The sequence below is a fragment of the Drosophila miranda genome, assembly GCF_003369915.1.
Source record: "Drosophila miranda strain MSH22 chromosome Y unlocalized genomic scaffold, D.miranda_PacBio2.1 Contig_Y2_pilon, whole genome shotgun sequence".
Classification (NCBI taxonomy): domain Eukaryota; kingdom Metazoa; phylum Arthropoda; class Insecta; order Diptera; family Drosophilidae; genus Drosophila; species Drosophila miranda.
In genome coordinates, this window is record NW_022881614.1 from 21994220 (window position 1) to 22063946 (window position 69727).

Consider the following 69727-nt stretch of genomic DNA (forward strand, 5'->3'; position numbering starts at 1 on the left):
TGTCAGCTCGCTCTTCGCTATCTCCGCTTTGCGTCTGCCTACCGACGTCGGCCGAGCGAAGCTGCGTTTAGCGATCGGAGCGGCAATGTAAAGGGCAGGCAAGCCACACTTGCAATTTGGATGTCACGCATTAAAGAACATATCGTAATTTTATTTCTGCGCCGAGTTTTATTTAATTCGAAATAATTAGTAGGCCGATTGGGGATAAAAAACATTATCTCCACAGGAGGTTTTTTTACACTGGTGCTTCTATGGGGCTTATATGAAAACAGGGCGAACATTTGGTAGAGAAGTTAGTGAAAATTGTTTAAACTTATTTTACAATCAATTCCAATAAAATGAATATTTAAAATTGTGTGGTGTTGTAGAAAATTGATTTATCAATCGGATAAAATTACGTTTTCAGAGCTGAGGGTCGTAGCTAGTAATATTAAACCAAATATTAAAATACGAGGAAATGTACAATAGAATCGTCAGTAGACTTACGGTATTTTTGGTATATTTCTGAGGGCTGCCATAGATTTTATCCATAAGACCGCGATAGATCAGGTCACACTGAAACACACTCAAGCGAATCGAAGCGTTGGTAAAAAAGTGACAATAATGTCTGCCGATAACACTTCCTTTTCATCAGCGAGCGAGACCGGTCGTGATTTTTCTTAACAGTCTGAAAGGTGACTTTTTCCAAGTAACAAAGGCTTAATTAAAAGTGATTGTAAAAATTGGATCATTGTTTATTTCATACAAATCTTCATCAATATATAAATTATTCCTCTTTTCATTTCCCAAAGGAGAGGTAAGTCTTTGGCAATCTGGTTAAACCAGCAATTATGGCGGACGCCGGTCACTCGGTGTCTGCCAAATTGAAACCCCCTGATCAGGTGCCAAAAACCGGCAAAATTCAAACCCAAAAAACAATAGCAAAAAACTTCAGTGCTTTGTGTTCAGGTGTGAAAGAGGACATATTCGACAGCTTGACTAACGAAAAGTACCCAACAAAAAAGATGCGCAAGGAACAAAAAAGCGACAATACCAATACAGACATAAATAACAAAATGCTGATAGACGATGACAGTAACAAAATGGTGGAGGCTTCTGACGGTGTGACCGTTCACAATTCTCACACAAATGCCATAAATGGTTTTACTGGAAATACTGAAATGACTAAAACCCTGAATAAAAATACTAATCCGATTATAAACCCATTAAATGTAGGTATCGAAAGAGAAACCGTGTTGTATGCCACATCGGTAATGCGGCTGTACTTGTATCGACTAAGAACAGTACCATCTTCGAAAACAAAAACACCAAAAATGGCTTATTCTTTTTTGAAAAAATAAGACACCTTAAAATCAAAGGAATTAAAGAAATCGTAGCTCTTGCGCCTACACTATACAAGATTTATTTTAAGGTTTTCAGCGAAGCAAATGATTTAGTTTTAAATGAGGAGTTAAAAAAAATGAATTTAGTGGTATTTATACCAAAAGACTATGTGGAATCCTATGGAGTAATTAAAGGGGTGCCCCTCGGTTTTTCTGAGAATGAAATTATGGATAATATTACTTCTAACATAAAAATTAAGTCAATTGAAAGATTAGCAAGAAGGCAGAAAATTACAACCGATGACAACAACGAAACATTCAAGCTCATACCATTAGAAACAGTCAAAATTGGTTTTGAGGGTTCAGACATCCCAGAAAAGGTATCTCTTTTTGGGATGAGAGTAAGCATATATGTTCCCAGAGTAAGGCAATGTTATAATTGTGGCAGACTTGGTCACACTTCGACCAGATGCAAATCAGCTAGGAGGTGCTATAAATGCGGAGTCGAGGAGTGCAATGGGTCGTGCACTGGTCTCAAGTGTATCCTTTGCAATGGGAAAAATCACTCAGCTAGGGACAGACTGATGTGCCCAGTATGGGAAAAGGAGATGGACATTAACAAAATAATGACAATCAAAAAAATCGCGCGTAAGGAAGTGCTTAGCACTTACTCAATCCATCAAAATTTTTCGCTATTAGATAATTATGAAAAAATCTATCCAAAACTAGACATAAATGAGGAAAATGTTCAAAACAAAAACGTTAAAGCAAATGAAGTTTTAAAAAAACACAGTTATGCGAGCAGGTTAGTGCAGAGACCTTTGGTTCCTGCACAAAAACCCCACTATCACTTAGAATCATATACCAGCGATTCTAGTAATCTCGTACCATTTTTTGAAAACAAAGAACTAAAAGAAAACAAATTTACCATTCAACAGATGGTTGACATGTTGTCTCGTTTAGTCGACTCAAATGATGTGTCACATCCAGCAAAAAAAGTGACCAGTACAAATGATTACAATATGGAACATAATGCAGACAGAAAAATGAACAAACAGAGAGAAACGAACCTTTTTAAAACATCTAAATAAATATGAAATTTTTACAACATAACATTCAATCTATTAAAGCCAATAAAAACGACCTAGTATTCTACTTAAACAATGAAAACTTCGACTTTGCCATTCTGGCTGAAGTTTTCTCTCACGATCTCCGTTTTAGGAAACTAGCCAACTTCAATATGTTAGAAAAACATAGAGAGGACGGTTATGGAGGAGTGGCGATTGCCTACAAAAAAGAATTAAGAGTTAAAAGACTGATATATGAGACAGAGCAAGATATAATTATAGCAAGAACCATCAACAACAAAGATAAATTTCTTATCACCTCAGTATATTTTGAACCTTTGTTGTCTCTTGCATCCTTCAAGCAAGCGATTAACAATCTCCTTGAATATTTAGATGCATTCGGAAAAGTCATAATTGCAGGCGATTTTAAGGCAAGACATACCTTTTCTGGAGACAGAACCAACAGTGGAAAGGGAAATTTTCTCATGCAAGCTATGTCAAATGCTGGCTACAGTCTAGCAAATGACCACAGTCTCACATTCAGAAGACACATCGACTCAACATCAGGGTCTGTACTCGATTTAACTTTCACAAAGGGTATTCATATAGAGAATTGGAAATGCGAAAAGTTTTACCTAGGATGCAGCCACCATCACCCAATAACCTTTGAAACAGCAGGATATCAACACAAACTCAAAACTTTCCTTGCCAAAAACAGGCTACTGAAAAAGCTAAGCCAGTTTGAGGCCGACAAAGATATGGATAATTTAGCGAAGAACATCCAACAGAAAATAAAAGCAGCTACTTATGAAATCAAAAACAAATTTCCAAAATTATGGTGGGACGAGAATTTAGCCAAATTATTCAGGGAGTTTGCAGAGTCGCAGAAGAAGGCAGCTTCAGAACCCTCCTTTTAAAATGATTGTTCTGCTGTTAACCTCAAGGTTAAATGGAAAAAATCTGTTAAAATTGCCAAAAGAACTAGCTATGCCAGGAAGTTAACAGAGTTAAATGTAAAATCGAACTCAAGAGAAGCCTGGAGATTCCTCAGCAATCTAAAAAACTGTCAAGAGGACACCCCAGAAATTTTCGACCCTGACAAAGCTGGGCCATACCTGGAATTCCTTAACGAACAAATAACCTCAGAAGCAAAGGATGTAGACGAAGAAATGTACTCAACCAAGAACAATGAAAATCCTTTCTTTTCCTTGGAAGAGTTAGAGGCTGTGTTAGTCAGAAACAGAAAAACGGCAGGAGGAATAGATCACATCACATACGAGATGCTGAATGCTCTTAACACTAGTATAAAGACAGAACTTGTACATTTTTACAACCGTCGAGTGGCTATGTGCGATTTCCCAGTCGAATGGAGATCTATCAGAATTGTACCAATACCGAAAAAAACATGGATCTGACTGACTTAAAACATTTTCGACCCATATCCCTCATTTCGGTTCTAGCCAAGACAGTAAATGGCATGGTGAAAGCCAGGCTGGAAAAGCATATACAAGAAAACAAGATTATACCCTACAGATCTTATGCATACCAAAAAAACAAGTCTGCAGCGATGTGCATAAATGATGTCATCAATGTGGTAGCGGCAAAGAAAAAGAACAAGGAACACGTTACTCTTGTGGTTGTTGACCTCAACAATGCCTACAATTGTGTCAACCTGAAATTCTTAAAAAGACTAATGGAAAATGAGTGTTTTCCTAAAACATACATTGACTGGATCATCAGTTTTATGCATAGCTCGCAAACGACGGTCAACACTTTTTCCCTTTGCTGTCTCGTCACTGACAAAACCGAAAAAGACCACGCAGAAGCGGTCTCTCACTGAGCAGAACACTTTTTGTATCTTCGCTTGTGTTATGTGTTTCGGGTTTTCGCTTGAGCCCGACACACGATCGGGTCTCACAATAACAGCTTAGAGAGACACTTTGGTCAAGCGCTCGCAGCAAAAGAGTCTTTAGATGAGCAGAACCCAAAAAGTGTCTGTTTATGTTTATTTATTCATGTTTTTCGCATCTTTTTGGTTATGTTATTGTAATATTTATACTTATTTGCGAATTTTCTGCAAACTGAAGACATGGATATGGATGTATGTATATATGTATGTATATATTTTGTATTAATACGAATTTAGCTTAACCACTAACAATGAGTTAATATTTTCCGCACTTAAAGAGCAACGTTTTTCATTCAAAATATAATGAAGTGCTGAAAAGGATCTTTCGACCGATACCTGAGTGGCCGGTGTAGCCAGCACCACCTGTGCGAGCGAATTCAAGTGTGGTGATCTTAGCTTCATGCCGTTAAAAAGCTGCAATATATCGGAATTTAATGGTAAACGGCCATTGTTCATAGCAAAGTTCTCCACATCAGTAAACATTTTGGAAAGTTGTTCAGGAACAGGCTCATTTTGGGTTTGGGACAGTGTCTGACACAATTCACGAAGGCAAGTGATCGTTGCCACAGCCACCACACGTACAAGCACGCATACATACGCAAAAGACACTTTTTTCGTTCGCTCGCGACAAGATGCCCAGTGAAAAACAGGAACAAAAGAGAAGTGAAACAATCGGTCTTTGCTTGAGCGAAGAGCGAGTTGAGTAAAAACAGATTTGATCGGGTCTTTTCAGTCCCTTTTCTCAATGTGTTCGTCAATGAGAGGTTTTTATCAGACTATGCGAGCTATGGTTTTATGTCTATGAGCCTACTGAAAATAGGGGAAGCTGTTTAGGTAGTTCAGGGAGGAATACCAGGGCTCTTGTCTATCGCCCCTCCTTTTTAATGTATACACAAAAAGACTACATCAGATCTGTGATAGAAATACTCATATGATGCAATTTGCAGATGACTTCGTTATAATCTCTCACAACAGAGAGTTTACTGTAGCGGTTGAAAACCTTAATAAAAAACTAAATGACTTTAACCTTCTATGTGGTGATCTCGGTTTTAGCTTCAATCCAAGCAAATCTGCAGCAATGAATGTAGGAAAAAGACAGGTCAGAGCGGTAAATATTTCTGTTAGAAATGTGCCTATACCAAATCGAAAAGATATCCGTTTCTTAGGCAGACTGATTAGCGCAAACATGTCAAATGTCAGTCATGTAAAAATGGTTAAAGAACAAACAAAAAAATGCAACAGACTCCTCCAGCTTGCGACTACTATCAAATCAGGTCTAAAACCTAAAACAAGTACCAACATCTTCAAAGCTTTTATTAGAACAAAACAAGAATATGCTATCACAAGTTTTTCAGACATGGGATCTGGAGCAAGTAAAGATATAGAAATAGCGCAAGCTAAATCACTCAGAAGGTGTGTTGGGGTGCCACAAGCAAACACGAAATTTTTGTCCTCGCTGGTGTAATGCCACCTGTTTTCAGGGCGAAATGGCTTACAGCCAAAGAACTGCTTAAAATTAAAAGGTTCAATCCAACAATGTTTGACGAGCTAATACGCTCAAAAGGTAAAGAAGAATACTCGAAAGAAGAAATAGAAACTATATTTTATGAGATTCTGAACAAGTACAGAAAGGACGACTGGAACATTCTATCAACAGATGCCTCAGTTACAGAAAGTACATGTGGCATAGGAATAGTAGAATGGCCTAGTGGAAATATCCACAAGTACAAAATAGAAAACAGATTATCCTCAGTAGGTGCCGAACTCGTAGGCCTTAAAAAGGCCTGCGAACTATGTCTAAAATATAATTACAAAAAGGCTTTGATTTTAAGTGATGGATTAGGAGCTATTAATTTAATTAAAAATAAGAATACAGACTCGTACCTAGTGAATGATATTCACAACATAATTAACCAATCAGACATTCAGAAACTTGACATTCTATGGGTCCCTGGTCACAAGGGTGTGGCCATCAACGAAAAGACTGACATAGCAGCAAAGGCTGCTACAAGTGAGGGGTTTACAATAAATATAAAATACAGCTACAAGGAGGCTCAAAGAGAAATTAGGAACTTTTTAGTATACAAATGGAATGAGGACTACAGGACGAAGTGTAGGACGAAGGGATCCAGCCTCATATATTTCCAGACATACCCAGTAAACCCTGGCATTTTTCTCTGAAATGGAATGCTAAAAGCATCAAGACCATTAACAGACTTATGACGGGACACACAGAATCCTACACAGAATCAAAGCAATTGACTCAAATATCGGCGAAACGGGCAATGCAACTGAATATGCCGAACACCTGATCTTCGATTGCCAAAGATTTGCCGGGCTCAGAAGGAAATTCAAAATCTTTAAATATTATAACAATTTACATCAATTATTAATAAAAAAAGAGCCGCTACATCTCAGAGAGCTGGCAATCTTCATCAAAACTGCTGACTTAAACTTTTGACCCCTTTTTTCTTCATCATGTTATAAAGTAATTTCAGTTTATTTTCTAAAACAGTTAAGTAATTTTCCTCTTTTTTTTATATATACCGACCTGTCAAACTCGCCAAACTACATCAAAAGTATCTGATCAATGTGGCTACAGTGCTACGATCAAAATTCCGATCATCCTTGAGATGATTTAAAACCAAAACGAGGGGGAACGTTGTGAGTTGCTGCGTACACCGCAACTCTACAGTTATACCCGATACTAAGTCAGTATGGCTCTCCTGCGGCAGACGCCGCTATTATTGAACCACACGACAAAGAGTGCGTGCGAGAGAGACAGAAAATCAGTCTGAGCGTGACGTCGGGCGCTGCGTAGCCACTGAAAATTGATTTCTTGCTTTTGGCTACAAAAATGATCCGATCTAATCCAGATTCAGCAATATGATAGATATGGTCATTATCTATGATTCTGCGTTTTTAGTTTTCTCGAATGTGCAATATTGTGGATGCAACAGATTTTCGTCTTTTGTGGTGGCGGAAGGGGGTGGGGCGAAATTCTGAGATATACGTTTTATAGTGAGATCTAACAGGAGTGCGGATACCAAATTTGGTTACTCTAGCCTTAATAGTCTCTGAGATTTGTGGATGCCCCAGATTTTCGTCCTTTGCGGTGGCGGAAGGGGTGTGGCGAAATTTGGACACGAAACGGTCAAGGTCAGATATCACAGGAGTGTGGATACCAAATTTGGTTGCTCTGGCTCTTATAGGTTCTGAGATCCTTGAACTCATATTTTGCAATTGGCAAAGCCGACCATGAAACCTGTGTGTTAGAGAGAGACAGAGCGAGAAAGAATGAAATTGTTTTCTTGATTCTGGCTATAATAATTATACGATCTCGTTGAGATTTTACACTCTAGAACATATAGTCATCTTCTACGATTCTGCATTTTTGGTTTTATCGTATCCTTAAAAATGTGGATGCCACAGATTTTCGTCCTTTGTGGGGGCGGAAGTGGGCGGGGCAAAGTTTTGAAATATTTTTGTTGCAGTGACATTTCACAGATGTCTGGATCCAAAACATCGTTGCTCTAGCTCTTATAGTCTTTGAGCAATAGGCGCTGAAGGGGACGGACGGACGGACGGACGGACGGACGGACGGACGGACGGACGGACAGACGGACAGACAGACAGGGCTCAATCGACTCGGCTATTGATGCTGATCAAGAATATATATACTTTATGGGGTCGGAAACGATTCCTTCTGGACGTTACACACATACACTTTTACCACAAATCTAATATACCCCAATACTCATTTTGAGTATCGGGTATAAAAAAAAACGAGGTGGAACGTTGTGAGTTGCTGCGGACACCGCAACTCTACAGTTATACCCGATACTAAGTCAGTATGGCTCTCCTGCGGCAGACGCCGCTAATATTGAACCACACGACAAAGAGTGCGTGCGAGAGAGACAGAGAATCAGTCTGAGCGTGACGTCGGGCGCTGCGTAGCCACTGAAAATTGATTTCTTGCTTTTGGCTACAAAAATGATCCGATCTAATCCAGATTCAGCAATATGATAGATATGGTCATTATCTATGATTCTGCGTTTTTAGTTTTCTCGAATGTGCAATATTGTGGATGCAACAGATTTTCGTCTTTTGTGGTGGCGGAAAGGGGTGGGGCGAAATTCTGAGATATACGTTTTATGGTGAGATCTAACAGAAGTGCGGATACCAAATTTGGTTACTCTAGCCTTAATAGTCTCTGAGATTTGTGGATGCCCCAGATTTTCGTCCTTTGCGGAAGGGGGTGTGGCGAAATTTGGACACGAAACGGTCAAGGTCCGATATCACAGGAGTGTGGATACCAAATTTGGTTGCTCTGGCTCTTATAGGTTCTGAGATCCTTGAACTCATATTTTGCAATTGACAAAACCGACCATGAAACCTGTGTGTTAGAGAGAGACAGAGCGAGAAAGAATGAAATTGTTTTCTTGATTCTGGCTATAATAATTATACGATCTGGCTGAGATTTTACACTCTAGAACATATAGTCATCCTCTACGATTCTGCGTTTTTGGTTTTATCGTATATTTAAAAATGTGGATGCCACAGATTTTCGTCCTTTGTGGGGGCGGAAGTGGGCGGGGCGAAGTTTTGAAATATTTTTGTAGCAGTGACATATCACAGAAGTCTGGATCCAAAACATCGTTGCTCTAGCTCTTATAGTCTTTGAGCACTAGGCGCTGAAGGGGACGGACGGACGGACGGACAGACGAACAGACAGACAGGGCTCAATCGACTCGGCTATTGATGCTGATCAAGAATATATATACTTTATGGGGTCGGAAACGATTCCTTCTGGACGTTACACACATCCACTTTTACCACAAATCTAATATACCGCAATACTCATTTTGAGTATCGGGTATAAAAAAAAAATAATGTCTGCCGATATAGTGAAACAGTTGAAAGGCACTCGATCCGATGTTGAGGCTGCGGCCACGACAATTAAGCTGAAATTCAAGGAATTCAGCAAGGGCATCGGGATAAACGACGCCTCCTTTCCGCTAAGATATGAGTTGAGCGTGTTGCGCCAGCTGTGTCTCGCCTTGAAGGACAATCTGCACCAGCATGACGATCTCTACTGCGACATTGCGGCCACCGTGGTACCACACGTGGAGCCCTACGAGGAGAAGCCGAGCCTGTGGGAAGCTCATCTAACGAGCCTGCGGTACATACATCATGGGCTTTGTCAGGAGGTAAGTTGAAGAACCAAATGCTTGCTAGCTGGTATCCTAATTGTACGGGTGCTTCGCAGAAATCCCTGACGGAATGCCAGAAAATGTACGGCCTAGTCCGATCGCAGCCCTGCCGCCTGCAAGGGAGGCTGACTACAAGTTTTATTTGGACATCCATCTGACGCACTTCAATGGCATTCACTTGCAAATGCAGAAGGAGACGTTACCCATCGCCGCCACAGATCAACTATATTACGCCTTGGAGGCAATGGGTGTCCTCTTTGACACCATGCGCCAGCGTAAAGTGGCAAAGAATGCGGCTCTCCTGGTCCAGCTGAATGATGCCCTGTTCAGCAAGCGAAGCAAAGCCTTTCTGATGTACCTGAGCGCTCTTCCGCCCGAGAGCACGACGAAAATGTACGACCCGCTTCTCAAGCTCCTGAGCTGCAGCTGGGCCACACCCAGCTCTGAGCTGACTACTCAATTCACGGAGTATCTGGGCCTGGTTCTGGCACTGATGCAGATCGACATGTTTTCCATAGAAGCGCCGCTCGAACAACAACTGGCACTGAAGTTGCTGCGCATTTGTCGCGACCTGTACAAGGACGTCTCTCCGCAGAACTACTCCATCCAGCTCCTCTACTACTATGTCAAGCTGTTGTACGTGCGCGAGGCTACGGCGGACTTACATCTATCTGTGCAAGAAGTTCGTCTACTTCTTCGAGCACAAGGGCGCGACGCACGCCAAAGAGCAGTCGTTCATGGACCTGCTGGTGTTCTTCCAGCGCCTGCAGACGCTGCTTCATCAGAGCAGCAACAATCCTCCCTTAGACATTTTTTGGCAGCAGCTCGAGGGCGACGACAGTCCCGAGGTATACACCGCCCACTTTCAACTGCTGCATGGCTGCCTTGGGCTGACGGTGAACGTAGTGAGGAGTCCGCTGGGGACCAGCTGCTCCAACGAGGCCTGTAAAAGCATTCGCAGGCATTGCCTTCTCTCCTTCGGGATGTGCGCCCTGGAAGCTTACGTTAACTGGCAGCCGACGACCGAACAGAAGTCGGACAAGGTACGTCTGCCACAGCTGGAAACCTTTTACCTAATGAGCTTTCTCTTCAGGCACCCTATAAGCCGCTCTTGGGCATTCTTGGCTACACCTTGGACGTGGCCAAGAGCATGAAGTGCCTGGGGCCCTCCGCCATGGTGCTAGTCAAGCTGGTGCGTCTACTGGCACTCGTGGCCGAAAAGGTAGCGTGTCCCGAACAAATGTCCCTTGTGCTGGCCTTCTTGGAGCCCTTGCAACATCTACGACCGCTCATCACCAGCCAGAATATGCTTAGTGTGCTCCGGCGAATCTACAAAGCCAGTGTCCACTGCAAGAGCTCCGACATGGCCAACCGTCTGCAGTCCACCTACCTTGCGGCCCAAACGAATCCCTCGCGGTTGCGTTCACAGCTCTTCGTCCACTACCACAATGCCAATAATACGGAGAAGTGCGTCTACGAGTGGCACGAGTCCAGTCCTACTTCGTCGAGCACAAGGGCGCGACGCACGCCAAAGAGCAGTGGTTCATGGACCTGCTGGTGTTCTTCCAGCGCCTGCAGACGCTGCTTCATCAGAGCAGCAACAATCCTCCCTTAGACATTTTTTGGCAGCAGCTCGAGGTGCTCGTGCAGACCAAGAGCCCCTCGGCTGCGACGATACACCAATCGACTGGGAAGCCCTGATCGACGATGCAGTTGCTGCAGCCATGGCTCTGTCCACCATGGGCTACATGGCGCAGGCCGATGAAGCCTGGCTGCTGATACTCAGGATTGGGCAAATGCTGGACGAGAGATTCACCTACCTGCGAGCCCTGACCCACTTCCTGGGACAAGACCACCTGAATTCTAACCAGCAGCTCGAACTCTCCGAGGAGGTGGATCGAGCGCAGGAGCTGCTCGACGATCTGTGGCCTCAGCTCCAAAACGGATATTTCTTTAAGCGCCAACATACTATAGTGATGCTCTGCCTCTGCCACATGGCCAGCTACTATGCGCGGCAGGACTGTCTGTGCCACGCCCAGCTGCTGTTGCTGCAGGCCGAGGAGCTGCGCGCCCAGTTCGATGAGCGAGTTGGCAAGAGCGACATTGTGCAGATCACAATCCAGACAGTTCGCTTTCGATTGGACTACCTGCGGAAGAAGCGGTGCAGCAGCCTGCCTAGGAAGCCGACGCCCCTGCGACAGCTAGACACGCTGGTCGACAGCGTGCGAAACTACTGCACGGTGTCCAGCGTGGACCTGGGAGCCCTGCAGCTGCTGCTGGCTGACCTCGTGAGGGAGAGCACCGAGTGTGCGGCCAATCGGCTGACCGAGCGGTTCGCCTTTTACGGCACCACGCTTAACCTGGTGCTGCAGTCGGGTATGGCCCTGCGGACCATTGAGGTGCTCATCTCGTGGCTCTGGATGAACCTGCAGATGGAGTACCTGGACCAGGCGCAGTCCAAGCTGCGCCTCCTGGACCATTTGCTCGCCATCAAGTCGCTTAGTCGAACGCTGGTGGAGCAGACATCGGCCAAATACATCCCCGCAATAGCCGCCAAGGAAGATCTCAAGGCGAATGCCATGAGCGAGCTGACCAGCAACATGCTGCTCATGGAGCACCTGGAGCCGATAAAGAAGCAGAACCAGCTGGACGTGGCCACACTCAAGTCTCTGCCCATGCACGAGCCAATTCCCACCAGCCATCAGCTGCAGCGCTATGTGAGCAAGCAAGGGACGCCGCCCCATCTACGGGACAGCATGCAGCTGCAATGTATCTACTTTATCGTGGGATGTCTCCATGCCCGCTTCAGCTTCTTGAAAAGGGAGACCGATCAGCTGGACGACTTCTACGTAGGGGCAGGCAATTGGCTGCAGGAGGATCCCGTACGCACCGCCACACTGGGCTCCATGCTTATCGTGCACGAACTCTACCACGTCAACTATCTTCGCTTCAGAAAGAAGCACAAGGAGGCTCTCCGCTATGCGGAGGCAGGTCTCAAATCAGTGTACCAAACGGTGGACATCAACTATAGCTTCAACCTCATGGTCCAGCTAAAGACGGCCCGGTTGGAGCTGCATCCCGTTGGCAAAGCGAGGGCGAAGACCATTAGGCGAGCCCTCGCCTTTCAACACTTCGCCAGAGGATAAACGCAGGAAAGGTGTTGTTGAGGGGACTACCAAGGCAAAATCATCTGCCAGAAAGACGCCCAGGTTCAAGATATACACGGAGCTGGAATTGCGACCACCCATCGGCTGCAGCAACAGCAGCAGCAGTAGCAGCAAGAGCGGCAATGAGAACACGCCACCATCGGATCATGTGGATCTGAATGCCTGCCAGACTATCGAGATAAGCGATGACGATGCTGCTTCGGTTTCAGCTTCGACTCCGGCTCCCTCTCAACTGAAACGATCCCAATCTGTGCCAGCCAAGGCCACAAAGTCACGCTCCGCTAGAATTGGTAGCCAACTAAAAGTACCAGAGATCATCGAATTGGACGATACCATGGAAGAGACGCCTTCCGCCTCATCGGCAGCCTCAGTGAAGCGGTATCCGACCAGTGATGCAAGGAGCACTCGTGCCCGCAACAGGCAACTCGAGGAAACGCCAGCGACCACGCGGGGACGACCACGTCGGAAGGTACCGGAGCCTGCACCCCAGCAGGAGACAGTCAGCCTTAGGCGGCGGCAAAGGAACTGATCAGAACTGACACGTGCATAGGCTTATAATAGTTTATAGTTAATATTTTTTTGTAGCTTGTCCTTATTCCATTTGATTGTGTATTTATAAACGTTATGGCAAGGAGATCGACCTTCCAGAGAATGTCTAAAATGTTCTTATTGCTTGAGCACGGGTATCAGCGAACTCTTGCAGATGTCCTGGCCCCACCGACCAAACTGAATCCGATTCTGTCCGTGGTCGAAGAAGCCAGCTTTCCGTTTGCTGAACACAGCCGAAACATATGGATCGACGAGGATTCTACTGAACTTTCATTTTGTTAGAGGACTCACACGAGAAGAGGACGCCCCGTCCGTGCATGGCATCCTGGAGCCATTCCCCCACATAGACGCGTCCGTCCGCATCCCAATGTATGCCGCGTCCTTGCCGCTTGTTCATCTGCCACTGACCAAAGTAGACGGATCCATCGTCGTAGTACTGTTTTCCCTCCCCGCTGCGCTTGTCATGGCGCCAATGACCCACATAGAGGCGATGCACCTGGCCATCAGGGGACTCCCGCCACATGGATCCGTAGCCATGACGTTGGCCCCGCTGCCACTGGCCCTCGTACACCAATCCACGACGGCTCGATTTCACTCCATAGCCGTGGTGTTGGTTCCTCAGCCACTTTCCCTGATAGCGGCAATGTCCTCCGGCAGGATAGCGCAGGCTTCGAACACCATTGCCGCCACCAGCATGGCACGACATGTTGCAGACAACTGAGCCCCAGCCCCGCTTTGGGTTTGTCATCTGTGCTCTTCTTTCGTGTCCTGGGGTGCGTGCGGTGTCCCTTTTCTAATCAACCCCAACCATGTGTCCTGGCTCCGTTTGCCCCCATCCAAAAACTTTCGTTAGCTAGTCGCTCTTCCAGTCGCTCCTGGCACGCAAGCCTAACGACCTGATGGAGGTCAGGCGGGGGGAACGGCAATAGAAAATCGCTTGCTTCGGTTAAATATAGGTAGAAAAAATCGTTTAATCGTACGTGTATAAATTACAGCGCAATTTCGCTTACATATTCGCCTATCAATATCAAAATTTGGGCTAACACGATCTGGTTCGGTTCGAATTATTGGGTTCTTACACACTACGTGGGCGATGGAAGACTGCGCTATGGATGAGGTCTGGGTCTGACATCGCGAGCGATGGCATACCACTAAAATACAATACAGATATTAGCGGACGCGCCAACTAGTTACAACAAATATACAAGCTAATATTGAGGAATATTTAGTCAACACAGTGGTTTAAACTTGAAAGTAGTATTGCTTTAGTTTGGGTCTTTCATCATTGCATGCGATGAGTACACAGGGGTTACGATGTGTAAAGGTCTTGAGCTTAAAGAAACATTGTTCGGGGCACAATCCTTTAGAATATACGTACTCATACTGTTTTTGTATAATAAAAATCGACTGCCTTCTGCGCATCACAATTTGCATCAACTAAAAATTTACAAAATATTCACTTATTTAGTCTGAGGATTGACGGCGAGGCCTTTTCGTTTTCGTTAAGTTTTCAGAGAAGGATCGCCGAGATGGTTTATTGCTTCGTGGGATCCTCGCGCGATTAATACTGCTAAACGATGTCGCCGGCGGCACCGTAGTGGATGCCGTTATTGCGATTATGGTTGTTATGGTGCTCGAGGTGATCCTGTTCCATCTGCTCCTTGAGGATCTCCAGCTCCCGCATGCCGGAGACCGTCACCTCGTACTTGTGCGTCACCAGAGACCGATAGAAGTGTATGGCGAAAGCCAGGAAGATAATCATCACGGGTATCAGCACCACGTAGGACGACCAGGCCGCCGGCGGGCTCAGATCATAGAACTTTACCCAGCACAGTATGGCTATCTCCAGCAGGAATAGGATCAACCCCAGCAGCGTCGAAAATGCCCACGCCGTCTCAATGTACCAGTGCAGGCGCTCGTGCGGCGACTCGTGCACCAGGGAGATGCTGTGCAGGTTGCACACTACCTCGATGTTCGGCAGGATGCAGGTGCTAATCATCAAAGCCAGCATATGCACGGCCACCAGCATAGTGGTGCAGATCGCAAACGCCACTAGCATTCCGGGCGGAACCTTTGTGTCGTGGTCCAGCTGCACCTCCACCATCGCCACCTGTGGGGGGACGCAAAAGAGCAGAGGTCGGGAGATTAGTGAGAGTCGTGGATGGGTTACGGGTTACTCTGCCAAGATCGCCGCTCTCAGGAGGCAATGCTCCTCCTATTATTATTATTAGCCATCTTTCTCAACATTTTGGCAAGTGTTGCTGGCGCGAGCAGATTTGTGTATATAATAAGTATCTCATTGGGTTAATTTATCTGATCTGCCCCTCTCTCACCTGCTACCTAGGTGCACAAACATGTGAAATATATTCAAAATATAAAAAATAAAACTAGTCAAAATAGTGGAGGAACAGAGGATACCCAATGTTTTAAAGAAAACAGTAAAAAACGAGGGGGAACGTTGTGAGTTGCTACGGACACCGCAACTCTACAGCTATACCCGATACTAAGTCAGTATGGCTCTCCTCCGGCAGATGCCGCTAATATTAAACGACACGACAAAGAGTGCGTGCGAGAGAGACAGAAAATTAGTCTGAGCGTGACGTCACGCGCTGCGTAGCCACTGCAAATTGATTTGTTTCCCTTGGCTATAAAAATGATCTGATCTGATCCAGATTCAGCAATCTGATAGATATGGTCGTTATCTATGATTCTGCGTTTTTAGTTTTCTCGAATCTGCAATATTGTGCATGCAACAGATTTTCGTCCTTTGTGGGGGCGGAAGGGGGTGGGGCGAAATTCTGAGATATACGTTTTATAGTGAGATCTAACAGAAGTGCGGATACCAAATTTGGTTACTCTAGCCTTAATAGTCTCTGAGATTTGTGGATGCCCCAGTTTTTCGTCCTTTGCGGGGGCGGAAAGGGGTGTGGCGAAATTTGGACACGAAACGGTCAAGGTCCGATATCACAGGAGTGTGGATACCAAATTTGGTTGCTCTGGCTCTTATAGGTTCTGAGATCCTTGAACTCATATTTTGCAATTGGCAAAACCGACCATGAAACCTGTGTGTTAGAGAGAGACAGAGCGAGAAAGAATGAAATTGTTTTCTTGATTCTGGCTATAATAATTATACGATCTGGATGAGATCTTACATTCTTAAACATATAGTCATCCTCTACGATTCTGCGATTTTGGTTTTATCGTATCTTTAAAAATGTGGATGCCACAGATTTTCGTCCTTTGTGGGGGCGGAAGTGGGCGGGGCAAAGTTTTGAAATATTTTTGTAGCAGTGACATATCACAGAAGTCTGGATCCAAAACATCGTTGCTCTAGCTCTTATAGTCTTTGAGCACTAGGCGCTGAAGGGGACGGACAGACGGACGGACGAACAGACGGACAGACGGACAGACAGACAGGGCTCAATCGACTCGGCTATTGATGCTGATCAAGAATATATATACTTTATGGGGTCGGAAACGATTCCTTCTGGACGTTACACACATCCACTTTTACCACAAATCTAATATACCCCAATACTCATTTTGAGTATCGGGTATAACGAGGGGGAACGTTGTGAGTTGCTACGGACACCGCAACTCTACAGCTATACCCGATACTAAGTCAGTATGGCTCTCCTCCGGCAGATGCCGCTAATATTAAACGACACGACAAAGAGTGCGTGCGAGAGAGACAGAAAATTAGTCTGAGCGTGACGTCACGCGCTGCGTAGCCACTGCAAATTGATTTGTTTCCCTTGGCTATAAAAATGATCTGATCTGATCCAGATTCAGCAATCTGATAGATATGGTCGTTATCTATGATTCTGCGTTTTTAGTTTTCTCGAATCTGCAATATTGTGCATGCAACAGATTTTCGTCCTTTGTGGGGGCGGAAGGGGGTGGGGCGAAATTCTGAGATATACGTTTTATAGTGAGATCTAACAGAAGTGCGGATACCAAATTTGGTTACTCTAGCCTTAATAGTCTCTGAGATTTGTGGATGCCCCAGTTTTTCGTCCTTTGCGGGGGCCGAAAGGGGTGTGGCGAAATTTGGACACGAAACGGTCAAGGTCCGATATCACAGGAGTGTGGATACCAAATTTGGTTGCTCTGGCTCTTATAGGTTCTGAGATCCTTGAACTCATATTTTGCAATTGGCAAAACCGACCATGAAACCTGTGTGTTAGAGAGAGACAGAGCGAGAAAGAATGAAATTGTTTTCTTGATTCTGGCTATAATAATTATACGATCTGGATGAGATCTTACATTCTTAAACATATAGTCATCCTCTACGATTCTGCGATTTTGGTTTTATCGTATCTTTAAAAATGTGGATGCCACAGATTTTCGTCCTTTGTGGGGGCGGAAGTGGGCGGGGCGAAGTTTTGAAATATTTTTGTAGCAGTGACATATCACAGAAGTCTGGATCCAAAACATCGTTGCTCTAGCTCTTATAGTCTTTGAGCACTAGGCGCTGAAGGGGACGGACAGACGGACGGACGGACAGACGGACAGACAGACATGGCTCAATCGACTCGGCTATTGATGCTGATCAAGAATATATATACTTTATGGGGTCGGAAACGATTCCTTCTGGACGTTACACACATCCACTTTTACCACAAATCTAATATACCCCAATACTCATTTTGAGTATCGGGTATAATAAGCGGCTGAGGGCCAAGAATTAGGTGCTATTTGGCAAGCAGCTAATCGGCTGGGTTCACCCCCCGTTGGAAGGCAAAGGCTTTCAACAGATCCATCCTGAAGGGGCAGAACCGCTATTTTTCCAACGGCCCTCTTGAAGATGCTTGCTTGGGCGCAGCTGGCGGCTACGCTGAGATGTTCGTCGAACGCAGCGATCGGCGCTTCTTTACGAAGGCGGCTTGTCGTGATTACGTCTTGATCATCGGGAACCTCTGTAATTGCATAGAATGGCAGGAAATTTGGCAATGTAGAAATTGTTGAAAGTTGAATTTCATTTAGCGTGGATATGTAGGTTTTTAATGTATGGAAAAGTTCGCGCTGCAGTTCCTGATTCTCCGATCGCAGTTTTTCCACTTGCACCTGGCACTCGAGCAGCTGCTTCCTGCATTGCTGCTCTAAGTTTTGGTACTCCAGCGTTGTGGGTCGAAAATCGTCAATAGAGATGCACGAGGAATTTTCAAAAGCGGCTAAAGCTGCCCGCTTATTCCAGAACCTATCAACAGATCGATACGCTGGGGCTTGGAGAAATTAGGATCAGCTAGTTTTAGATTATTCGGCATTGGCCAATCCTTTGCGTCTACGCCGAAGTTAGGCTGCATTTCCGTAATTGAGTTGGTGACAATTGCAGCGAAGGAAGCTCGATAGCTTGCGTCCTGGGATTGTACAACTATATGTACAGACTTGCTCGAAGGTAGAATGGAATCTCCGATTCCAGAGATGTGAACATAAGACGAGCGATGATCCAACTGCAACTGATCAGCAAGTCTAGATGTTACAAAGTTTGCCTGTGATGCAGAATCCAAAATGGCACGACATGGGATAAGTGCTCCATAACGATCTGTTACATGGACGAGGGCAGTAGGTAGCAACACGTTCTGGCTAGGCTGAGATTTCTGGATCGAGGGGGGAGGGCTAGAACACCCGCTTGCTAGAAGCACAGTCGCGGACTCTTGCTGGACCGATTCCTCGGCCGGTGAAGAGGAAGATGAAGCACCAGTTCCCGATGGAATGTGGAGTAGCGTGTGATGTTTGGCCTGGCAATGCCTGCAAAGTCCTGACCTGCACCTCTGCAATTCATGGCCTTTGTTGAGGCAGTTCAAACACAAGCGGCTCTTCTTTGCTTCTTTGTATCGTTCAAACGCAGAGAGATTCAGGAATGCCTGACATCTAGATATGAAATGCTCGGAGGAATTGCAATGGTTACATATGGGGTTAGGATGGTCGTTACTGTAGGTGATAAGGGTGACAGGATTGTCTTCTCCCACCTGTTGACTAGGACTTGTTGCCATGGCTGATCCCAAATTCTCCAGCATCCGACATCTCGCTTCCAAAAATGAGGCCATGCTTGACCACCGAGGCAATCCTGACGTCGGCAAGTTCTCTTCCCATTTCTCCTTTGTTTTGTGGTCCAGTTTCGTGCCTATGATGAAGATCAGCAACCCATCCGAAATCTCCTGCGGGGTCGCCAAGGTCTGAAGTGCACGCAAGTGCGAATTGATTTTGTCGCTGAGCGCGCGCAAGCCGATAGCTGAGCCCTTCTCCACCCCTTGCAGCCCGAAAATAGCCTTGACGTGTGCCTGAAAATGTAACAGTTTATTATCGAATCGCAACATTAGCAAATTCAACGCCTTGTCGTAATTCTCCTCAGAAAGTTCCAAGGAACGAATCGTATCCAGCGCAGCACCATCTAGACATCCATGAAGATATTGGAATTTTTCGATGATTGGTATACGATGGTCTTTGTGCACCATTGTCGAGAACATCGAGTGGAATTCTGGCCAATTCCCCCCAAATCGCGGAAGCTGCAACTCGGGCATTCGAGAACGGCCTATACTATTATAGGCGAACAACGACGAATTCCCCTCGAGAGTATGCCGAGCCGTTGAATTGGCAACATTTACCGTGCGAGCAGCCATCAACTCCCGCGACAGCCTGGACCTAACCTTGACATAAACACTCGAAAAGTCCAGCCGGGCATCATGGGCTAACTGCAGGAAATCCAGCCTTTCAAGGCTCGTTTGAGCGGCATCGAAATCCGCATTCATTCGCTCGATCTGCTCTAAGCGAGCTTGAAGTTCTGCCTCATCTAACTCGGCAAGCTCTTCCTTGGTGAGAAAGCGATCCATGGCCTTTAGTTGGCGCGCGATGGACTCGGCCTTGTGCTTGTAGAAATCTACATCACTCGGCATTGATGCGTTCGCGACATTGGTAGGCTCAGGTGCTGCCATGTTGAGGTTTTAAAAGAGTCACTCAGCACGACCGAAAAAGACACCCTGTATACGTATAAACGTGGGAACCGAAAGCAAAGGGATTACAGCTAATGCCTTTAGCTGTGCGGCTGTGCGAGCTGTCCGATTCCGCTTTGTACTCCGCTTGTGTGTATTAGTGAGTTCGCTGCACTGCCTACCGCACTGCACTGACCGAATTGTCGCGACAGAGAAATTAATAGCCAGCAATGCGTGTATGTAGGTGTATGTAAGTGTGTTTTAGCACCGAATTGTGCTTAGCCGCCGAAAATTTGCTAGGGCTAACGAATGTCGATCGCGAATGATTATTAATTGACACTGCAACTCAGAGCAGCAGAGCAAAAGAAACGAGGGGAACGTTGTGAGTTGCTACGGACACCGCAACTCTACAGTTATACCCGATACTAAGTCAGTATGGCTCTCCTCCGGCAGATGCCGCTAATATTAAACGACACGACATAGAGTGCGTGCGACAGAGACAGAAAATCAGTCTGAGCGTGACGTCACGCGCTGCGTAGCCACTGCAAATTGATTTGTTTCCCTTGGCTATAAAAATTATCTGATCTGATCCAGATTCAGCAATCAGATAGATATGGTCGTTATCTATGATTCTGCGTTTTTAGTTTTCTCGAATCTGCAATATTGTGCATGCAACAGATTTTCGTTCTTTGTGTAGGCGGAAGGGGGTGGGGCGAAATTTTGAGAAATACGTTTTATTGTGAGATCTAACAGGAGTGCGGATACTAAATTTGGTTACTCTAGCGTTAATAGTCTTTGAGATTTGTGAATATCCCCAGATTTTCGTCCTTTGCGGGGGCGGAAGGGGTGTGGCGAAATTTTGAAACAAACTCGTCTCGGTACGATATATTAGGAGTCTGGATACCAAATTTGGTTGGTCTAGCTTTTATAGTCTCTGAGATCTAGGCGCTAATGTTTTACTCTAAGCAAAGCCGCCTGTGCTACGTGTGTGTTAGAGAGAGACAGGGCGAGAAAAAATGAAATTGTTTTCTTGATGCTGGCTATAATAATAATACGATCCAATTCAGATTCTGCAGTCTAAAAGATATGGTCATTCTCTACGATTCTGCGTTTTTTGGTTTTCTCATATCTTTAAAATTGTGGATGCCACAGATTTTCGTTCTTTGTGGGGGCGGAAGTGGGCGGGGCGAAGTTTTGAAATATTTTTGTAGCAGTCACATATCACAGAAGTCTGGATACAAAACATCGTTGCTCTAGCTCTTATAGTCTTTGAGCACTAGGCGCTGAAGGGGACGGACAGACGGACAGACGGACGGACGGACAGACGGACAGACGGACGGACGGACAGACGGACAGACAGACATGGCTCAATCGACTCGGCTATTGATGCTGATCAAGAATATATATACTTTATGGGGTCGGAAACGATTCCTTCTGGACGTTACACACATCCATTTTCACCACACATCTAATATACCCCAATACTCATTTTGAGTATCGGGTATAATTACGTTATATTTTTAAACTTTCAGCTTTTTCAATGTTTTGCGGTCTACACAATTACTGCTAAGAACTTTTAACTAACTCTTAAGTCATTCCTTCTTTGAATGTAGATAAGTTAAGCGAAATCTACTTTCCCCTCCCGATTCGCGGGTAAACGAACGCAAGTCCGGCCCACAGTTTACAGCATTTTCATTGTTATCCATCTCTCTAGCCTTACCTTACCCTCTATGTTACACTTGGCTTGTTTCCCAGAGGCCAATGCCGGCTAGCTGTCGCCCCCAGGGCTGGGTAGTTCCCCTTGCCCGCCAAATGTAGACAAAAAAGGAGACATACTACTTCTCGGGACATCAAAACTAACAACAACCTAACAACAACAAAGAAAATCATAAACAGACGGCTATCAAGTGGGTGAAGCTTGGGTGTTATCACTTCGCGCTCCCGCCCTACCTGTGACCAAACACAACGTTCATTTTGGCCACCCTCTGCTGGAACGGTAACGGCTGGCCTAATCCATGGCTTACGCCACGCGTCCTCCCTCTATTTTAAATTTAATGCATCATGCTTCAATATATATCCAAGCTTTAATAATCTTAAATTGACAATTTCATCTTTCTCATTAATAAATAGCTATACTCAAAATTATCACTAACCACTAAGAAACACCAAAACGTTCGACACAAAGGCAAACAAGGAAATAACTGCTGAAATTTCGTTCAACCAACAGGGATACCCTCACCCATACGTAATGGAATATGTGTAGTTGACTGGATCCAGTTAATTTAACTCGGGCCCCTACGGAGACTTAACCTACCAAGAGCTCTTGTTAAGGGTCCCCGGGACATAAACAATAAACAATATTTTTTTCACAAATCGGTCGACCAAATACGGTGGACTGATGGGACCCCCGCGGCACCCACTAAGGGTTAATCTTCTGGCACTGAACAGCTGATCGCAGATTTAGGTTCGTGAAAGGTGTTGGTGTTTTTACATATTTTTTTTCAATGTGCGTTAAACGGTTTAAGCTAATACTAATTACTAAATAAAGAACAACACACGGAACAAAATAACATTTAATGTGGAACGGTGTTTGGAGTGCGGATTATGTTTTTTTTCTTTAAATTCAAACGACGTGGGCGATCGCTGGCCGTGGCCGGTCAGCCCTAAACTTAAATAGGTCCGAGTATACGTGTGCGCGTGTGTGTGTGTGTGAATAGGGTTTCGGGGTTGTTACCTGGTGAATGAGACCAAACGTGTGGCACGCACTGGAAGGCGATGCAACGATCGTGCGGTGTGTATAAAAATTATGCAAACGCCGTCGGTTCTCGACTATATACAATAATATAATTGCACATTTATTTCCTTATCTTAAGCAGGTTGATTATAAATTATACAAATTGTGCAAACGCCGTCGGTTCTCGACTTTTTTGTTTATTATTATTATAACTAAAACAATGATGTATCTAAATATACAATATAAGAAAAAATATATATTTACTAAAATAAATATGCTTAAATATAAATGGAATTGGTTTTACATATATTTCAAATCAATTGTCAATCGCCCGCTTTCCGACGGGAATCTGCAAAGCAAAAATTTAGATGCCGGTCGCACCTTGAATACTCTCATGGACAATACCCATAAATTTTCTAATTCAATTGTAAAGACAACATTAGGTTAGGTTAGGTTAACCCGGACGGCCCTCAGCGGGGCCAAAGACAACATTAAGACAAAAGTAATTTTGAGTGTAATAAACTTTAAAATTTATGTACATATGTACATATGTACTGAATGGTTAGTGTCAGCATCGAATTCATGCTCGGTTGCCTTCAAAATCTAGATGTCGAAAAAAGGCATGTAAAAAAGGGATAACGGAGGTTTTTTACACTGGTGCTTCCATGGGGCTTATATGAAAACAGGGCGAACATTTTTGAAACGTACACATGTCCCCTTCAGGTGTCGCCTTTGGTAAAGAAGTTAGTGAAAATTGGTTAAACTTATTTTACAATCAATTCCAATGAAAAGGAATATTTAAAATTGTGTGGTGTAGAAAATGAATTTATCAATCGGATAAAATTACGTTTTAAGAGCTGAGGGTCGTAGCTAGTAATATTAAACCGAATATTAAAATACGAGGAAATGTACAATAGAATCGTCAGTAGACTTAAGGTATTTTTTGGTATATTTTTGAGGGCTGCCATATATTTTATCCATAAGACCGCGATAGATCAGGTCACAATGAAACACACTCAAACGAAGCGAAGCGTTGGTATAAAAGTGACAATTTATTTTAATGTAAGAATTCCGAACCGAACGAATGACAAAGTGTCTGCCGATATAGTGAAACAGTTGAAAGGCACTCGATCCGATGTTGAGGCTGCGACCACGACAATTAAGCTGAAATTCAAGGAATTCAGCAAGGGCATCGGGATAAACAACGCCTCCTTTCCGCTAAGATATGAGTTGAGCGTGTTGCGCCAGCTGTGTCTCGCCTTGAAGGACAATCTGCACCAGCATGACGATCTCTACTGCGACATTGCGGCCACCATGGTACCACACGTGGAGCCCTACGAGGAGAAGCCGAGCCTGTGGGAAGCTCATCTAACGAGCCTGCGGTACATACATCATGGGCTTTGTCAGGAGGTAAGTTGAAGAACCAAATGCTTGCTAGCTGGTATCCTAATTGTACGGGTGCTTCGCAGAAATCCCTGACAGAATGCCAGAAAATGTACGGCCTAGTCCGATCGCAGCCCTGCCGCCTGCAAGGGGAGGCTGACTACAAGTTTTATTTGGACATCCATCTGACGCACTTCAATGGCATTCACTTGCAAATGCAGAAGGAGACGTTGCCCATCGCCGCCACAGATCAACTATATTACGCCTTGGAGGCAATGGGTGTCCTCTTTGACACCATGCGCCAGCGTAAAGTGGCAAAGAATGCGGCTCTCCTGGTCCAGCTGAATGATGCCCTGTTCAGCAAGCGAAGCAAAGCCTTTCTGATGTACCTGAGCGCCCTTCCGCCCGAGAGCACGACGAAAATGTACGACCCGCTTCTCAAGCTCCTGAGCTGCAGCTGGGCCACACCCAGCTCTGAGCTGACTACTCAATTCACGGAGTATCTGGGCCTGGTTCTGGCACTGATGCAGATCGACATGTTTTCCATAGAAGCGCCGCTCGAACAACAGCTGGCACTGAAGTTGCTGCGCATTTGTCGCGACCTGTACAAGGACGTCTCGCCGCAGAACTACTCCATCCAGCTCTTCTACTACTATGTCAAGCTGTTGTACGTGCGCGAGGCTACGGCGGACTTCAAGCGGACTTACATCGATCTGTGCAAGAAGTTCGTCTACTTCTTCGAGCACAAGGGCGCGACGCACGCCAAAGAGCAGTGGTTCATGGACCTGCTGGTGTTCTTCCAGCGCCTGCAGACGCTGCTTCATCAGAGCAGCAACAAGCCTCCCTTAGACATTTTTTGGCAGCAGCTCGAGGGCGACGACAGTCCCGAGGTATACACCGCCCACTTTCAACTGCTGCATGGCTGCCTTGGGCTGACGGTGAACGTAGTGAGGAGTCCGCTGGGGACCAGCTGCTCCAACGAGGCCTGTAAAAGCATTCGCAGGCATTGCCTTCTCTCCTTCGGGATGTGCGCCCTGGAAGCTTACATTAACTGGCGGCCGACGACCGAACAGAAGGCGGACAAGGTACGTCTGCCACAGCTGGAAAACCTTTTACGTAATGAGCTTTCTCTTCAGGCACCCCATAAGCCGCTCTTGGGCATTCTTGGCTACACCTTGGACGTGGCCAAGAGCATGAAGTGCCTGGGGCCCTCCGCCATGGAGCTAGTCAAGCTGGTGCGTCTACTGGCACTCGTGGCCGAAAAGGTAGCGTGTCCCGAACAAATGTCCCTTGTGCTGGCCTTCTTGGAGCCCTTGCAACATCTACAACCGCTCATCACCAGCCAGGATATGCTTAGTGTGCTCCGGCGAATCTACAAAGCCAGTGTCCACTGCAATAGCTCCGACTTGGCCAACCGTCTGCAGTCCACCTACCTTGCGGCCCAAACGAATCCCTCGCGGTTGCGTTCACAGCTCTTCGTCCACTACCAATGCCATACCAATGCCAATAATACGGAGAAGTGCGTCTACGAGTGGCACGAGTCCAGTCCTATGACCCAAAAGAAACAGCTATACGATGTGGATCTGTTGGCCGTGCTGCACTTCCTGAGTGCGCCGCCCGTACCCCTGCTGCAGTCGCTACTACGCTGCCGTCACAATGACTACCACCTGGTTCTCCTGGCACGCAAGATGCGCACCGACAGCGAGGTGGTGCGTCAGTGCGAGGAACTGCGCTCCCAGCTGCAAAGCACGGCCCTCAAGCAACCGCTCAGCCGCATGCAACAGCTGGCCATTGGCCATACCAGTATCAGTGTGCTGCTGGAGGCTTTGGAGGCACAGAAGACAAAGTTCTCGATCAAGGAGACGGCCGAGAACAGCCTGGAGGAGTTAATCGTCAAGAACAACTTGCTGGGGCTCAACATTAAGCGGGAGCATCGCCTGGTGGAGTTTGCCACATCAGCCATCGCTGGCTTCGCGCCCCTCGACTGCGACGATACACCAATCGACTGGGAAGCCCTGATCGACGATGCAGTTGCTGCAGCCATGGCTCTGTCCACCATGGGCTACATGGCGCAGGTCGATGAAGCCTGGCTGCTGATAATCAGGATTGGGCAAATGCTGGACGAGAGATTCACCTACCTGCGAGCCCTGACCCACTTCCTGGGACAAGACCATCTGAATTCTAACCAGCAGCTCCAACTCTCCGAGGAGGTGGATCGAGCGCAGGAGCTGCTCGACGATATGTGGCCTCAGCTCCAAAACGGATGGTTCTTTAAGCGCCAACATACTATAGTGATGCTCTGCCTCTGCCACATGGCCAGCTACTATGCGCGGCAGGACTGTCTGTGCCACGCCCAGCTGCTGTTGCTGCAAGCCGAGGAGCTGCGCGCCCAGTTCGATGAACGAGTGGGCAAGAGCGATATTGTGCAGATCACAATCCAGACAGTTCGCTTTCGATTGGAGTACCTGCGGAAGAAGCGGTGCAGCAGCCTGCCTAGGAGGCCGACGCCCCTGCGACAGCTAGACACGTTGGTCGACAGCGTGCGCAACTACAGCACAGTGTCCAGCGTGGACCTGGGAGCCCTGCAGCTGTTGCTGGCTGACCTCGTGCGGGAGAGCATCGGATCATGTGGATCTGAATGCCTGCCAGACGATCGAGATAAGCGATGACGATGCTGCTTCGGTTTCAGCTTTGACTCCGGCTCCCTCTCAACTGAAACGATCCCAATCTGTGCCAGCCAAGGCCACAAAGACACGCTCCGCTAGAATTGGTAGCCAACTAAAAGTACCAGAGATCATCGAATTGGACGATACCATGGATGAGACGCCTTCCACCTCATCGGCAGCCTCAGTGAAGCGGTATCCGACCAGTGATGCAAGGAGCACTCGTGCCCGCAACAGGCAACTCGAGGAAACGCCAGCGACCACGCGGGGACGACCACGTCGGAAGGTACCGGAGCCTGCACCCCAGCAGGAGACAGTCAGCCTTAGGCGGCGACAAAGAAACTGATCAGAACTGACACGTGCATAGGTTTATAATAGTTTATAGTTAATAGTTTTTTGTAGCTTGTCCTTATTCCATTTGATTGTGTATTTATAAACGTTATGGCAAGGAGATCGACCTTCTAAAATGTTCTTATTGCTTGAGCACGGGCATCAGCGAACTCTTGCAGATGTCCTGGACCCACTGACCAAACTGAATCCGATTCTGTCCGTGGTCGAAGAAGCCAGCGCCCGACTTGCAGCCCTCCTGGAACTTTCCCACATAGCGCTTTCCGTTTGCTGAATTGGTATCTTAAGTCTATCTTACTCTATTCCGACTCCGGTGCGGGTCCTCCTCGTGGTTCTCCTCTGTGGTTCGATGAGCGTGGCGCTCCCTGGGCCCCCCACGGCGTCGCCGAGCGTGGCACCGCCGGCTCTACTGACTGGGGCTAGCGATTCTTGGCACGTGGCCCAAATCCGCCTCTCAGTCAGGCGACTGACGCGTTCGCTCTCACTCGACTCCCTTGGCTTTGCGGCCCGAGGGTGCCTCACTCCTGGTGGGTTGCGCGTCAAGCGTGGCACCGTTGGTTCAAGGGATTGGGGTCTTTGGCTCTTGGCTTCACGCTCGAGTCCGCCTCTCAATCCTCACACAACGTGTTCGCTTTCTAACGCTCTTTTCCCTTTGCTTGGTCTCACTCTTGTCACTCACTGTGCACTTCACTCTTGCTAGCTCCGTTTGCTGACTGTCCCTTGTTCCTGGTCGCGGCCCTCCTCTTATAGGCTCGCTTCTGCGTCAGCGCCGCCGATGCCGCCTGGCGCTAACGGCACTTTCCGCCATGCGGTGCCCGCATTTTTCCATCGGCGTTCCTTCATTCCCTTGTCGCTTTCCAACGGGACCTGGCTGGTGGCGTGATCTCATGACCATATTTGGTCATGCGCTGGGCCACTGCCGGCCCGATCCCGTCATCCCGCGGCTCTCTCTCCAGGGGTCCTCCCCTCTCATCTTGGGTCCCCGGAGAGCTCTCCTCGGGAATTCGCCGCCTCCGGATATCCCCGGATAACGGCCGTTAGCGCTTAACCCTGCACTGCCCCCTACGTGTGGGAATACCTTTCCTCACACTTCCCCCTTTCTTTTGTTGGCGGAAAACCCCGGTTTTCCGCGTCCCAGGTTTGGGATGCTTCAAAAGCCCCGCGCGACCGGTGCGCGTGCTTTGTTCTCGACCCGGGTGCCCCCTGGCGCCCTCTTTCGGCTTCACGCCTTGCGGTGTTGCCGTACCTCTCCGATGAGCGCGATCGATTCGATTCCCCCTTACCGATAGTTCGCATAGGAGCTTTTTCCCTTTGCCCCGCCCGGTATAGGGTACGGTCGCTATTCTGACCTACTCGATATGACACAGCGTTGCCCTTACGCTCCACTCGATACAGCGTAGGGTCGTTTCTGTGCTCTACTCGATATGTCGCAGCGTGCGTATTCTACTTCCGGATCGCGAATTCCTCAATGGACTGGAAACGTACCATTTTCTCGCGATGCCGGGTGTTTTCTTTGTTTACCTTGTGCGCGTCTGGTTTTTTCTACTACCCTTCGCTGGGCCGCCTGCTTTCCGCCGGCCCTCTGGATGCTTCGGGTAAGTTTTTCCTCCCGATTCCCCGCTGTCCCTCTGCTGCAAGGTAAGACCATGTTTTTTCTTTAAAACACCCCTTTTTTTTTGGTTTTTTTTCCTTTTTTACTTGTTCTTGTTTTAAGTTACTTTCTTCTCCATTCTTCTTCTCTACTCTTCTTTTCTCCTCAATAACTAGCCCGGAATACCTCCTGCCGGGCGGTGGACACCAATAGCCGGTACCGGACGCCCCCGTCGTTGACCAGACGCTTCACCTTCCTCGCGGTTGGCTTTATCCGCGCGAGAGAGCGCGTGACGACGGCCGGCCACTCCTCGCGGTTGACGGCCCGCCACCGTGAGTTGTCCGATGCCACGATGCCTGGCGCTGGAGCTCGGGCCGGCGCGCCTCCGCCCGCTCCCCTGGGCACGACGCCTGTCGGCCCAGCTTCGGACGCTCGCCCTGGCCGGGTTCCGGCCATCGCCAAGGACCTCTCTCCCATGGCTCAGGTGAGTGTTGTTCCGCGGCCTCGTCCTTCTTCGCTTCCGCCGTTGCTCTTGCGCCGTCATCCGCTTCGCCGTCGGCCGCCACCTCGGCTTCGGGCGCCGCCGCTGGGCCCTCCGCCGTCAGTGATGTTGGCGTGTTCGTCGTGCCCTCCGTCTCGACCTCTGCCGTCCTCCCGGGCGCCTCCTCGGGCACCTCTTCGGCGGTGGGTGCCACCGCTGGGCCTGTCGACTCCTGTGGCCGTGCCCGCCGCCTCGGGTCCCGCTCGTCACTGGCGCGTGGTGCCTTCTCCCACAGTCGAGCCTCCCTCGCTTCTTGCCCGGGCTGCTGGGGCGCGGGCCCAGAGGCCCACGATATGTGCAGCGTTTGCACGTGCCACATCATGCCGTCTCGCACCGCGGAGCGCACCTCCTGCGAGACGAACGGCCCGATGGCGGCTCCCTGTGGCCCGTGCCAGTGCTGCTGCTGCTGATGCTGCTGCTGCTGACGCTGCTGCTGCTGCTGCTGATGCTGCTGACGCTGCTGCTGCTGCTGACGCTTCTGCTGCTGCTGCTGATGCTGCTGACGCTGCTGCTGCTGATGCTGCTGACCCCCTTGACCGCGCGCGTCGTCAGCCGGCGGCCGACGCCGGAACAGCTCTTCCTCTGCCCCCGGTGACGGTGGGGCCTGCGGCCGTGGCTCCTCCTCGGACTCGACGTGTTCAGGGGGTGGCTGCCAGAGCTCCTCCTCCTCCACCTCGGCTCGTCGTAGCCTCTCCTGCCACTCCTCTTCGGGCGACTGGACTCGAGCCGCCTTCGGCGCTGGAGATCACCGCCAGCCCGCCGGCCGCGCCCTCCGCCCGCGTCGCCCTTGCCTTCTCCGCTTCCGCCCGCAGACGCGCCGTCTCCCTTCGCTCCGCTGCGTCGACCCGGCTAATACACCGCTCGTGGCGCCTTTTCAGCCTCCTGCGTGGCCTTCAGCCTCTTTGCCAGCGTCAAGGCGTCCTCCCATACACGCCGTTGTCTCCGCTCCTCCGCCGCCGCGGCCAGCGCGAACCGCCGGTGCCATTCCGCGAGGCGTCGTGCCTCAGCGGCCGCGTTATCTTCCGCGATGTCGGCCTGCGTTGACTGCGGCTCTTTGACCGCGGTGTCGATCGGCGTTGTCTGCGGCTCTTTGACCGCGGTTTCGGCCGGCGTTGGCTGCGGCTCCTCGACCTGTGGGTCTGTCGGCCGCTAATCCCCTCGCCGCGCCGTCGACCTCCCCCTTGTGCGTGCCGACGACTCCTCTTCCTTGGCCGTACGCGTCGAACGCGTGGACGCCCGCTTCGAGGCCCGCTCACTGGGCTCCTCCTTCCGCGTCTCCGTGCGCCCCCTCCTTCCTCCCCCAGGCCGCTCCTCGCGCTTACTGGGGTGGGGCTTCTCGCGCTTGTCGGTGCGGGGCTCTTCGTGCCTGCTGGTCCGGGGCTCCTCGCGCTTGCCGGTGCGGGACTCCTCGCGTCTGCTGGTCCGGTTCTCCTCGCGCTTGCCGGTGTGGGGCTCCTCGCGCTTGCTGGTGCGGGGCCCCTCGCGCTTGCTGGTGCGGGGCTCCTTGCTACTGCTGGTCCGGGGCTCCTCGCGCTTGGGGTGGGGCTCCTCGCGTCTGCGTTCTCTCCGTGGCGCCGGCTCCCAGCTCACCAATTCTAGGTCACTTTCCGCCTCGGTGTACCCCGGCGATACCATGGGGGACACCGTCGGTCCCATGGATCCCGCGGTTGACACTAGCGGTGAGGCCAACAATTGTAGCTCCGGGGACCTACTCCTACTCGACCTTTGCTCCTCGCGCTCGACCTGGTACGCCTGCCGCCGACTTTGCGTATCACCCATAGCCTGATACCCGCGGCGAATCCATTTTCGCTGCTCCGCTAGGTACCTCATTAAATGCTGCTGCATCTTACCCTTTTTCTTTTTTTTCCACGTGGTCAACTTTTGAAAAGACCTGATCGAGCGCTGCTCCCGCCTTTATAAGGGCTCGTGCCGGTGTTCACCGTTCCATGTAACGGTGCCTTACATGGGCCCGTGGGACGGCTCTCTCTTGCCTTCCAGCTGGCTCTCTCGCTCGCTCCCGTTTTGAAAGTTATCCGCGCCTCTCGCCGCGTTAACCCTAGGGTGCCCCCTAATTTTGTTAGCTTTCCTTCGGTTCCCACTTTTCTTCCTTTTCCCCTTTTTTTTTTTTTTATTTGACCCTTTCTACTTCCAGGTCTGGCGACGTGTTGCCCGGCTCCGCCTTGGATCTGGTAAGCCTCCCGAGTTCTTGGGTTCCTCATCTCACCTTGCCTTTCTTCCAGCCCGTCCTTGGGTTCCAGTCCAGGGTGCTGACCGATCTCCCAGCCCGTGACCAATAGGTCCTCCGACCTTTCGCCCGTGCTGCCAAACATCGGCCCGCCCCCGGTGGCCAGCTCCGCCCGTCTCTGGATCGGCTTAGACGCGGATGTCACCCCCGTGCAGCGCCTCGGACCCAGGGATCATCCGATTCCCCAGCCGGTAGACCGCGCACGGGCGGCATCCGCCTTTGTCCCGCCATCCCCGACGTTAGCAGCTGGCTTCTATGCCCTGGACCCGGACCCGAACTTCTGCTCATCTCGGAACCCCCTTCTCGGGGCGCCCCCTCGTCCGTCGACGCACCACGCAACCCGCCCCCCCCCCCCGGGATAGTGGTAACTCGGGTGTCTTCTACCTTCTTTGCCTTTGATCAGTTCCAATTGGCTGACGAGCTAATCCTCCTTTTTTTTTTCTTGTAGGTCCAGCTGTATTGGTCCGCCGGCCGCCGTCTGCTGCTCCGTTTTACTGAACCTTAGTTGTAAGAGCATCCTGTACGGCCTTGTCCTGCGTGGCATCAAGTTGGGCCACCCTCTCCTCCCTTGTGGGCGATTCATGTCCTGCGTGACACGCGTGGTTCTTAGTTTTATTGAACCTTAGTTGTAAGAGTAACTCGTACGACCTTGTCCTGCGTGGCATCCAGCTGGGACTCTCCTTTCTGCCCCTGCCGTTAGTCTCTGTCTTCCGTGCTCGTCCACCCTTCTCCGTATGCCTCGCCCGTTGCCCCTCCTTGTGCGTCGTCTACGCTTCGGCTCCCGGGCCTGTTTTGGGGGTTCCTTCCCGGGTTGTGGCTTCAGGTCCCCTATATGCGCGGTCCGCGTCCGTTTCTCGCTGTCCTTCTTTAAGTTACAAATGACCGGGGACACGAAATCCATTATGGTGTAGAGCCCGTCATATTTCGGGGCCAGTTTTGCCGCAAACCCTTCGGCCGCGTTGGATAGATGGTGTTGCTTGGCCCATACCTTGTCTCCAATCGTGGGTTTCCACGCTCTCCTCCTCAGGTTATAATACCTCGCCTGGTCCTGCGCCGCTCTTTCGAGATTCCGCCTCACCAGTTGAAACACCTCTCTCAACTTGGCCGCGTTCTCGTCCGGAGTGTGCGTGCCCTGTCCTGTGCCAAGCGCTTCGTCATCGTATAGAGCCTTTGGTAGCCTCGGCTCTCTCCCTTGGACCACGAACGCCGGCGAGTACCCGGTGGATTCGGACACCCCTGAATTTACGGCTAACATTATCTCTGGCCATTTCTCATCCCAGTTCCTCTGGTTCCCTTCGGTGAACTGAGCTATCATAGTTTTCACTGTCCGATTAGTTCGCTCCGTCGGGTTCTCCTGCGGCGTGTACGGTGCCGTGAACTGATGCCGTACACCCATCTGCTCCAAAAACCTCTTAAAAGCTCTACTGGTGAACTGGACGCCATTATTCGTGATCACCACCTTCGGCACGCCAAACCGGGACACGATGCGCTCTCGGAACGCTTTCGTTAGTGCTTCCGCAGTGGCCTTTCTCAAGGGGACCAACTCGGTCCATTTCGAGAACCGATCCACCATCACCAATAACATGGCATTCCCATGCTTTGACCTGGGCAGAGGGCCCACGAAGTCGGCACACACCGTTGCCCACGGCTCTTCTGGCACTTGTGTCAGCATTTTCCCGGCCGCCTGCAGTTGACTTGGTTTGTAGCGTATGCAGCTTTCACACTTTCTCACGTATGTCCTCACATCTCGGTGCATCCCCGGCCAGTAGAATCGGGCGGCTACTCGGGCCATCGTCCTTCTGCCGCCCGCGTGCCCCGCCTCCGGCGAGTCGTGATTCTCTCTTATAACTCTCTCTCTTAGATCCTTCGGTACGCATAACTTCCATGATGCTATCTCTTCTTCTCCAGCCCGGTGCGGGATGTGCCGGTATATCCGGCCTGCTTCCTCGACGTAATCCGGATATTTCCTCGGTTCCGTCCTCATCCTCTCTTTGACCTTTTGAATCCATCCGCACTCTGCCTCCGGTTCGTGTCCCTTTTCTGCTTCCTCCTCCGTGGTTCTCAGGCATCGCTCCGCCAATGGCTGTCGGGACAGTGCATCCGCCATTACGTTCAGCTGCCCTTTCCTATATGCCACTTCGAAGTCGTATTGTTGTAGCTCCACCTGGCGATCCTCCCTGTTGGGCTCTCGATGCTGTTCAACCATTTCAACGCCATGTGATCCGTGACCACCTTGAAATGGTATCCCTCCAGATAGGGCTTTAGCTTTCTTATAGCCCATACAATGGCCAGACACTCCTTTTCAGTCGCCGAATAGTTCTTTTCTGCTCTATTCAGAGTCCTACTGGCGTATGAGATGACCCTCTCGCCCTTCTCCGTCTCTTGCGTCAGGATCGCCCCCAGTCCGTAGTCGCTGGCGTCCGTCTGGATCACGAATTTCTTTGAGAAATCTGGGCATGCCAACACCGGATCTGCTGTCAGCCGACTTTTTACGTCCTCGAACGCTTGTTGCTGTTCCGTTGACCATTCCCACTTGGCCTTCTTCTTCAGCAAAGTGCTGAGGGGCTGCACCAACGTGGCGAATCCCTTTACGAAACGCCGGTACCAGGAGGCTACGCCCAAGTATTGTCGTAGCTCTTTGACTGGCGGCTGCAACTCCTTAATGGCCGCCACTTTCTCGGGATCGGTGCAGATTCCGTCTCCCGTTACCAAATGCCCCAGGTAACGTAGCTCCTTCCTAAAAAATTGACACTTGTCCACATTTAGGCGCAAGTTGGCGTTCTTTAACCGTCGAAAGACTTCTTCGAGGTTGCGCTTGTGCTCCTCCTCGGTACGGCCGATGACAATGATGTCGTCTTGGTACGCGAACGCGTGTGGCATCATCTCGGGGCCTATCACCTGGTCCAATGCCCTCTGAAACGTAGCCGAGGCTGAGTGGAGTCCGAATGGCATCACCTTCCACTGGAACAGCCCTTTGCCGGGCACCGTGAACGCGGTGAACTTTCTACTGCCTTCCTCCAGTGGTATCTGCCAATATCCGTCCTTTAAGTCCAAGCTACTGATGAACCGTGCCTCCCTGAGCTGGTCCAAAATATAGTCTATTCTTGGCATGGGGTACGCATCCTTGATGGACTTCGCGTTTATCTGTCTGAAGTCCACGCATAATCTCCACTTTCCCGTCTTCTTTTTGACCATCACGATGGGTGAACTGTACGGGCTCTTCGATGGCTCAACACCCCCTCTTTCCAGCAGTTCGTCAACCTGTTGGTTGATTTCGGCTTGCATCTTGGGATTTTTGGGATAGTAACCCTTCTCCCGCACCAGCAAGCGCGAGGGGCCCCGCACCAGCAAGCGCGAGGAGCCCCACACCGGCAAGCGCGAGGAGCACCGGACCAGCAGACGCGAGGAGTCCCGCACCGGCAAGCGCGAGGAGCCCCGGACCAGCAGGCACGAAGAGCCCCGCACCGACAAGCGCGAGAAGCCCCACCCCAGTAAGCGCGAGGAGCGGCCTGAGGGAGGAAGGAGGGGGCGCACGGAGACGCGGAAGGAGGAGCCCAGTGAGCGGGCCTCGAAGCGGGCGTCCACGCTTTCGACGCGTACGGCCAAGGAAGAGGAGTCGTCGGCACGCACAAGGGGGAGGTCGACGGCGCGGCGAGGGGATCAGCGGCCGACAGACCCACAGGTCGAGGAGCCGCAGCCAACGCCGGCCGAAACCGCGGTCAAAGAGCCGCAGACAACGCCGATCGAGACCGCGGTCAAAGAGCCGCAGTCAACGCAGGCCGACATCGCGGAAGATAACGCGGCCGCTGAGGCACGACGCCTCGCGGAATGGCACCGGCGGTTCGCGCTGGCCACGGCGGCGGAGGAGCGGAGACAACGGCGTGTATGGGAGGACGCCTTGACGCTGGCAAAGAGGCTGAAGGCCACGCAGGAGGCTGAAAAGGCGCCACGAGCGGTGTATTAGCCGGGTCGACGCAGCGGAGCGAAGGGAGACGGCGCGTCTGCGGGCGGAAGCGGAGAAGGCAAGGGCGACGCGGGCGGAGGGCGCGGCCGGCGGGCTGGCGGTGATCTCCAGCGCCGAAGGCGGCTCTAGTCCAGTCGCCCGAAGAGGAGTGGCAGGAGAGGCTACGACGAGCCGAGGTGGAGGAGGAGGAGCTCTGGCAGCCACCCCCTGAACACGTCGAGTCCGAGGAGGAGCCACGGCCGCAGGCCCCACCGTCACCGGGGGCAGAGGAAGAGCTGTTCCGGCGTCGGCCGCCGGCTGACGACGCGCGCGGTCAAGGGGGTCAGCAGCATCAGCATCAGCAGCAGCAGCAGCAGCGTCAGCAGCATCAGCAGCAGCAGCAGAAGCGTCAGCAGCAGCAGCAGCGTCAGCAGCATCAGCAGCAGCAGCAGCAGCGTCAGCAGCAGCAGCAGCACTGGCACGGGCCACAGGGAGCCGCCATCGGGCCGTTCGTCTCGCAGGAGGTGCGCTCCGCGGTGCGAGACGGCATGATGTGGCACGTGCAAACGCTGCACATATCGTGGGCCTCTGGGCCCGCGCCCCAGCAGCCCGGGCAAGAAGCGAGGGAGGCTCGACTGTGGGAGAAGGCACCACGCGCCAGTGACGAGCGGGACCCGAGGCGGCGGGCACGGCCACAGGAGTCGACAGGCCCAGCGGTGGCACCCACCGCCGAAGAGGTGCCCGAGGAGGCGCCCGGGAGGACGGCAGAGGTCGAGACGGAGGGCACGACGAACACGCCAACATCACTGACGGCGGAGGGCCCAGCGGCGGCGCCCGAAGCCGAGGTGGCGGCCGACGGCGAAGCGGATGACGGCGCAAGAGCAACGGCGGAAGCGAAGAAGGACGAGGCCGCGGAACAACACTCACCTGAGCCATGGGAGAGAGGTCCTTGGCGATGGCCGGAACCCGGCCAGGGCGAGCGTCCGAAGCTGGGCCGACAGGCGTCGTGCCCAGGGGAGCGGGCGGAGGCGCGCCGGCCCGAGCTCCAGCGCCAGGCATCGTGGCCCCAGACGAGGTCGGCGGACAACTCACGGTGGCGGGCCGTCAACCGCGAGGAGTGGCTGGCCGTCGTCACGCGCTCTCTCGCGCGGATAAAGCCAACCGCGAGGAAGGTGAAGCGTCTGGTCAACGACGGGGGCGTCCGGTACCGGCTATTGGTGTCCACCGACCGGCAGGAGGTATTCCGGGCTAGTTATTGAGGAGAAAAGAAGAGTAGAGAAGAAGAATGGAGAAGAAAGTAACTTAAAACAAGAACAAGTAAAAAAGGAAAAAAAACCAAAAAAAAAAAGGGTGTTTTAAAGAAAAAACATGGTCTTACCTTGCAGCAGAGGGACAGCGGGGAATCGGGGGAGCTTGAATGAAGGCGGCGGAAGGCGAAAACGCGGGAGGAAAAACTTACCCGAAGCATCCAGAGGGCCGGCGGAAAGCAGGCGGCCCAGCGAAGGGTAGTAGAAAAAAACCAGACGCGCACAAGGTAAACAAAGAAAACACCCGGCATCGCGAGAAAATGGTACGTTTCCAGTCCATTGAGGAATTCGCGATCCGGAAGTAGAATACGCGCGCTGCGACATATCGAGTAGAGCACAGAAACGACCCTACGCTGTATCGAGTGGAGCGTAAGGGCAACGCTGTGTCATATCGAGTAGGTCAGAATAGCGACCGTACCCTATACCGGGCGGGGCAAAGGGAAAAAGCTCCTATGCGAACTATCGGTAAGGGGGAATCGAACCGATCGCGCTCATCGGAGAGGTACGGCCGCCACCTCGGCTTCGGGCGCCGCCGCTGGGCCCTCCGCCGTCAGTGATGTTGGCGTGTTCGTCTGCCCTCCGTCTCGACCTCTGCCGTCCTCCCGGGCGCCTCCTCGGGCACCTCTTCGGCGGTGGGTGCCACCGCTGGGCCTGTCGACTCCTGTGGCCGTGCCCGCCGCCTCGGGTCCCGCTCGTCACTGGCGCGTGGTGCCTTCTCCCACAGTCGAGCCTCCCTCGCTTCTTGCCCGGGCTGCTGGGGCGCGGGCCCAGAGGCCCACGATATGTGCAGCGTTTGCACGTGCCACATCATGCCGTCTCGCACCGCGGAGCGCACCTCCTGCCCGATGGCGGCTCCCTGTGGCCCGTGCCAGTGCTGCTGCTGCTGCTGACGCTGCTGCTGCTGATGCTGCTGACGCTGCTGCTGCTGCTGACGCTTCTGCTGCTGCTGCTGATGCTGCTGACGCTGCTGCTGCTGCTGCTGATGCTGATGCTGCTGACCCCCTTGACCGCGCGCGTCGTCAGCCGGCGGCCGACGCCGGAACAGCTCTTCCTCTGCCCCCGGTGACGGTGGGGCCTGCGGCCGTGGCTCCTCCTCGGACTCGACGTGTTCAGGGGGTGGCTGCCAGAGCTCCTCCTCCTCCACCTCGGCTCGTCGTAGCCTCTCCTGCCACTCCTCTTCGGGCGACTGGACTCGAGCCGCCTTCGGCGCTGGAGATCACCGCCAGCCCGCCGGCCGCGCCCTCCGCCCGCGTCGCCCTTGCCTTCTCCGCTTCCGCCCGCAGACGCGCCGTCTCCCTTCGCTCCGCTGCGTCGACCCGGCTAATACACCGCCATTGGTGCGCGACGTCTCGCTCGTGGCGCCTTTTCAGCCTCCTGCGTGGCCTTCAGCCTCTTTGCCAGCGTCAAGGCGTCCTCCCATACACGCCGTTGTCTCCGCTCCTCCGCCGCCGTGGCCAGCGCGAACCGCCGGTGCCATTCCGCGAGGCGTCGTGCCTCAGCGGCCGCGTTATCTTCCGCGATGTCGGCCTGCGTTGACTGCGGCTCTTTGACCGCGGTCTCGATCGGCGTTGTCTGCGGCTCTTTGACCGCGGTTTCGGCCGGCGTTGGCTGCGGCTCCTCGACCTGTGGGTCTGTCGGCCGCTGATTCCCTCGCCGCGCCGTCGACCACCCCTTGTGCGTGCCGACGACTCCTCTTCCTTGGCCGTACGCGTCGAACGCGTGGACGCCCGCTTCGAGGCCCGCTCACTGGGCTCCTCCTTCCGCGTCTCCGTGCGCCCCCTCCTTCCTCCCTCAGGCCGCTCCTCGCGCTTACTGGGGTGGGGCTCTTCGTGCCTGCTGGTCCGGGGCTCCTCGCGCTTGCCGGTGCGGGACTCCTCGCGTCTGCTGGTCCGGTGCTCACCGCGCTTGCCGGTGTGGGGCTCCTCGCGCTTGCTGGTGCGGGGCCCCTCGCGCTTGCTGGTGCGGGGCTCCTTGCTACTGCTGGTCCAGGGCTCCTCGCGCTTGGGGTGGGGCTCCTCGCGTCTGCGTTCTCTCCGTGGCGCCGGCTCCCAGCTCACCAATTCTAGGTCACTTTCCGCCTCGGTGTACCCCGGCGATACCATGGGGGACACCGTCGGTCCCATGGATCCCGCGGTTGACACTAGCGGTGAGGCCAACAATTGTAGCTCCGGGGACCTACTCCTACTCGACCTTTGCTCCTCGCGCTCGACCTGGTACGCCTGCCGCCGACTTTGCGTATCACCCATAGCCTGATACCCGCGGCGAATCCATTTTCGCTGCTCCGCTAGGTACCTCATTAAATGCTGCTGCATCTTACCCTTTTTCTTTTTTTTCCACGTGGTCAACTTTTGAAAAGACCTGATCGAGCGCTGCTCCCGCCTTTATAAGGGCTCGTGCCGGTGTTCACCGTTCCATGTAACGGTGCCTTACATGGGCCCGTGGGACGGCTCTCTCTTGCCTTCCAGCTGGCTCTCTCGCTCGCTCCCGTTTTGAAAGTTATCCGCGCCTCTCGCCGCGTTAACCCTAGGGTGCCCCCTAATTTTGTTAGCTTTCCTTCGGTTCCCACTTTTCTTCCTTTTCCCCTTTTTTTTTTTTTTATTTGACCCTTTCTACTTCCAGGTCTGGCGACGTGTTGCCCGGCTCCGCCTTGGATCTGGTAAGCCTCCCGAGTTCTTGGGTTCCTCATCTCACCTTGCCTTTCTTCCAGCCCGTCCTTGGGTTCCAGTCCAGGGTGCTGACCGATCTCCCAGCCCGTGACCAATAGGTCCTCCGACCTTTCGCCCGTGCTGCCAAACATCAGCCCGCCCCCCGTGGCCAGCTCCGCCCGTCTCTGGATCGGCTTAGACGCGGATGTCACCCCCGTGCAGCGCCTCGGACCCAGGGATCATCCGATTCCCCAGCCGGTAGACCGCGCACGGGCGGCATCCGCCTTTGTCCCGCCATCCCCGACGTTAGCAGCTGGCTTCTATGCCCTGGACCCGGACCCGAACTTCTGCTCATCTCGGAACCCCCTTCTCGGGAGCCCCCTCGTCCGTCGACGCACCACGCAACCCGCCCCCCCCCCGGGATAGTGGTAACTCGGGTGTCTTCTACCTTCTTTGCCTTTGATCAGTTCCAATTGGCTGACGAGCTAATCCTCCTTTTTTTTTTCTTGTAGGTCCAGCTGTATTGGTCCGCCGGCCGCCGTCTGCTGCTCCGTTTTACTGAACCTTAGTTGTAAGAGCATCCTGTACGGCCTTGTCCTGCGTGGCATCAAGTTGGGCCACCCTCTCCTCCCTTGTGGGCGATTCATGTCCTGCGTGACACGTGTCGTTCTTAGTTTTATTGAACCTTAGTTGTAAGAGTAACTCGTACGACCTTGTCCTGCGTGGCATCCAGCTGGGACTCTCCTTTCTGCCCCTGCCGTTAGTCTCTGTCTTCCGTGCTCGTCCACCCTTCTCCGTATGCCTCGCCCGTTGCCCCTCCTTGTGCGTCGTCTACGCTTCGGCTCCCGGGCCTGTTTTGGGGGTTCCTTCCCCGGGTTGTGGCTTCAGGTCCCCTATATGCGCGGTCCGCGTCCGTTTCTCGCTGTCCTTCTTTAAGTTACAAATGACCGGGGACACGAAATCCATTATGGTGTAGAGCCCGTCATATTTCGGGGCCAGTTTTGCCGCAAACCCTTCGGCCGCGTTGGATAGATGGTGTTGCTTGGCCCATACCTTGTCTCCAATCGTGGGTTTCCACGCTCTCCTCCTCAGGTTATAATACCTCGCCTGGTCCTGCGCCGCTCTTTCGAGATTCCGCCTCACCAGTTGAAACACCTCTCTCAACTTGGCCGCGTTCTCGTCCGGAGTGTGCGTGCCCTGTCCTGTGCCAAGCGCTTCGTCATCGTATAGAGCCTTTGGTAGCCTCGGCTCTCTCCCTTGGACCACGAACGCCGGCGAGTACCCGGTGGATTCGGACACCCCTGAATTTACGGCTAACATTATCTCTGACCATTTCTCATCCCAGTTCCTCTGGTTCCCTTCGGTGAACTGAGCTATCATAGTTTTCACTGTCCGATTAGTTCGCTCCGTCGGGTTCTCCTGCGGCGTGTACAGTGCCGTGAACTGATGCCGTACACCCATCTGCTCCAAAAACCTCTTAAAAGCTCTACTGGTGAACTGGACGCCATTATCCGTGATCACCACCTTCGGCACGCCAAACCGGGACACGATGCGGCCTTTCTCAAGGGGACCAACTCGGTCCATTTCGAGAACCGATCCACCATCACCAATAACATGGCATTCCCATGCTTTGACCTGGGCAGAGGGCCCACGAAGTCGGCACACACCGTTGCCCACGGCTCTTCTGGCACTTGTGTCAGCATTTTCCCGGCCGCCTGCAGTTGACTTGGTTTGTAGCGTATGCAGCTTTCACACTTTCTCACGTATGTCCTCACATCTCGGTGCATCCCCGGCCAGTAGAATCGGGCGGCTACTCGGGCCATCGTCCTTCTGCCGCCCGCGTGCCCCCCTTCCGGCGAGTCGTGATTCTCTCTTATAACTCTCTCTCTTAGATCCTTCGGTACGCATAACTTCCATGATGCTATCTCTTCTTCTCCAGCCCGGTGCGGGATGTGCCGGTATATCCGGCCTGCTTCCTCGACGTAATCCGGATATTTCCTCGGTTCCGTCCTCATCCTCTCTTTGACCTTTTGAATCCATCCGCACTCTGCCTCCGGTTCGTGTCCCTTTTCTGCTTCCTCCTCGGTGGTTCTCAGGCATCGCTCCGCCAATGGCTTTCGGGACAGTGCATCCGCCATTACGTTCAGCTGCCCTTTCCTATATGCCACTTCGAAGTCGTATTGTTGTAGCTCCACCTGGCGATCCTCCCTGTTGGGCTCTCGATGCTGTTCAACCATTTCAACGCCATGTGATCCGTGACCACCTTGAAATGGTATCCCTCCAGATAGGGCTTTAGCTTTCTTATAGCCCATACAATGGCCAGACACTCCTTTTCAGTCGCCGAATAGTTCTTTTCTGCTCTATTCAGAGTCCTACTGGCGTATGAGATGACCCTCTCGCCCTTCTCCGTCTCTTGCGTCAGGATCGCCCCCAGTCCGTAGTCGCTGGCGTCCGTCTGGATCACGAATTTCTTTGAGAAATCTGGGCATGCCAACACCGGATCTGCTGTCAGCCGACTTTTTACGTCCTCGAACGCTTGTTGCTGTTCCGTTGACCATTCCCACTTGGCCTTCTTCTTCAGCAAAGTGCTGAGGGGCTGCACCAACGTGGCGAATCCCTTTACGAAACGCCGGTACCAGGAGGCCACGCCCAAGTATTGTCGTAGCTCTTTGACTGGCGGCTGCAACTCCTTAATGGCCGCCACTTTCTCGGGATCGGTGCAGATTCCGTCTCCCGTTACCAAATGCCCCAGGTAACGTAGCTCCTTCCTAAAAAATTGACACTTGTCCACATTTAGGCGCAAGTTGGCGTTCTTTAACCGTCGAAAGACTTCTTCGAGGTTGCGCTTGTGCTCCTCCTCGGTACGGCCGATGACAATGATGTCGTCTTGGTACGCGAACGCGTGTGGCATCATCTCGGGGCCTATCACCTGGTCCAATGCCCTCTGAAACGTAGCCGAGGCTGAGTGGAGTCCGAATGGCATCACCTTCCACTGGAACAGCCCTTTGCCGGGCACCGTGAACGCGGTGAACTTTCTACTGCCTTCCTCCAGTGGTATCTGCCAATATCCGTCCTTTAAGTCCAAGCTACTGATGAACCGTACCTCCCTGAGCTGGTCCAAAATATAGTCTATTCTTGGCATGGGGTACGCATCCTTGATGGACTTCGCGTTTATCTGTCTGAAGTCCACGCATAATCTCCACTTTCCCGTCTTCTTTTTGACCATCACGATGGGTGAACTGTACGGGCTCTTCGATGGCTCAATACACCCTCTTTCCAGCAGTTCGTCAACCTGTTGGTTGATTTCGGCTTGCATCTTGGGATTTTTGGGATAGTAACCCTTCTCCCGCACCAGCAAGCGCGAGGGGCCCCGCACCAGCAAGCGCGAGGAGCCCCACACCGGCAAGCGCGAGGAGCACCGGACCAGCAGACGCGAGGAGTCCCGCACCGGCAAGCGCGAGGAGCCCCGGACCAGCAGGCACGAAGAGCCCCGCACCGACAAGCGCGAGAAGCCCCACCCCAGTAAGCGCGAGGAGCGGCCTGAGGGAGGAAGGAGGGGGCGCACGGAGACGCGGAAGGAGGAGCCCAGTGAGCGGGCCTCGAAGCGGGCGTCCACGCGTTCGACGCGTACGGCCAAGGAAGAGGAGTCGTCGGCACGCACAAGGGGGAGGTCGACGGCGCGGCGAGAGGATCAGCGGCCGACAGACCCACAGGTCGAGGAGCCGCAGCCAACGCCGGCCGAAACCGCGGTCAAAGAGCCGCAGACAACGCCGATCGAGACCGCGGTCAAAGAGCCGCAGTCAACGCAGGCCGACATCGCGGAAGATAACGCGGCCGCTGAGGCACGACGCCTCGCGGAATGGCACCGGCGGTTCGCGCTGGCCACGGCGGCGGAGGAGCGGAGACAACGGCGTGTATGGGAGGACGCCTTGACGCTGGCAAAGAGGCTGAAGGCCACGCAGGAGGCTGAAAAGGCGCCACGAGCGAGACGTCGCGCACCAATGGCGGTGTATTAGCCGGGTCGACGCAGCGGAGCGAATGGAGACGGCGCGTCTGCGGGCGGAAGCGGAGAAGGCAAGGGCGACGCGGGCGGAGGGCGCGGCCGGCGGGCTGGCGGTGATCTCCAGCGACGAGGAGGAGGCGGAGTGCCCACCAGCGCCGAAGGCTGCTCGAGTCCAGTCGCCCGAAGAGGAGTGGCAGGAGAGGCTACGACGAGCCGAGGTGGAGGAGGAGGAGCTCTGGCAGCCACCCCCTGAACACGTCGAGTCCGAGGAGGAGCCACGGCCGCAGGCCCCACCGTCACCGGGGGCAGAGGAAGAGCTGTTCCGGCGTCGGCCGCCGGCTGACGACGCGCGCGGTCAAGGGGGTCAGCAGCATCAGCAGCAGCAGCAGCAGCGTCAGCAGCATCAGCAGCAGCAGCAGCAGCAGCAGCGTCAGCAGCAGCAGCAGCAGCAGCGTCAGCAGCATCAGCAGCAGCAGCAGCAGCGTCAGCAGCAGCAGCATCAGCAGCAGCAGCACTGGCACGGGCCGTTCGTCTCGCAGGAGGTGCGCTCCGCGGTGCGAGACGGCATGATGTGGCACGTGCAAACGCTGCACATATCGTGGGCCTCTGGGCCCGCGCCCCAGCAGCCCGGGCAAGAAGCGAGGGAGGCTCGACTGTGGGAGAAGGCACCACGCGCCAGTGACGAGCGGGACCCGAGGCGGCGGGCACGGCCACAGGAGTCGACAGGCCCAGCGGTGGCACCCACCGCCGAAGAGGTGCCCGAGGAGGCGCCCGGGAGGACGGCAGAGGTCGAGACGGAGGGCACGACGAACACGCCAACATCACTGACGGCGGAGGGCCCAGCGGCGGCGCCCGAAGCCGAGGTGGCGGCCGACGGCGAAGCGTATGACGGCGCAAGAGCAACGGCGGAAGCGAAGAAGGACGAGGCCGCGGAACAACACTCACCTGAGCCATGGGAGAGAGGTCCTTGGCGATGGCCGGAACCCGGCCAGGGCGAGCGTCCGAAGCTGGGCCGACAGGCGTCGTGCCCAGGGGAGCGGGCGGAGGCGCGCCGGCCCGAGCCCCAGCGCCAGGCATCGTGGCCCCAGACGAGGTCGGCGGACAACTCACGGTGGCGGGCCGTCAACCGCGAGGAGTGGCTGGCCGTCGTCACGCGCTCTCTCGCGCGGATAAAGCCAACCGCGAGGAAGGTGAAGCGTCTGGTCAACGACGGGGGCGTCCGGTACCGGCTATTGGTGTCCACCGACCGGCAGGAGGTATTCCGGGCTAGTTATTGAGGAGAAAAGAAGAGTAGAGAAGAAGAATGGAGAAGAAAGTAACTTAAAACAAGAACAAGTAAAAAAGGAAAAAAAACCAAAAAAAAAAAGGGTGTTTTAAAGAAAAAACATGGTCTTACCTTGCAGCAGAGGGACAGCGGGGAATCGGGGGAGCTTGAATGAAGGCGGCGGAAGGCGTCAACGCGGGAGGAAAAACTTACCCGAAGCATCCAGAGGGCCGGCGGAAAGCAGGCGGCCCAGCGAAGGGTAGTAGAAAAAAACCAGACGCGCACAAGGTAAACAAAGAAAACACCCGGCATCGCGAGAAAATGGTACGTTTCCAGTCCATTGAGGAATTCGCGATCCGGAAGTAGAATACGCGCGCTGCGACATATCGAGTAGAGCACAGAAACGACCCTACGCTGTATCGAGTGGAGCGTAAGGGCAACGCTGTGTCATATCGAGTAGGTCAGAATAGCGACCGTACCCTATACCGGGCGGGGCAAAGGGAAAAAGCTCCTATGCGAACTATCGGTAAGGGGGAATCGAATCGATCGCGCTCATCGGAGAGGTACGGCAACACCGCAAGGCGTGAAGCCGAAAGAGGGCGCCAGGGGCACCCGGGTCGAGAACAAAGCACGCGCACCGGTCGCGCGGGGCTTTTGAAGCATCCCAAACCTGGGACGCGGAAAACCGGGGTTTTCCGCCAACAAAAGAAAGGGGGAAGTGTGAGGAAAGGTATTCCCACACGTAGGGGCAGTGCAGGGTTAAGCGCTAACGGCCGTTATCCGGGGATATCCGGAGGCGGCGAATTCCCGAGGAGAGCTCTCCCGGGGACCCAAGATGAGAGGGGAGGACCCCTGGGGAGAGAGCCGCGGGATGACGGGATCGGGCCGGCAGTGGCCCAGCGCATGACCAAATATGGTCATGAGATCACGCCACCAGCCAGGTCCCGTTGGAAAGCGACAAGGGAATGAAGGAACGCCGATGGAAAAATACGGGCACCGCATGGCGGAAAGTGCCGTTAGCGCCAGGCGGCATCGGCGGCGCTGACGCAGAAGCGAGCCTATACGAGAAGGGCCGCGACCAGGAACAAGGGACAGTCAGCAAACGGAGCTAGCAAGAGTGAAGTGCACAGTGAGTGACAAGAGTGAGACCAAGCGAAGGGAAAAGAGCGTTAGAAAGCGAACACGTTGTGTGAGGATTGAGAGGCGGACTCGAGCGTGAAGCCAAGAGCCAAAGACCCCAATCCCTTGAACCAACGGTGCCACGCTTGACGCGCAACCCACCAGGAGTGAGGCACCCTCGGGACGCAAAGCCAAGGGAGTCGAGTGAGAGCGAACGCGTCAGGCGTCTGACTGAGAGGCGGATTTGGGCCACGTGCCAAGAATCGCTAGCCCCAGTCAGTAGAGCCGGCGGTGCCACGCTCGGCGACGCCGTGGGGGGCCCAGGGAGCGCCACGCTCATCGAACCCCAGAGGAGAACCCCGAGGAGGACCCGCACCGGAGTCGGAATAGAGTAAGATAGACTTAAGATACCAATAAAGCATACTAGCATACCAGTACAAGACCCAACCCGTGCCTTCTTACTGTCGTCGGGGCAACATACAAATATTGTTGCAGCGAGCCTACCGACCGCTGAGCCAGCCCAGCTGCATCAGACGGGAAAAGAACGGATCGTTACAACTGGCGCCCAACGTGGGGACGCCTGACGCGTTCGCTCTCACTCGACTCCCTTGGCTTTGCGGCCCGAGGGTGCCTCACTCCTGGTGGGTTGCGCGTCAAGCGTGGCACCGTTGGTTCAAGGGATTGGGGTCTTTGGCTCTTGGCTTCACGCTCGAGTCCGCCTCTCAATCCTCACACAACGTGTTCGCTTTCTAACGCTCTTTTCCCTTCGCTTGGTCTCACTCTTGTCACTCACTGTGCACTTCACTCTTGCTAGCTCCGTTTGCTGACTGTCCCTTGTTCCTGGTCGCGGCCCTCCTCTTATAGGCTCGCTTCTGCGTCAGCGCCGCCGATGCCGCCTGGCGCTAACGGCACTTTCCGCCATGCGGTGCCCGTATTTTTCCATCGGCGTTCCTTCATTCCCTTGTCGCTTTCCAACGGGACCTGGCTGGTGGCGTGATCTCATGACCATATTTGGTCATGCGCTGGGCCACTGCCGGCCCGATCCCGTCATCCCGCGGCTCTCTCTCCAGGGGTCCTCCCCTCTCATCTTGGGTCCCCGGGAGAGCTCTCCTCGGGAATTCGCCGCCTCCGGATATCCCCGGATAACGGCCGTTAGCGCTTAACCCTGCACTGCCCCCTACGTGTGGGAATACCTTTCCTCACAATACAATACAGATATTAGCGGGCGCGACAACTAGTTACAACAAATATACAAGCTAATATTGAGGAATATTTAGTCAACACAGTAGTTTAAACTTGAAAGTAGTATTTCTTAAGTTTGGGTCTTTCATCATTTCATGCGATGAGTACACAGGGGTTAATATGTGTGAAGGTCTTGAGCTTAAAGAAACATTGCTCGGGGCACAATCCTTTAGAATATGTGTACTCATACTGTTTTTGTATAATAAAAATCTACTGCCTTCTGCGTATCACAATTTGCATCAACTACAAATTTACAAAATATTCACTTATTTAGTCTGAGGATTGACGGCGAGGCCTCTGGCCCACTGCCGCAAGTGTCTTTTTATACCCGATACTCAAAATGAGTATTGGGGTATATTAGATTAGTGGTAAAAGTGGATGTGTGTAACGTCCAGAAGGAATCGTTTCCGACCCCATAAAGTAGATATATTCTTGATCAGCATCAATAGCCGAGTCGATTGAGCCCTGTCTGTCTGTCCGTCCGTCCGTCTGTCCGTCTGTCCGTCCCCTTCAGCGCCTAGTGCTCAAAGACTATAAGAGCTAGAGCAACGATGTTTTGGATCCAGACTTCTGTGATATGTCACTGCTACAAAAATATTTAAAAACTTCGCCCCGCCCACTTCCGCCCCCACAAAGGACGAAAATCTGTGGCATCCACAATTTTAAAGATATGAGAAAACCAAAAACGTAGAGTTGTAGAGAATGACCATATCTTTAAGACTGCGGAATCTGAATTGGATCGTATTATTATTATAGCCAGCATCAAGAAAACAATTTCATTTTTTCTCGCCCTATCTCTCTCTAACACACACGTAGCATAGGCGGCTTTGCTTAGAGTAAAACATTAGCGCCTAGATCTCAGAGACTACAAAAGCTAGAGACACCAAATTTGGTATCCACACTCCTAATATATCGGACCGAGACGAGTTTGTTTCAAAATTTCGCCACACCCCCTTCCGCCCCCGCAAAGGACGAAAATCTGGTGATATTCAAAAATCTCAGAGACTATTAAGGCTAGAGTAACCAAATTTGGTATCCGCACTCCTGTTAGATCTTACTATAAAATGTGTATCTCAAAATTTCGCCCCACCCCCTTCCGCCCACACAAAGGACGAAAACCTGTTGCATCCACAATATTGCACATTCGAGAAAACTAAAAACGCAGAATCATAGATAATGACCATATCTATCAGATTGCTGAATCTGGATCAGATCAGATCATTTTTATAGCCAATAGGAACAAATCAATTTGCAGTGGCTACGCAGCGCCCGACGTCACGCTCAGACTGATTTTCTGTCTCTCTCGCACGCACTCTTTGTCGTGTCGTTTAATATTAGCGGCGTCTGCCGGAGGAGAGCCATACTGACTTAGTATCGGGTATAACCGTAGAGTTGCGGTGTCCGCAGCAGCTCACAACGTTCCCCCTCGTTTCTTTTCGTTTTCGTTAAGTTTTCAGAGAAGGATCGCCGAGATGGTTTATTGCTTCGTGGGATCCTCGCGCGATTGATACTGCTAAACGATGTCGCCGGCGGCACCGTAGTGGATGCCGTTATTGCGATTATGGTTGTTATGGTGCTAGAGGTGATCCTGTTCCATCTGCTCCTTGAGGATCTCCAGCTCCCGTATGCCGGAGACCGTCACCTCGTACTTGTGCGTCACCAGAGACCGATAGAAGTGTATGGCGAAAGCCAGGAAGATAATCATCACGGGTATCAGCACCACGCAGGCCGACCATGGCTATCTCCAGCAGGAATAGGATCAACCCCAGCAGCGTCGAAAATGCCCACGCCGTCTCAATGTACCAGTGCAGGCGCTCATGCGGCGACTCGTGCACCAGGGAGATGCTGTGCAGGTTGCACACTACCTCGATGTTCGGCAGGATGCAGGTGCTAATCATCAAAGCCAGCATATGCACGGCCACCAGCATAGTGGTGCAGATCGCAAACGCCACTAGCATTCCGGGCGGAACCTTTGTGTCGTGGTCCAGCTGCACCTCCACCATCGCCACCTGTGGGGGACGCAAAAGAGCAGAGGTCGGGAGATTAGTGAGAGTCGTGGATGGGTTACGGGTTACTCTGCCAAGATCGCCGCTCTCAGGAGGCAATGCTCCTCCTATTATTATTATTAGCCATCTTTCCCAACATTTTGGCAAGTGTTGCTGGCACGAGCAGATTTGTTTATATAATAAGTATCTCATTGGGTTAATTTATCTAATCTGCCCCTCTCTCACCTGCTACCTAGGTGCACAAACATGTGAAATATATTCATAATATACAAAATAAAACTTGTCAAAATAGTGGAGGAACAGAGGATACCCAATGTTTTAAAGAAAACAGTAAAAAAATATGTTGTTGCAAAAACAACATTCCAAAAATTAAGAGATTGTTAACGTAGATTAATTCTATAATATTCATCTTTCGATTTTATAATAGAATTTGACGTTGGCTATCAATGAATATGGTGGGAATCCGCCTTCTGTCAGCGAGATCTATTGCCTGTGTGGAGATAATGTTTTTTATCCCCAATCGGCCGACTAATTATTTCGAATTAAATAAAACTCGGCGCAGAAATAAAATTACGATATGTTCTTTAATGCGTGACATCCAAATTGCAAGTGTGGCTTGCCTGCCCTTTACATTGCCGCTCCGATCGCTAAGCGCAGCTTCGCTCGGCCGACGTCGGTAGGCAGACGCAAAGCGGAGATAGCGAAGAGCGAGCTGGCAGAGAGCGTTTAGCAGGGCAAGCAAGCGCAAAGCTTTAACAAACAAATGAGTGACATAGACATAAGTAACAAACAAAATAAGCGGCTGAGGGCCAAGAATTAGGTGCTATTTGGCAAGCAGCTAATCGGCTGGGTTCTGCTCCGAACATTCACCCCCGTTGGAAGGCAAAGGCTTTCAACAGATCCATCCTGAAGGGGCAGAACCGCTATTTTTCCAACGGCCCTCTTGAAGATGCTTGCTTGGGCGCAGCTGGCGGCTACGCTGGGATGATCGTCGAACGCAGCAATCGGCGCTTCTTTACGAAGGCGGCTTGTCGGGATTACGTCTTGATCATCGGGAAACTCGGTCATTGGATAGAATGGCAGGAAATTTGGCAATGTAGAAATTGTTGAAAGTTGAATTTCATTTAGCGTGGATATGTAGGTTTTTAATATATGGAAAAGTTCGCGCTGCAGTTCCTGATTCTCCGATCGCAGTTTTTCCACTTGCACCTGGCACTCGAGCAGCTGCTTCCTGCATTGCTGCTCTAAGTTTTGGTACTCCAGCGTTGTGGGTCGAAAATCGTCAATAGAGATGCACGAGGAATTTTCAAAAGCGTGTACATCAGAGTGTGCTTGTGTTGGTGTGTGATATTTTGGGGCACATGACAATTGATCAGCAATCACCCACACACTTACAGAATAACTACAGAGACTGGGGTCTGGGGCACACTAAACTTGGCGAAACGCTCTCCTCACGCCTCTCACTGTCTGCCGCTCGGTCGCTCTCGCTCTCTCTATCCCTCTGATCTTGCGCTGCAGTGCGTTAAAATATTTACTTTTTATTTATAAACATTTTATGGTTTTATGAAATGTAAAATTCGTGTGTCAATAAAACGAACTTTGCTGGCACGCATACACTGACAGGTCAGGCGACACTTGATTCAGTACGAGGTGTATTACGGATACCCCGAGTCGAGTCCGAGTTCAAGACACATTCACGGACAAGGTCATCACGCAGCGTAGTCGCTTGCTTTGCGTACGTTTCCGTTCAAAGTACCGATCCCGACTGCCGACTGCAAACACGGATGTTGGGGAAGCTGCAACGGCGGCCAACGCTGACACAGAGACAGACAGCAGGCAGGGCACCGCAGAAGAGGCGATGTGAAGCGACGCGACGCGACGGCAATGGCAACAGGCGACGGGGCAACTGGCAATGGCACCTGGCACAAGCAGAAGCAGAAGCATCAGCACTTCCGCGCAGTGCGCAACCACTGACGGGAAATATCGAAAAGTAATTCTGATTGCGATACATTTAATTCAGGTGAGATTCGTGGCCGCTCTTTGGCCTGCCTTTAGCGGGGGTGTGCCTCCTTTTCTTCTTACGTGTTCCTTGGACGCAGGGCTGGGGCAGAGCTTGTGCGACGACGTTGACAACAGCAGCGACGGCGGCAAAAGTTACTAACTGATACGAAGCGCAACCAGCAGGCAGCAGGCCGCAGAGCAGAGCAGAGACGACGACGACAGCGGGTACACTGATGACGGCGACGGCGGCGCGGTATTCAAATTCGACAATCAATTCAAACGGCGGCCTGCGACACAGACGTGTTTTTGTTTTGCGCTCCGCATTTTTTCCTTTTGTTTTGAATAAACAGCCGGTGTTTTCCTAACTAAATTCTAATTATACTTTCTAACCAGACAGCAATCTGGAAATCTATTCATTTACGCGAGTGCATGCCTTTGATTTGTGTTAAAACATTATTTAACTTTTTATTTTTCGACGTCGGCTTGTGCTTGTGTTTGTGTTGTTGCAGTGAGTGAGTACGCATTACATTGCATTGCAGTCCGCTCTCGTCTGGTAGCTTTTGTTGTTTTATCACTCTCTCGCTATCACCTCAACTTTAATACCTGTTCTTTCTCTCTCGCTCTTCAAACTTTCTGAGCAATAGCGCTCTCTGCTTAGTAGCTCTCGCTATAACCGCTCTCCACTCTGCTCTCTTTTTTTTACCAATTCCGCTTTGAGCGTTGTCTGGCACATTGGTCTGATACCAATTTGTTTTGCAAATAATAGTAAATAAATAAATAATAAAACGGAATACGCTGTGGTCTGTGCCAAAAAAAGCTGTAAGAAGCAGATCACCCACGATCAGCCGAATGTCCCCTGCTGGCTCTGCGACAGCGTAGTGCACGCAAAATGCGCTGGATTTTCTGGCCTCGTGAGTGATGCTATAGCCAAACGTAATGGCTTGCATTACAGTTGCGAGGCATGCCGTGCGGTGGAGAAAGACATGGTGGCTTTCATGAGGCAGACGCGGAGTGGCTTTAAGGAGCTAACCGTTGGTTTTAAAAACCAATACGATCGGCTCCTAGCCATGGAGGCTCAGTTTAGCAGTTTAAAACTGCTGAATGAGTCTCCGAGGCGCAAAAAGGTCAGTCCGCGGGATCTGCAATTGCCAACCGTCACTCAGCCGTGCGCCGCCGAAAAACTGACTCCGACCACTCCAAGTGTGCAGCAGTTGATCTCGTTTGCCACTCCAAGGGCAACGACAGCTGCTGGCGATGCAGATTCGGTAGCCGAATTCATCGCCTCGGAAAATGTGCAGCCAAGTACGTCTGCAGCGTCCGTGTCCGTGGTGTCCGCAAGTTCGCTAGTTGTCCCGTCTATCCCGATCCCACCAGTAAATAGACGTTCCGGACCTCCGTTTGTTGCCACCACAGGTACTAAACCACTGGTGGGAGTCCCACCAAAACGACAAGTTTTTGTTTCACGGCTGGCCCCTGACCTCACACCTGATGATGCAATTGCTTTTATTCAAAGCAAAATAAAAGCCGTGGGTTTAAAGGTGGATAAATTTAACTTCTCTTATGCCAGGGAGATAGCCTCGTTTAAGATAAGCATCTCCCCAACTCAATTTGACACCATTTGCTCCGCCAAATTTTGGCTGGAGCATTTGGTGGTGAAGGAGTTTAAGGCTAAGAAGAAGAATAGGCCCCCATATCCCTTCCAAGTCTTTCCAGTGTGCCACCCTCAACCTCAACTTCCTCTTCCTCAACTTCCCGTCTTGCTTCCTTTCCAAAAAACTAACTTCTCTTTTAGTAACCTATCAGAATGTAAGAGGCTTGTGTAGTAAGCTCAGCATTCTTTTCCGGGATAGTGTTGCATTTGCTTTCCACGTTATTGTGTTTACTGAAACCTGGTTAAAGCCGGACATTCTTAGTTCCGAGGTTTTGGCAGGTCGGTACACAACTTTTAGAAAGGACCGTTCGTCTCGACGTGCAGGGGGGGTTCTTGTTGCAGTGGACTCTTACTTCACGTCAGAACACTTCACAGTCCAAGTTCAACAGGAACTGGAATTCCTGTGTGTAAAACTGACTCTTCCCGCTTTCGCTATATTCATTACTTGCTCGTATATCCCACCTTCTTCGGATATTTCAATTTATGAGCAGCACTTGTCCGCTTTAACCGCTGTTTCTTCCTCGCTAACTGATAAAGATCGTATGATAGTTCTTGGTGACTTCAACTTGCCAGGAACTGTTTGGTCTTCGGTAAACGAGTCTAGTATCCTAGTGCCCATGTCACGACATGACTTTGTTGACGGCTTGCTTGACCTATCCCTGTCTCAAGTCAGCCATGTGGAAAATTCCTTGGGTCGATTGCTTGATCTGTGCCTTGTATCGGATCCGACCATAGTGTTGTTAACCCGAGCCCTTCCGCTCACTATACCTGCAGACGCCTACCACCCTACTTTCGAGGTGTCGCTAGATATAGGACCAACTGTATTTTATCGGTCGAGTAGGCTGCCCGAACGTGTCCGCTGCTTTCGTAAAGCCGAGTTTGCGAAGCTTAATAACCTCATTAGGGACTTTGATTGGTCCGCTTTGTACTTGTGCACTGATATCATAAAAGGCACAAACATTTTTTACAATGCTCTTGGCACATTTTTCGATTCTTGTGTCCCGCTTTCTTGTCCGACTAGATCCGGAAAACCCCCTTGGTTTACCAAAGAGTTATCCAGTCTAAAAAACTTAAAAACAAGACTTTATAAAAAATTTCAAGAAGTGGGTTCTCCTACTTCTCACTCTCGCTATGTATTAGCTCGGTCAAACTTTTCAGTTCTTAATGCTCAATGCTATAAGAACTACCTATCTCGATGCAGGATACGTTTTTCTCAGGACCCTAAACAGTTTTACAGCTTCGTAAACAGTAAGCGTAGAACGTCCGCACACCCATCCGCACACCACCCAATCCTCATTTTGTAATACGGTGGCAAATAATGATCAGGCAATTGCCGATCTTTTTGCACAATTCTTCCAAACCACCTGTTCTGAGGAAAGCTACTCTGGTCATCGGTTTACTCTGGTTTACCGAGGTCGAACGGCATTTTCAGTCCCTTGTTAAATGAATGTTCCCTACTTCATGATCTTCGACTAGTTAAGCCGGTGTTTTCACCGGGTCCAGACGGGGTTCCAGGTTGTGTACTCAGGTACTGCGCCGAGGCTCTGTGTGGACCTTTGCCTAAACTATTCACCCTGTCCATTGATTCTTCTTGCTTCCCCCGATCTGGAAGGAATCGTTTATAATTCCTCTCCATAAAAAAGGTAGCAAGTCTGATGCAAAAAATTATAGAGGTATAGCAAAGTTATCCGCTATTCCTAAAATGTTTGAGAAGGTTGTAACTCCGCACTTGCAACATCTCTGCAAGTCACTTATATCTCCAACTCAGCATGGATTTATAAGGCGGCGATCAACCACCACGAACTTGTTAGAGTTTACCTCTTTCATTATTAAAGGCTTTCAATGTAACTTACAGACGGATGTTATTTACACCGACTTTAGTAAAGCATTCGACTCTGTAAACCATTCCCTTTTAGCGCATAAACTTGACCTTTTAGGGTTTCCGCCCAACCTCCTGAGATGGATTTCTAGCTATCTTTGTTCTAGGTCTCAAAGAGTCCTCTTCAAAAACTCCCTCTCTTTCCCAGTAAAGGTTTCTTCGGGAGTACCACAAGGCAGCCATCTAGGCCCCTTACTCTTCACACTCTTTATTAATGACTTACCTTCAGTATTAACATACTCTCGAGTCCTTATGTATACTCTGTGTCCAGTACAAGGACATTTCATTTCATTCTCGCTTGCAGTCCGATCTCAATAACTTTCAGTCATGGTGTTGTGCAAACTTGTTACACCTTAATGCCTCGAAATGCAAAGTTATGACATTTCATCGTTCTAGCCCTTTGTTGGCTCCCAACACCCTATTTGGTGGTTCTCTTGAGAGAATTACCCTGGTGGATGATCTGGGTGTTATGTTAGACCCCAAGCTAAAGTTTTCCGAACACATTTCTACCATGGTAAATAAGGCCATGGGCGTGCTTGGGTTTATAAAGAGGTGGTCAAAGGAATTTGACGACCCCTATATAACAAAGACTCTCTATACCTCGCTTGTTCGTCCGATCTTAGAATACGGCTACTGTGTATGGTGCATTCAGTACAAAGTACACCAGGACCGTATAGAATCAGTACAGAAAAACTTTTTACTCTTTGCTCTGAGGGGCCTTAACTGGGATGCGGGTGTAAGACTCCCATCTTACTCTAGTAGACTACTATTAGTAAACCTCCCATCCTTAGTTAACCGTAAAAAAATGCTTGGTGTGATATTTATGCACAACTTGATCAGGGGTGACATAGACAGCCCTGATCTGTTGAGCCGCATAAACTTCACGATTCCTATTAGACTGACTAGAAATTTTATACCGTTGTTCCTTCCACTTTGTAGATCGAATTATTCCTTGCATGAACCGTTTAGGGTCTTATGCTCGGATTATAATTCCCTCTACCATATTATATCCACCACTAATTCTCTTCCTCTTATTAAATTATTAATCCTTACAAACCTTTCTATTAATTAGTAACTGTAGTGCTATTTGTATTTTGATTGCATGCTTAGTTTCTTAGTAAGTTTAGTACTAATTTTCCTCGAATGTTAGTCTAATAGCTATCTTTCTTGCATGTTCGCGTTTGGTTCGGCTACGCACCGCGCGTCATGCGGCAGCGCCCCTCGGTCGGTTGGGCGGGAGGAGGGCTGCGTTTTGCCTGGGATCCGCGCGTAACAGCCTTCTGCTGGTGTCACACGGGCCACTTGACGGTGCAGTAACTGCATCGCCTCTTGAAAGATGCAGTCATTGCATGTCAACGTCCAAAAGTAAAAATGGCAATCGAATTACTAATGCCATTCGAATGAAAGCATTTATAGTGAGAGAGAAAGAGAGGGACAGAGAGAGAGCGTTGTAGACAGAACAGAAAAAGACTATAGAAACAACTACCAATAGGAAAAGAAAGAAACAACAAAATAATATGCGAAAACAAAACAAAACTCGACGACTACGGAGGCGCTGCTAGGTGCTCGGGGAGGTGGCTGGGGTTGCTGCTCTCTTGGCGATCCATCAGCGGTCAAACGATTTTCTACCTGATCGATTGATGAATGGGGGGAAGTAGAGATAGATTCGAGTGATTTCCATGGCTGTTAGAAGGGGTTGGAAGGGGCTGCTGGGCACATGTCCCTTGACCCTGAACCCTGAACAAAGAGCGATTCGATTCGATCCAATTAAAATCCACATCGATTGCACCCACTTAACCCAACCACCAGCCAGCAACACAACCCACAATCCAGCATCATTATTCACATCTTCATCAATGGCTCGCAACACTGGACAAGGTCAGGATTAGGGTCAGGGTGAGGCCAGAGCCACGACGGGGTATGCTGGCGCTTGTGGTACTGCTTATGGTAAAGCTCATGTGATCGTATATGTTGGTGAAGATCATGGGTCCGTATTCCTGGCTTTTTGTCCGCAGTCCCAACACCCCGTACAGCGTATGGTTGCAGAGGAGCGGAGTACCCAGATCTCCCCGGCTTGTGTTCCCGTATCCATCACTGCGGATCGCGCAGATGGTTTTGTTGCGAAAGGAGCAGCTACTCTGACAATTTAGTTCGGGCTTCGTCCACACCATCAGCATCATCATCTCGTTCGTAATGGGTCCGTCCTGTGGAGGAGGTGCAGTCACACGGATATTCTTTGCAGGATGATCTGCACACTCACGGTGTACATTATTCCCCAACCCAAGGTTATGCAGGTTGTGTTCTTTGGCATCTCATGCTCTGGCAGCATCGTCTGACTGTAGTGCAGGTTCCTGGGGACAAAGCTCTTCAGCTGCAGCAGGGCCAAGTCATGGCAATATGCTCTGTACTTGGGGATGCAGGACAATCCTCTTCACGGCAATCTTCTTCTCACTGACTGGCTCGTCAAGGCGGTTTAAGGTATCGAGCACCACCATCAGATTTCTTCTTTCGATGGGGTAGCAGCAGGAGCTGGAAGGCCTCACGGAGACGCAGCGAGCGGTGGTTACAACTCAAGAGGACGTGATTATGAACCCGCCGCAAAACTGGTTGTTGCCCCAAAACCGAATTGGCTTTGCAGTGCGAATCGACACTACGAACTTGGAATCATCCGAGATATCGTGATCCCAAGCTACCGATGGTGTCCTGTCTATAACTATAATTCACAGAACACAGGCACGAAGAGCATCAAAGACAGTAGCACACGGAAGACTGCCCTATTTTCGCAAGATGCAGAGTTTTTGTCAATTCCGGAAAGGATAAAGAGAAATGTATTGGATCATCTATAGCAAAGACGATGGCATGTTTGCCTAGAAGCGACTGGTGATGCTGTTAAAGGAAAACTGGCACAAGAATTTCAGTCGCGAAACCAAGCAAGACACGTTTGCACAGACGCAACTGTTGATGCTTACCAACAGAATCTGTACTAGACGCGACTGTTGATGAATGAGGACAATTTATTAAAGACTCGACTGTTGATGTTGTTGGAACACTACGTAGCTCGCGTTCGAGAACTTTTTAGATGGAAAATTGATTCCTTTTGTGGATTGCACAAATAAATAATCGTTCGTATTTTTAATCATATTTTGCGATTCCAACTGAACGAGGTGTCACCCCGTATTCGATGCTGTCTTTATCAGCAGACGACTGCCCTCTCTCTGTCTCTATCTGCACTCTGTCTGCCTGAGTGTCTTTCTCTCTGGCTCCTATCACCTTAGCCCACTCCCTTGTTTCGGGGGAGCAGTTGACTTCCGCTGAGGAACACAAAACGAAGAAAAATGTAAAATTTAAAGCGAGTAAAAATAAGTCAACTCGATAAAAACAGCGAAACGGAAGGTTTTATGTCGGCATGCTGATGTGGATATTTTGGTGTTTAATTCTTGTTTTTATTCTCGTTTTGTTTTCCATTTCGCTTGTGGTTTCAATGCGGTATCATACGGAACACGTATGCAAACACCATTTACCATTTTACAGTCGCCGCCGAAGGAGCAGACCCACTTTTTGTGGCTTTTTCTATATCGTTGGCAAACAAAGTTCCGATAAGCGACAAAGGGCAGGGCAGGGTGTGCACGTGTGCGGCTCTCGCGGTGTCAATTAGAGAGAAGGGGGGGCTGTGACGCCATGGCGGCTGCTCTAAGCACCGTTCAATAATTTTTCCAGCAGGTAGGCAAAAGGTAAGCGCTGTTTGCACGCACTCGCGGTAGTATGTGTGTGTGTTTATATTAGTGTGTTTTTGTGTGGGATCTTGTTCGACTTGAAACAGAGGCCATACCCCCCACCCCTCCGGAGATCCAGTGCCAGATTCGGATTTTAGAAACATGTACAGACATCCGCCACCCGCAAGTCGCCCCCCCAGTTCGTATCGATTTTGTTTTTTCGCGATTGATTGCCAGTACGTCGGAGATCGGCCATAGCTTCCATAGCAATATGGGGAATGTAAATGGGGGAAAGGCGAGAGTGAAGGATAAATTGATTTGTTATTGACTTACCTTTGGATGACTCTGGCCCGATGGGGGCGGCGGTGGGGGGAACTGCAGCAGCGAGTTGCTCAGGCTGTAGCACTTAAATCCGTTGCTGCTGGTGGGGCTGCTGCCGTGATTACCACTGGCACCGCCGGAATTGTGGTGGTAATGGTGCTGCTGCTGTTGGTGTCCGGTGGCTACGGATGTGGCGGCTGCTACTGCTGCGGCCACAACGTGCTGGAAGTGATGAGCTGTGTTGGCGGTGGTGAACGTGGCGGAATTCAAGTTCAAGGGACCGCCGGACTTGCGCTGGGACTGAAAAAACGTGCTGGCTGAGGTCTTTGAAGTTTGGGGTCCCTGGGCCGGGTGCTTGGGCAGCTGCTGCGACTCGGGCAGGGACTCTAGGCCACCTGCGTTGGATGTGGTCCACACTGACATCTTGTCGAGATGTTGCAGATATTGCCAAACGGAGTGCCAGCGGCCTCAGCTATTGTCTTCGCAGAGAAATCCATTTTGCATGAATCAAATGTAAGGAAATCGATGTTAGTTGATGCAAGTAACAATGGCCGGTTGGGAAAAACACACGAGAAAACTATAATGTTTAAATTAAGTACGAATGGGACGGTCGGGGGTCGGTTTGAAGAGAGCAACTTAACAAACAAAAAATGCACACGAGAAAATTAAGTACTGTACGGCTTGTTTTGCATTTTTGTTGTTGTTGTTTTCGTTGCATGAAATACACTAGCGCGTGATAAACAGTGTGACGAATTTATGGGTAAAATATACCGCCCGACCCTCAGAAATATACCGAAATATACCGTCTCATTACAAAAATACACCGTAAATATAAAAACGAATTATTAATTTCCCTCGATTTTGATATTCGGTTTAATATTACTACCTAGCTCAGCGTACAGCACTACAAGATATAATTTTAAGTACTCCTTTTATTGGTTTACTGTTTGTTTACAAATAAAATCTGTGAAAGTTGTTACACTTGGCTTGTTTCCTAGAGGGCAATGCCGGCTAGCTGTCGACCCCAGGGCTGGGTAGTTCCCCTTGCCAGCCAAATGTAGACAAAGATTGTAACGGTTGCGGTTGGACAATACCGATTCAAAATAGGTTATCGCTATGGTGCTCGGATATCGCATGCAATAACCTTGGGCCAATTATCGCTGCAGGGCATAGTATAGTTGGGGTGGGTGCAAGCAAGCTCGAGGTAGGGAACAGCTGAGCTGAGCTGCCGTAAGTGCTGTGCCGCGCATCGCAACGGATTCCAGAACCTTCGCACCACTGGAAATCATGGAAGGGTGGGTATAGAATCGCAAGACCTCACGCCCGCGAGAGTTTGGAACACGCCGACGAAAGCCCCTATTACTTTTCGGGTACGCCCTATGATTGTGCCATTTAATGTCCGTTATGCTCGGAATAGGCATAGTGTTGTTTTCGGAGTTCGCTCCCGGTAGAGTCACGGGATTCTAAAAAATTTAAAGTTTATGTAGTAGGAGTCGAGACGCGGTCAAACGAACCCCCCCAAGTTACCGAATGAGCACGGAACCAAAGAATCCCCCCCGGCCGTGACCTCGACATCCCCTCCAATCCATCCCCTACTCACGGATAGAAATATATCGTGGAATTGTTACATAAATTTTTGGCGCAAAACGTGGGGCAGGTTTTTTTCCATGCTAGCTACTGTCTATACCCAGTTGGACGCGAGGGTGTAACGTTGTTACATAAATTTTTGGCGCCCAACGTGGGTCCCTAGCCAAAGTTATAGTGACAGTAAAAAGTATTGGTAACTTTAGCAACAAAATCAGCTATTGGCTCGTCCCACCTATTGCTCGTTTGTATTCATATGCTTAATGCTGACTTTAGTTTTCTCTAAACGATCTGGTCATTGCTCCGATACAATTTCAGAATATTGCGGATTCTGCTTGGATCCTAATACTGGTTGTTCCTCTGAGTTTTATGGGGAAGTCGTCGAGTCTACGACGAAGGGAAGCTTAAGTGATCATCCGGAATTGAGAAAGTAGTTCCCATGTTGACGCATCCTGTCGGGCTAGTCAAACTTGTTGTCTGGAATGTGTATATATGCTGCTTGCGTATTCACACCGAACAAGCGAGATTGGTTTAGGTCGCGTCCTCCAAGCTACAGTTAATTCAGCGGATATTAGTTTCAATAGATTGAATTGTGAGGTTGATTCGGATTTGGTATTGTTACTCTTTGCGCATAGCATAGGTTGCATACAATTGCAGAATATTGCATATTTGGTTTCGGCCGGATATCAGTACTGATTGTCCCTGTACGGGTGATGGAAGCACAGAGATGGCGGTCCCAGATTTGGTCTTCACTCATACCCTTACCATTGGCGGGTATTATTATTGCAGCGGCAGCGGTGGCTGCATATGGTTGTCTGGAACTAGCGCGTATGCTGCTTGCGTATCCTTGCCGAATCATATGTGGACACTGATACTAAGACAATGCAAATTAGAAACCATAGCCCAAACCAAATCAATTCTTTTGTCGCTGTTCCAAAGATTCGCAACTTCTATCCCTATCTTATTATGTCACCCATTAAATGTCACCCTAGGACAAATTTGGTAGAATATAGTAAAAAAAAAAAAAAAAAAAAAAAAAAAAAAATCTTATAAAAAATGCCGCTGCGACATAGTCCTCAGCAAAACAATCCGCTGAGTTCGGAAAACTTTTGCGGCATTTGTTGCTCCGAAATGTCCAATACTCAGCCGTGTTTTTGTACTCCGTGCAATCACGTTTTCCATAAAGCATGTCTGGAAGAATGGTTCCCTCATCACGATGATTGTCCGAACTGTAGCCGAGTATGTACGTTATCGCAAGCAAAACTAGTTGTTGGCAATTGTTCTCCAAACAAGCCGCAGCCGGAACCAACAGAATTACCCGGTCCCTCGGGAATTACTACTCGAAGTCTTGCCAAAGCTTTGGAGGTCGTACAGACCCCGGCAAATGGACATTTTCAGCCAGAGACGGGAAAGATATCCGAGGGAAATGGCAAGAATACCCAATTGAGCCAAATTCCAACTGTAGGTTCAGTCCCGGTAGAACGATCCACTAGGCCAACTCGTTCCAAAAGAACTCGAGCACCAGCCAAAAAGCAGGTCCCGAAGTTCCCGCCAGGTCGATCTTCCGGTCCGGAAGTAGTGTGTTTGTCGGGATTGGATGCTAGCCGTAGCTCCAACCAGACTGAAGCTCCGTCAGCTAATGTCGCCACTCACTCTAGCTCTTGGGAAGCACCCAACGCACGGATAGCCCCTCTAAGCCAGGGGTTGGACTTGGATGTCCTCCAACAGATAATTGAGCGCACTGTGGCCAGAGCCATATCCACTTTGCAGATTCAGCCGCCAGCGAGTCCGCAGGAAGGGTATGCGAGGCCAAATATCCCAACACCAGTTTCATAAACAGCATGACTAGCCTGCGAACGGCCAAGACGGCCAACATTATGCAAAAGTGGAATGTTCCTTTTGATGGTTCTACCGAAGGTTTAGGGGTAGAAGAATTCATCTACCGAGTCAAAACATTAACCGATGAAACCTTGGATAGCGATTTTCTCGGCCTTTGCAAACATTTGCACATCTTGCTGGTTGGCAAAGCGCGCGATTGGTATTGGAGATACCACAAGCAGGTAGATCGCATCGTTTGGACAGAATTTTGTGCAGCTCTTAGACAACAATATAAAGACTATCGTTCGGAGTTTATGAGCAAGGAATTGATTCGAGCTCGAAAGCAACACGTCGGAGAACCCTTCGTCGCTTTTCACGACGCCGTGGCTGGTCTTATAGATAAATTTGGCATTAAAATGGCGGAAGAGGAATTAATAGAAATATTAAAAGCAAATTTGCTTCCCGAAACCCGTCACAAAATCTTATATCAGTCCATTAGCTCAGTTGGTCAATTGAGAAGATTAGTACAGATGCATGAAAATCTAGTGCAGGAGTTACAGAAATCTGACAAGTCTCGGCCACCGGTCGGCCGCCGTTCGATACATAGTCTGGAGGAATCGCGCCCTGAAAGCGATCAAGAAGGGTATGAGGATATCAGCGTAGAGGCCATTCAAAGTTCGACGGCTAAGCGTTCTTGTAGGAATTGTGAGGAGCTTGGACATGTGTGGGAAAATTGTATGGCAGATAGGCGGATATTTTGTTACGGCTGTGGAGCTCCGAATGTCTATAAGCCGCAGTGCCAAACATGCATTCGTAGAGCTTCGGAAAACCGTCAGAAGGGTGCATCCAACAACAGCCGGATGCCCCCAAAAAATCACCATTAATCTTGCCCGTTGACTTAGAGCGAGACAAGAAGAGTTTGGCTTCTTGTTGTGAGAAAAGAAAGGAAACGAATACGATCGTAAAGAGAGGTTGTCGGTTTTTACCCTATCCCGAACGGATTCATAAATATTTAGAGGTTCGAAACAGAATTATTAATGAAAAACCAAATGAAGCCCCAAAACGAATCCAGCGTTTAAGAAAATATTATGATAATGTCAAAAATAACCGTAGACTGTTAGTTTCCGCTATTATTAATAGTCCCAAGGATATGCGCAGTTATGCCGAAGTATCCTTTCTGGGTCGAACAGAACAGGTGCTGTTAGACACCGGCGCAAGTATCAGCTGTATAGGTGCTGAAGTAGCTCAGACTGATTTTTCATCCTTTTCTGAATATAAACTAATAAAAGCCACTGCGAAAACTGCAGATGGCCAAAGTCAACAGATACTGGGGGTATTAAATGTCATCATGCGTTATCGAACTATCGAGAAACCCATGAAGTTATATATAATTCCATCCCTGACACAAAATCTAATCCTAGGTCACGATTTTTGGAGATCCTTTTCGCTGGCCCCAGACATCATTGCAGCTGTCGAGATAAGCTCGAAAGACGATGAGGCAGCCGAACCAGATCCCTTACGGTATCCTTTAACTAGGCAGCAAAACCAACAACTCGAGGTAGGTAAACAGTTATTTCCCAACGCGACGGAGGGACTAGGGCGTACGGCCTTGCTTAAGCATCATATCGATGTAGGTCAGGCCGCCCCCGTAAAACAACGCTTTTACCCGGTTAGCCCAGCGGTGGAAAAGTTGCTTTATGCTGAGGTAGATCGCATGCTCCAACTAGGCGTTATCGAACTGTCATCCAGTGCTTGGAGTTCGCCAATGCGACTATTTCTCAAGCCCAACAAAGTCCGTCTGTGTCTCGATGCTCGAAGACTGAATGAAGTCACCCGTAAGGATGCCTACCCATTACCAAGTATCGATGGTATTTTTGCCCGGTTGCCCAAGGCAAATATCATAACCAAGCTGGACCTAAAATATGCATATTGGCAGATCGAACTCTCTGAGGATTCCAAGTCACTAACTGCTTTTACGGTCCCGGGAAGGCCTTTATATCAGTTAAAGGTTATGCCTTTTGGCCTGTGTAACGCTCCATCCACTATGTGTCGTTTGATGGATGAGATCATTCCCCCGGATTTGCGTTACTGCGTCTTTGGATAATTGGACGATCTCTGCATCGTATCAGCAGATTTCTCTTCCCATCTAGCCGTGCTGGTACGACTCGCTGAACAGTTCAGAAAAGCCAACCTGACTCTGAATATTAAGAAGAGTCAGTTCTGTTTCACCAGCGTAAATTATCTGGGATACGTCATCAGTAATGGAGGTATTTGCACTGATCGCTCCAAAGTAGCTTGTATAGTGAACTGGCCACCGCCAAGGAATCTAAAACAGGTTCGCGGCTTTCTTGGGGTCATCCAGAATTTCTGTGAGCTATCCTGTCCTATCACCGAGCTTCTTTCCAACAAAAGAAATTTATTTGGACCCCGGAAGCACAAGTCGCAATGGACTCTTTAAAAACCGTGTTGACTTCTGCTCCAGTGCTCGAAAACCCAGACTTCGAACAGAAATTTTTCCTCCACTGTGATGCTAGTGATTTTGGTATAGGATCTGCAGGAAAAGCCAATAGCGTTTATGTCGAAAAAACTAAGTCTTGCGCAACGTAACTATAGCGTTACGGAGCGCGAGTGCTTGGCCGTAATTCTGGCCATCGAAAAATTCCGTTGCTATCTGGAACTGCAGGAATTCGAAGTGGTTACTGATCATTCCAGTTTGTTGTGGCTAATGCGCCAGCAAAACGTGTCGGGGAGGTTAGCTCGATGGATTTTTAGATTGCAGCAATTTAAATTCTCGATATCGCACCGAAAAGGAAAAGATCACATTGTCCCCGATGCTCTTTCCCGATTACATGAACCTGAAGTATCCGCAGTAGTGATGAGTCCTGTGATAGATCTCGAATCCGATGCCTTTCAGGATGAGAGCTACCAACAGTTAAAAGAACAGTATCAGAAAAATTCCTCTCAACTGCCCGATCTGAAGATTATCGACCAATTTCTGTACATTCGAACCGAACACGCAGATGGAAAGGCGGAGCAAGACAGTCGAACTTGGAAGTTATGGGTTCCCGAGCGATTGAAGACCGACGTTCTTAAACAAGCTCATGACAATCCTACTTCAGCGCATGCCGGCATGCAAAAGACCATAGAAAAAGTTCGAAGAAGTCTGTTTTGGCCCGGCTTAGCTAAAGATGTTCGAGAGTATATTCGTAGTTGTGAGGTGTGCAAAGCATGCAAAGCTCCTAATTATACTCTGCGGCCACCCATGGGAAACCACATACCAACTTGTCGACCATTTCAACGATTATACATAGATCTGCTTGGACCTTATCCACGCAGCAAAAATGGACATGTTGGTTTGCTAATTGTTTTAGATCACTTCAGTAAATACCATTGGCTACACCCCCTGAAGAAATTTACTTCCGTAGTAATCCAAGAATTTCTGCTAAAGCATATCTTTCATGCATATGGGGTGCCTGAAACTATTGTTAGCGACAATGGAAAACAATTCAAAGCTACAGAATTCAACGCATTCTTGACACAGCTGGGAATTAAACATATGTACACGGCACTATACTCTCCCCAAAGTAATGCGGCGGAACGAGTAAATCGTTCATTGTTAGCTGCCGTGCGAGCATATCTTCAGCAGGATCAGACATACTGGGATCAGCATCTCTCAAGTATATCTTGTTCGCTGCGATCGTCACTACATCAGTCCTTAGGTTGTTCACCATTTAGAGCCCTGTTTGGCTTAGATATGCTCACTCATGGGACGGATTATAAGCTTCTGAAGGATTTAGACTTGCTGGAAGAACCCGTTGTCCCGGTAGCTGGGTCAGACAATTTAGCTCTAATTCGAAAAGATATACAGGGCAATATTAAGAAAGCGTATGAGCGCAACGTTGCTCAATACAATTTACGAGCCAAGCCTGTGTCGTTCCGAGAAGGTCAGGAAGTATTTCACCGAAATTTTTCCTTGAGCAAATTCACGCAAAATTTTAATGCCAAATTGGCTCCTAAATTTCTGAAATGTCGCGTGCGGAAAAAACTGGGTAATTGTTTCTACCTCCTGGAAAATCTGCAGGGCCGAGAAATAGGAACCTTTCATGCGAAAGACATTCGATCCTGACTCCCGCTAATATTCCGTCTAACGGTGGCATATTATCGGGTGGTGTAACGGTTGCGGTTGGACAATACCGATTCAAAATAGGTTATCGCTATGGTGCTCGGATATCGCATGCAATAACCTTGGGCCAATTATCGCTGCAGGGCATAGTATAGTTGGGGTGGGTGCAAGCAAGCTCGAGGTAGGGAACAGCTGAGCTGAGCTGCCGTAAGTGCTGTGCCGCGCATCGCAACGGAGCTTTCGAAGCCGAGCTTTAAGATCGGTAAGCTCTTATTTAAGCAGTGCAAAAGCACCAGAACGTTCTCTTTCGAAAATTTGAATCTGTGCAGCCGGTGGCTATCTCCGCGTCGGTAGCAAATATAAAACTAAATCGACCACGTGTAAGCCCAAAAGAAAAGAAAAGTAACCCAAATAAGTGCCACAAAGACAAACCGAAAAGAAAGAAAACGGAACGGGGAAAATCCCACACGGTGGGCGCGCCGCAAAAATCGGGCGAAAATTAATAACCGTGCGCCGAGAAAACTGGCAAGAAACTACCCTGGCGAAAAGTGCATATTTGCCTCGCCTCGCCAGCAAGTGTTGTTCTTGTTGCAAACCCGTGCGTCCCGCAGCTCTGCCAGGAGAACCCAACGCTCGTGTCTCCGTGGAAAAGTCCGAAAAACCGGTATGTTAAAGTGCCCTGTAGGGAAAATTTAGATTTTTTTCTTAGCCCTCGTGGTTTTGGTTCTGTTTCGCCCATAGGGCCGGCTCTCTCAAAGTTCTGCCCCACCCACACCAAACTCCCACCCTTGACGGGAGTACTCTTCGGAGTCGACCTTGGTGTGGGGCCGAGATTTGGCCCCCCCCCTATGCGCCGCTAACTCGCTGTCTGCGACGGCCCAGAAGACGCCGCCACGGATCCGGACCCAGATTTCGTAGCATAGTGTAGTTTTAATTGTAATTTTTTTTTTTGGTTCCTTCTGAGCACTTATATGACTATGTAACTTTCCTTAACTCTGCGTCACAGTCCTACCTCGATAGGCGAGAATGTGAAAGTTCCCAAAACGGAATTTATTTTTGCGGGTTGGAGACCGAAAAACTTAAACAAAAAAAAAAAAAAAAAAAAAAAAAAACCTTTTTCATACCCCCCCTATTTACCAATCCCCCTCCTACCTGGGCACACATTAACATGGTTTCCACAGCTCCACAACGAAAGGCGCCTTTCAGCGAAGGACCACTGTATTAAAGCCGTAAGTGACCCAATTTCAATTTTCTCCTTTGCGCCTGTCTTCGTCAAAATCTAAAACGCATGCGCAGCGGCCAGCCGCTGCTGATAAGAGAGCGCAACGCTTGCGTTCCACACGCTCGAAGCTTTTCGGTCTCTTCGGTGCCAATTCTGCTAAGCTTGCCTTGCTCGCATTCCCTGCATTCTTTTAATGCATGGAAACGTAGCCAAGCCATACACTAACCAACATAGAAAAAAAAAATCTCCTCAACCCAGAAAAAAAAAATAAAATAAATTTATAATGTTTAATTAAATTTCGTTTTGGCTCACCATTGCTGATCGCTGGTATGACCCCCGCTGCTTTTGAAATTTTTTTTGATTTTTATTTTTTTTCCTTTATACATACCTAATTTACTTATTTCGAATATCCTATATTATATTCCTATCTTTTCTATTTATACTCCACCGTTTATATATACCTATATCTATACATTTTTTTTCCTCCTTATGGATTAAGCCTCCTATTTTTATACCCGATACTCAAAATGAGTATTGGGGTATATTAGGTTTGTGGTAAAAGTGGATGTGTGTAACGTCCAGAAGGAATCGTTTCCGACCCCATAAAGTATATATATTCTTGATCAGCATCAATAGCCGAGTCGATTGAGCCCTGTCTGTCGGTCCGTCTGTCCGTCCGTCCGTCCGTCCGTCTGTCCGTCCGTCCGTCCGTCCCCTTCAGCGCCTAGTGCTCAAAGACTATATGATATGTCACTGTGATATGTCACTGCTACAAAAATATTTCAAAACTTCGCCCCGCCCACTTCCGCCCCCACAAAGGACGAAAATCTGTGGCATCCACATTTTTAAAGAAACGATAAAACCAAAAACGCAGAATCGTAGAGGATGACTATATGTTCTAGAGTGTAAAATCTCAACCAGATCGTATGATTATTATAGCCAGAATCAAGAAAACAATTTCATTCTTTCTCGCTCTGTCTCTCTCTAACACACAGGTTTCATGGTCGGCTTTGCCAATTGCAAAATATGAGTTCAAGGATCTCAGAACCTATAAGAGCCAGAGCAACCAAATTTGGTATCCACCCTCCTGTGATATCGGACCTTGACCGTTTCGTGTCCAAATTTCGCCACACCCCCTTCCGCCCCCGCAAAGGACGAAAATCTGGGGCATCAACAAATCTCAAAGACTATTAAGGCTAGAGTACCCAAATTTGGTATCCGCACTTCTGTTAGATCTCACTATAAAACGTATATCTCAGAATTTCGCCCCACCCCCTTCCGCCCCCACAAAAGACGAAAATCTGTTGCATCCACAATATTGCACATTCGAGAAAACTAAAAACGCAGAATCATAGATAATGACCATATCTATCAGATTGCTGAATCTGGATCAGATCGGATCATTTTTGTAGCCAAAAGCAAGAAATCAATATTCAGTGGCTACGCAGCGCCCGACGTCACGCTCAGACTGATTTTCTGTCTCTCTCGCACGCACTCTTTGTCGTGTGGTTCAATATTAGCGGCGTCTGCCGCAGGAGAGCCATACTGACTTAGTATCGGGTATAACTGTAGAGTTGCGGTGTCCGCATTAACTCACAACGTTCCACCTCGTTTTTTTTCATTCCACTAAAATTTTTTTTTTGAGTTGCCTGCTGATTGTAGTTCAATACTTGTGTTATTTTTGGAAGTGAAACTTGGTTTGCTAGTTTTTGATTGAAGCAACATGTCTATGATGAAGTACAACGAAATATATTGAATGTTATTAGCAATGAACATGGAGTAGACTTATCATTTCCAAGGGACAGGGTGACGTAATGTGGTAGGGTAAGAATTTTAGGGATTTCCAGAACCTTCGCACCACTGGAAATCATGGAAGGGTGGGTATAGAATCGTGTGGGTCGACTTCCATCGCAAGACCTCACGCCCGCGAGAGTTTGGAACACGCCGACGAAAGCCCCTAGTACTTTTCGGGTACGCCCTATGATTGTGCCATTTAATGTCCGTTATGCTCGGAATAGGCATAGTGTTGTTTTCGAAGTTCGCTCCCGGTAGAGTCCCGGGATTCTAAAAAATTTAAAGTTTATGTAGTAGGCGTCGAGACGCGGTCAAACGAACCCCCCCAAGTTACCGAATGAGCTCGACATACCCTCCAATCCGTCCCCTACTCACGGATAGAAATATATCGTGGAATTGTTACAAGATGGAGACTTCACTTCGCGCGC

At 50.2% G+C, this 69727-nt stretch overlaps 7 protein-coding genes and 2 pseudogenes across 7 annotated transcripts; 3 read left to right on the forward strand and 6 right to left on the reverse strand.

Moving 5' to 3' along the window:
• Positions 1-9170: 9170 nt before the first annotated feature.
• LOC117193879 lies at positions 9171-13330 on the forward strand (annotated as a pseudogene).
• Positions 13331-13474: 144 nt separating this feature from the next.
• Positions 13475-14651, reverse strand: LOC117192393 (MORN repeat-containing protein 3-like). Its single transcript, XM_033397070.1, has one exon. It carries the CDS (start codon positions 13973-13975, stop codon positions 13487-13489), a length of 489 nt encoding a protein of 162 aa, XP_033252961.1. The 5' UTR covers positions 13976-14651; the 3' UTR covers positions 13475-13486.
• A 65-nt stretch (positions 14652-14716) lies between these two features.
• On the reverse strand, positions 14717-15400 carry LOC117192394 (calcium release-activated calcium channel protein 1-like; the record flags this gene model as incomplete). The annotated part of the gene is made up of 1 exon (XM_033397071.1): positions 14717-15400. A coding segment is annotated over one exon (603 nt), but the record flags the coding sequence as incomplete, so codon positions are not given.
• An 8054-nt stretch (positions 15401-23454) lies between these two features.
• LOC117193880 (protein three rows-like) lies at positions 23455-27285 on the forward strand. The gene is made up of 4 exons (XM_033398564.1): positions 23455-24303; positions 24363-25361; positions 25413-26904; positions 26966-27285. The coding sequence occupies exons 1-4, from the start codon at positions 23800-23802 to the stop codon at positions 27283-27285; spliced, it is 3315 nt and encodes a 1104-aa protein (XP_033254455.1). The 5' UTR covers positions 23455-23799.
• Positions 27286-29394: 2109 nt separating this feature from the next.
• LOC117193883 (vicilin-like seed storage protein At2g18540) lies at positions 29395-39016 on the reverse strand. The gene is made up of 3 exons (XM_033398567.1): positions 38581-39016; positions 37430-38123; positions 29395-29444 (listed from the first exon to the last, which is right to left on the reverse strand). Exons 1-2 carry the CDS (start codon positions 39014-39016, stop codon positions 37465-37467), a joined length of 1095 nt encoding a protein of 364 aa, XP_033254458.1. The 3' UTR covers positions 29395-29444; positions 37430-37464.
• Positions 30569-31054, reverse strand: LOC117193881 (FK506-binding protein 4-like). Its single transcript, XM_033398565.1, has one exon. It carries the CDS (start codon positions 31052-31054, stop codon positions 30569-30571), a length of 486 nt encoding a protein of 161 aa, XP_033254456.1.
• On the forward strand, positions 31053-35628 carry LOC117193882 (proteoglycan 4-like). The gene is made up of 2 exons (XM_033398566.1): positions 31053-31165; positions 34989-35628. The coding sequence occupies exons 1-2, from the start codon at positions 31053-31055 to the stop codon at positions 35626-35628; spliced, it is 753 nt and encodes a 250-aa protein (XP_033254457.1).
• Positions 39017-48580: 9564 nt separating the features above from the next.
• Positions 48581-59481, reverse strand: LOC117193434 (annotated as a pseudogene).
• On the reverse strand, positions 56067-58502 carry LOC117193435 (thrombin-like enzyme acutin). Its single transcript, XM_033398183.1, has 2 exons — positions 56985-58502; positions 56067-56928 (listed from the first exon to the last, which is right to left on the reverse strand). Exons 1-2 carry the CDS (start codon positions 57051-57053, stop codon positions 56578-56580), a joined length of 420 nt encoding a protein of 139 aa, XP_033254074.1. The 5' UTR covers positions 57054-58502; the 3' UTR covers positions 56067-56577.
• Positions 59482-69727: the final 10246 nt, after the last annotated feature.

Bases quoted from the DNA above. Each gene is read 5' to 3' on its own strand.
- LOC117192393 (XM_033397070.1), bottom strand. From the start codon at position 13,975: ATGACAAACCCAAAGCGGGGCTGGGGCTCAGTTGTCTGCAACATGTCG.
- LOC117193880 (XM_033398564.1), top strand. From the start codon at position 23,800: ATGTACAATAGAATCGTCAGTAGACTTAAGGTATTTTTTGGTATATTT. The intron at 25,362-25,412 runs GTACGTCTGCCA...CTTTCTCTTCAG, and splicing joins CCGAACAGAAGGCGGACAAG to GCACCCCATAAGCCGCTCTT. The intron at 26,905-26,965 runs GTGGATCTGAAT...CTTCGGTTTCAG, and splicing joins GCGGGAGAGCATCGGATCAT to CTTTGACTCCGGCTCCCTCT.
- LOC117193882 (XM_033398566.1), top strand. From the start codon at position 31,053: ATGGGGGACACCGTCGGTCCCATGGATCCCGCGGTTGACACTAGCGGT. The intron at 31,166-34,988 runs GTACGCCTGCCG...CTCCCGCACCAG, and splicing joins TGCTCCTCGCGCTCGACCTG to CAAGCGCGAGGGGCCCCGCA.
- LOC117193881 (XM_033398565.1), bottom strand. From the start codon at position 31,054: ATGGTATCGCCGGGGTACACCGAGGCGGAAAGTGACCTAGAATTGGTG.
- LOC117193883 (XM_033398567.1), bottom strand. From the start codon at position 39,016: ATGGTATCGCCGGGGTACACCGAGGCGGAAAGTGACCTAGAATTGGTG. The intron at 38,124-38,580 runs GTCGACGGCGCG...GGTGATCTCCAG, and splicing joins GTCGGCACGCACAAGGGGTG to CGCCGAAGGCGGCTCGAGTC.
- LOC117193435 (XM_033398183.1), bottom strand. From the start codon at position 57,053: ATGCTGCCAGAGCATGAGATGCCAAAGAACACAACCTGCATAACCTTG. The intron at 56,929-56,984 runs GTGAGTGTGCAG...CCTCCTCCACAG, and splicing joins GTTGGGGAATAATGTACACC to GACGGACCCATTACGAACGA.